Genomic DNA, 72,089 nt, shown 5'->3' on the forward strand with positions numbered 1-72,089 from the left:
AGTTATGCGTCGCTTGTTACCAAATCTTTTTTTTTTTTTTGGGTGCTCTTTTTGTTTAATCCATCTGATTTTCTTTCAGCATCAAATTACCAGTGAAAATATTTAAACAAAATAAATGAGTGTTTTTTTTTTTAAATATTGGTAATAGGCGACGCGTAATCATATTTATGCATCGCTTGTTAGCAAATACATATATTTTTTTTGGTTTTTTTTTTTCCAATCAATCTGATTTTCTTTTAATGTCAAATATCCAGTGAAAATATTTAAGCACTTATTAATTGAACTTTTTTTTTTTTAGGTACAAAAGCATGGTAACAAGCGATGCATAACCATATTTACGCGTCGCTTTGTTAGCAATTGTTTTTTTTTTTGTGCTCTTTTTGTTTAATCAATCTGATTTTCTTTCAGCATCAAATTATCAGTGAAAATATTTAAATAACATAAATTAGTTTTTTTAAAAATATTTTTAATAGGCGACGAATAATCATATTTCCTTGTCGCCTGTTAGCAAATCTTTTTTTTTTTTGGTTTTATTTTTTTAAATCAATATGATTTTCTTTCAACATCAAATATCCAATGAAAATATTTAAGCAACTTATTAACTGGATTTTTGTTTTTGGGTACAAAAGCATGGTAACAGGCCACGCATAACCATAGTTACGCATCGCTTGTTAGCAATTTATTTTGGTTTTTTTTTGGGTGCTCTATTTGTTCAATCAATCTGATTTTCTTTCAGTATCAAATCACCAATGAAAATATTTAAACAACATAAATTAGTTTTTTTTAAATATTTTTAATAGGCGACGCATAATCATATTTTCGCGTTGCTTGTTAGCAAATAATTTTTTTTTGGTTTTTTTTTTTAAATCAATTTGATTTTCTTTCAACATACAATATCTAATGAAAATAGTTAAGCAGCATAAATGAGTTTTTTTATTTTTTTTGTTTTTTAATCAATCTGATTTTCTTTCAAGTATACTTTATTTTCTGTTTAAACTTTCAAAACACTTAAAATTTATATGCTTTTTATTTTTTGATAGGCGATGTAGTTTCTTCTTTATGAGTTGCCCATTCTAATTTCTTTTGTTTTATTTTGTATTTCAATTTTTTCATTTTTTTGTGTCTTTAAATATTTTCATTTGCCCCTAAAATGTTCTTAATAACCATTTTTTAGTCCCCAATATTCAAGAAATATTAAAAAATAAAATGGCACATTTTTTTATGGGCTTTCTTTTCAACATTTAACCCCAAGTACAGGTACTTGAGTGTTGGAAGCAATCTAGGAAGTATGAGAAGATTTTGAAGGATCACTCTCTCATTAGGCATTCATGTTTCTTTCAAGGGTTTGAAGGATTTTGTGCGTTTCTTTCCTAAATTTCAAAGTTCCTTCTTCCTCTGCTTCTTCTTCTTGCCGGTGGTTGGGTTGGAAGCACTTCACCCTTTTGTTGTGGCCATCGCCTTCACCGGATTGGGTGGGTTGTGTACTTCGTCGTCGCGGGGTCGGGTGGCTAGGATTTTTGCCGTCTTGTCACTGGGATTGGGTTGCTGGGTTTCTGCTGTGCCATCGTCGTCTCCTACTGTGGTGGCTTGAAGTCCCTCTTGATTGCTGGATTTGTAAAGGTGAGCTGTCTTTCATCAGTTTTGGGATTCGGTGGTGTATGTGTTGCTTAAAAAAATATTCTATTTGCTATTTTTTTTAAAAATAATTTTGTTCTTTACTTTTATTTTGGTGGGGTTTTATGTTGTCAAAATCATGTCTTATCATCGACAATGGGTTAGATAAATTTTTTTTTGAAAAATAGCTATATTTATTAAGTGGGGTTCGATTGTATGTAAAGCAAAATGATATGCTAATATTTGTATTATGTGTTTATATGTTTAAATTCAAGATATAGCCATTATAAATTGCATGGGAAATGTCAACGGTATCACAGATGGTTCTCTGTTACGGGTCTTAAAACAATGTCGTTTGTATGGCTCAAAATCCATTAGTAATTTAGTCGCCTTTTGTGTTTGAAAATGTTAATGACTGTTAAAGGGTATAGATGTTAAGAAGATACTATTATTGCATCACTTGGTAAATAAATTACATGAATTTATTGTTTATTATTGTTATTAATGGTTTATTAATTATACTACACCCTATGTTCATATTGGTAGTAATATTAATTTGTGTTTATGTTTTTTGTATTTAGAATTATGGATCCTTTTAATGAACATGTCCTCTTGGATGGGGATGGCACTGGATCACCATCTAGTGATATGGAAAGACCGAATACGTCATCCCCAAGGCATAGAAAATGAGGGACTACAACAATGAAAGGCCTTAGGAAGTATTTGGCAGGAAATAAAAGCTTGGAACCTCAATATAATGAGGTTGGAGTTGCTATTAACTCTTAGGCTGTTCGACTGAACAATTTGGTGGGCTCGTTGGCTAGGACCACTATACCAATTAATATACCTAATTGGAGAGCTATATCAGATAGGTTAAAAGATAACCTATGGGCATCAATAAAGGTACGGAGTGCATTATTGTTAAATATTGTTTATTATGAATCATATTTAATTGATGAAGAGTTTATAATTCCTTTTTTGCATTTGTAACTTGTATGCATTTTACTTGCATTTCTAACTTAACGCATTTACTTGTCAATCAATGTTACTAAATATATATATTTTAATTTTGCAGCAATATACGGGTAAAGATGATAGTTTTAGGAAGGTAACTTTAAAAGATTGTTGTGACAAACGGAGAAAATTCAAGAATTACTTATATAAATATTTTGTTCGACCATATATTGACACACCCGAAAAGTTGGAGCATCAACCCTCAATGTATGAATTCATAAGCCAAGAGGTGTGGGATGATTTTGTACAACAAATGTTGTCAGATAAATTTCCAAGTATAGTTTTATTTTATGCATGTTAATATTTTATTAAGTTGCACTGTCATTATTTATATAAAAATTAAAATTTGTTATGGTGACTTAAATTATTTGGGTTTTCTAATATGTATGTTTATAACTTTTGTAGGCATTAAGTCACAAATATTTGGAAAAACGGCAATTAAACAAATCCTCATAGGATGGGTGCAATGGGCTACGCGAGATTAGAAAGAGCCATTGTATGCAATTTATTTTTATATACATTTAACCATATTAATTTTGTCATTGTTACTTACTTGCATTATTAAAATTAATTTATTTGTAACTTTTGAAGCAACTTGAAAAAGGCACTGAAGATTATGTAGACCGAGATGACCTATGGATACGGGCACGTATGGGGAAGGATGGAAAATATGCAAATGAAGAAACTGAACATGTAGCGGAAAAAATTGTGAGTATTGTATTTTTTATGAATATTTGTTGCATATATTATTATTTAGTTCATTATTATATAAACCAATATATTTAATCATTTAAAAAAAATATTGTAGAATGACTTAAAGAAGAAGGCAACAAAAGGAGAAATTTGACCTTTACCTCCAGTAGATATCCTCACACAAGCTTTGGGAAAATAGGAGTATGGAGGTAGGCCGAGGGGTCGAGGCAAAGGATACACGGTGACTAACTTTTTCCATACTCCTAAGCCTAGTTCACAAAAAAAGACTAAGTCGGATGGAAGTGGAAACAATGCAGTCTATGAGATGCTGTTCAAAGGTCTGGTCGTTGTAATAGCCCAGACCACCCGCATCAAGATATTGTCCGCTTTGGGCCCGGCCAGCACGGTTTTGCTCTTCCCGACCCCATTACAATGGTGGGTCACAGGAAAAGGCCTCTTGAAGGGAAAGGTATCCACACGCTTATAAGCTATGCTTCGTTCCCCTTTCCAACCGATGTGGGATGTTACAATCCACCCTCCTTAGGGCCCAGCGTCCTCGCTGGCACACCGATCCGGGTCCGGCTCTGATACCACTGTAATAGCCCAGACCACCCGCATCAAGATATTGTCCGCTTTGGGCCCGACCCGCATAGTTTTGCTCTTCCTGACCCCATTACAACGGTGGGTCACAGGAAAAGGCCTCTTGAAGGGAAAGGTATCCACACGCTTATAAGCCATGCTTCGTTCCCCTTTCCAACCGATGTGGGATGTTACATGGCGATCGTAAGAGATTCAAGCAGCAGCAGCGCTGCCCAAGTTGATGCGCTTATATCGACATGTGGTATTGACATTCCATCACTCACTCATCCAGCCGATGATGTTGCTGCTCCTGGGACCTAAGTCGGTGATGTTGCTGCTTAAGGGACCCCCCTAGCTGATGATGTTGATGCTCCTGGGACCCAAGTTGATGATGTTGCTGCTCATGGGACCCATTCTACATCTAGGGTTAATGCTCCTTCGATCTATCCATCACCCATGAGATGTTCAGAGGTAATTATTTCATTATATATATATATATATGTTTAAGTGGGTTATTATTATCTATATAGCTCCCATGATTGAAGAGCCCTACCTACCGCCATGAGGTCATGGGATCGAGTCTTTAAGTTGAAGGAATATTGTCATGTGAACATATATTAATTTTTTATTTTTTATTTTTAACTTTGCAGGGTGTAAAATGCAATCTTGCACAAGGCAATGTTGGCCATATAGTAGCATGCGGGACTTTGGTACCGTCGCTGCCAATGGATATGTGCCATGGTGTGAAGCTAGGTGCAGTAAATTATAAGGTCACTCCTCATGACGTTATTGATGGATTTGCACCTTTGCCTATTCCGTCATTTGACATCATACGTGTCGGTGATGCTGAAGGTGCATTTGTTGCATGGCCAAGAGATCTTGTTATCTTGCCATCTGAGGAGGTATTGTTTGATGCATATATAATATTGAAGTTTAAAATAATTTCATTTTTGTACATAATAACGAAGTTTAAAATAATTTCGTTTTTGTTCTCCTTTAAATGTTATTTGTTGATATTTGTAGGGAAGCTCAAACAGGTCAAATGTTGAGAATGATCAAGATGATAATGTTGATCCCTTAGTCCTTACCCCAACAATCCGAGAGTTGCTACGTACGTCGGATCAAGGATGTCGATAGCGATCATTTATGATTTTTTAATATGAAAAAAGAGATCTTTAGGGAAGAATAATATTTAGGCATAGCGAGGAGCAACATAAACGATTTTTGTTACATGCAAGAATTATCTTCTGAGTGCATCTTGTTCTACATAAGGTAACCTAAATTTGGATGTGTTTATAACTAATTCTTCAATTTAATTAATTATAAACACTTTAATTACTTGTAATCGAATTATGTAGGCATTTATGTGAGGGATTGACGGGCTCCTCTGAAGGAAATTATTGCTGTGTTCATCCGAATATTATTGCTTTGGTTGGTCATCCAAACCCTCTTGAACGGATAATAAATATATTGATTAGATGGCAAGATGCAAGAAATAATCAACTATGGTTCTTTCCTTATTGAGCAAGGTAATATTATGTTAGTTTTAATTGAATTATGTTGTGAAAATATCAATTTCAAAAAACATCATATTAATTAAAATATTTATTGGTATTTTTAGGAATCATTAGATGCTATGTGTTGTTGATGTATACAAAGCAGTAGCATGGTTTTTTGATTCTTTGAAGACTCATAAGAATATAATTGATAAGGATCCAAAAACTTTTATCGACGAGTAAGTTAATAACTCTAATTTTTTTAATTAATTGTTCTTATATTGGATATGTACTTTTGAAGCTACAATATAATATTATACAATATTTATATTTCTATATAGTTCCTTCGTTGCATGGAACCAAGGGAAGACATCTGAAAAGAAACTTCGGTGGCAAAATACTAAGGTAATTATTATATATAAATTGAGCATGATTAGTTTTTAGTTAATTTAAATACTTGTATATATTCGTATCTAATATTACACATAATTTATTATTTGCAAATTTAGACACCGATGCAGCCCGGGAGTACGGAATGCTGTTACTATATTATGATGATAAGGCGAGATATCATTAGGAGCAAAGTTCCTCCTCGGGACTTAAGAGGAGAGATATCATTAGGAGCAAAGTGCCTCCTCAGGACTTAAGAGGAATGGTAAATTATTATTAATTTAATTATTTCATCATATTTCTATTATGTAATAATTAATATTTATGATTATTTGTATATGTATTAACATAAGTTTCTCATGTTCAATATGAAGGTGTCACTTGGTTACAACCTGAAAATGTCAACAAATTTAGAGATGAATGGGCAACAGCGATGATCACAAATATCTCAAACCAATGAATATCTATGCATGGTAGTGAAATAGCTAGCTTTTGTTTGTACATATAAAATATCGTAGACAAATTTCTAAAAATCGCTCATAAGGTAATATTTGTTTTGCATGAACTTTAGTTTTAAACATACCAATTTTATAAAAATTCAAACAATATTAAAAATAATTAAAAGAGTTGAAACACAAAATGGACAAGATGCTTGTGCGTCACCTGATATTGCAAAACAAATAAAAAAAAAAAAAACAAAAACCAGCACAGTTATGCTGCTTAAAAATTTTAAATGGTTATCTGAAGTAGAAAGTAAAACTGTTTTTTTAATATTTTTAGAAACCCCAAAAAAATAAAAATAAAATAGAAGGTGAACAGGCGATGCACAATATGCTTGAGCATCGCCTGATACAAATAATGCAAAGAAAACAAAAACTAGAACAGTTATGCTTCTTAAATATTTTAACTGGTTATGTGAAGTTGAAAGTAAAACAGATTGATTAATATTTTTAGAAAACCAAAATAAAATAAAATAAAATAAAAGGGTAATAGGCAACGCACAATATCGCCTGATACAAATAATGCAAAAAAAAAGAAAAAAAAAAACCAACACAGTTATGCTTCTTAAATATTTTAACTGGTTATTTGAAGTTTAAAGTAAAACAGATTGATTAATATTTTAAGAAAATAAAAAAAGAATACAATAAAATAAAAGGGTAACAAGCGACCCACAACATCCTTGTGCGTTGCCTGATACAAATATTTTTTACAAAAAAAATAAAAAATAAAACAATCTAACAGGCGACCCATAGAGTTGATTATGCGTCGCCTGATATCAATAATGTGGGGACTAAAAAAATAAAAATCCAACTCTGTTATTTTTCTTAAATATTTTCACTGGTTTTTAAAGTTGAAAGAAAATCATGTTGATTAATATTTTATGAAAAAGAAAAATAAATAAATATAAGGGCATCAAGCGATGCACAATATGCATATGCATTGCCTGCTACAAATATTTTTCAAAAAAACAAAAACAAGCTCTGTGATGCTGCTTAAATATTTTCACTTGTTATTGAAAGTTAAAAGAAAATCAGATTGATTAATATTTACAAAAAATTAAAAAAAGTTTAATAAGTTAACAGGCGACGCACACAGTTGATTATGCATCACCTGATATCAATAATGTGTGTTCCAAAAAAATAAAAATCCAACTCTGTTATTTTTCTTAAATATTTTCACTGGTTTTTAAAGTTGAAAAAAAAATCAGATTGATTAATATTTTATGGAAAAGGAAAATAAATAAATTTAAGGCGAACAAGCGACGAACAATATGCATATGCGTCGCCTGATACAAATATTTTTGAAAAACAAAAACTCTATGATGTTGCTTAAATATTTTTACTTGTTATTGAAAATTGAAAGAAAATTAAAAAACCAAAAAAAAAAATTAATAAGTTAACAGGCGACGCTTAGAGTTGATTATGCGTCGCCTGATATCAATAATGGGGGGACCAAAAAAAATAAAAATCCAGCTCTGTTATTTTTCTTAAATGTTTTCACTGATTTTTAAAGTTGAAAGAAAATCAGATTGATTAATATTTTATGAAAAAGAAAAATAAATAAATATAATGGCATTAGGCAACGCACAATATGCATATGCGTCGCCTGATATAAATATTTTTCAAAAAAACAAAAACAAGTTCTGTGATGCTGTTTAAATATTTTCACTTATTATTTAAAGTTGAAAGAAAATCAGATTGATTAATATTTACAAAAAATTAAAAAAAAAATTAATAAGTTAACAAGCATTCAAAGGTGCTTATGCGTCGCCGGATATCAATAATAAAAAAAAGAAAATCCAGTTCAGTTATTTTCCTTTAATATTTTCACTGGTTATTTAAAGTTGATAGAAAATCAGATTGATTAATATTTACAAAAAACCAAAAAGAAAAATTATATATGGTAACAGGTGACCCAAAATATGATTGTGTCTCCGGATATTGATATTGTAACAAAAAAAACAGCTCAGTTATTTTTCTTAAATATTTTCACAAGTTATTTAAAGTTATAAAAAAGTCGGATCGATTAAAAAAAAAAAAGAAAAAAATATATATATGTGTAACATACTATTTATGAGATTTGCTAGAATAAACTATATGTGAAAGATTATATAATTGAATAACAACCTCGTATAATCAAATTTCGTTATTATGTAAATATAGATAAGTGTTTGGTTAATCAGTTTTCATTAGTGTAGCATTTAAACAATACAATTCATATAAAATGTACGCACGCTATTAAAGGCGACTCTGTTCAGCTGAATATTCAGCGACTCTTAACGGATGTATTGTGTGTTATTGTTTTTAGCAACTTCTTGACGTGGACATTTTTCGGATGCATCGTCTATTTATTGCATTTTTACTAACGCATTAATCTTAGAGTCGCGGTTTTATTTTTTTAGATGCATTTATTTTGTAGCGTCCCTAATTGAGTGTCGCTAAATCTTAATTTTCGCATAGTGATTTTTTTTCTCACCATGCAAATAATCATAATTAGATACTATGTAATTAATTCCTTTTTTTTTTTGTTTATTTAGTAAATTTAGAGCTCTAAACAGGCCATATGATTCCTTGACCAATCAAAATTTTGTACTTAAGGATAAGTTCAAAATTTATGTATTCAAGATAGTAATATAGGCCACGGTTTTTGAAGACACGTACCTTAGTGATAAAAAACTGCCAATTGACCTTTGAATGAGTTCAGCTGGCAGTGAAACAATGAGCATGTTTCTTTCCAAATTTCTGTCAACAAATTAACAAACTAAAGATTTTGAATTCCTTGCATTCAAAACTACCATAATGAAAGTTGCAGTACCAAATTCTTAATCCAAACAACTCATAGGACACTCAACTTTTGCAATTGAGATAAAGAATCAGGAACTGATCCTGTTAAGCTATTGTTTGATAAATCCCTGAGATGAGCAATTTACATAATTAGACTTCTTTATGATTAATATAAGAGATGAGTAACCAAAATTGAGCGTCCGATATTGCTAGTTTTAATACTTACAATGATTCTAGTATAGTGCGCGCGACTGGATATGCATGAGGTTATCTCGCCAGTCAATCCACTTGATAACAAGTTATTGGTTGCCATTTCAAATAATTATGTTAATAGTGATGATTTAACTTGGCATCAGAACAGCTAATAACCAAAACATTAAAAATTCGAAAAGAATTCTATTGGAGCACATGGATCTCCATGCCAGTTTCTACTTACTCCGTAACTTGACTTTATGTTGGTGATGGCATCCACTACATTTTAATCACTCAGCTGTTAAAATACTCATATATATATATATATATAGAGAGAGAGAGAGAGAGAAACAGAGAACTAACATGTGGAGGGAAACCAAAAGCATATATACCATCATCTTGGTCAGTTTCTAGTTGCGAGAATCCTATCACCGTATAGACCTCAAGGGCATTAAGGATTGGTGGGAAGGTTGAGTTTTTCCACTGAACAAGTCAGAAACTATAATTTAATGCTGTCCAAGGACTGGTGGTGTATACGGTCGTTGACTTTAAGTATGCGAGAGAAACTTCATACCAATTCTTTCCATTCAGATAGATATTGAATGCTCTGGACTGGTTGGATTGGAGTTGTTGTAGTTCAGCGAAGCGCCAGTAAACATAATATCGATCAGCTTCATCCGAGGGCTCCAAATAGAATTCCAAAGGAGCACTGGCGTTTAACGGCATCACGGAGGTTCTTATCACAATAGATGGCGCCTTGGAATTAAGCAAGGTTGTTCCAGTAGTCAAGTCTTTTTGCGGATAGGGAATCCAGAGGCGATCAAAAAGGTCGTACGGATACCTTAAAATTATAATAAATGTAAAATTTATTTGTTTCAGAAAGAAATATAATTAGACAAAGTAATTAAACTCTGAATTAACGAAGGAAAATGAATCTGATTGATTTTCAGTTGAACCAAAATCCAAGCGACGGGCGATTGCCAATGACCCAGATGTGGTAGTATAAGTTGTATTCTTAAGAGGCTTCAATTCTTATGCTGAAATAAAAGGTATCCCAGAGTTTGTGTTTACAAGATAAATCTGTTGATGTTGTTGCAAGGTAATATGTATAAGCTCTTTCATGATGCTTAAGTTTACTGAGCTGAAACTTACTGTAATTCAATAACTAGTTCCCAAATACAGATCAAATTGGGTCAGCTTATTTAGGCCGTCATAATTACCATACAGAAAAGTGGCTCTGATCAAATACTTGGCAGCTCTTGTAACGTTTAGTTTGTAACAGATGCGGATTCCTTGTGGGAAGCTTCTTATCAATCCTACATGCCGTGGTTGATTTGCATTATATTCTGGCAGTATGCTCTTGCTTATGCCAGTGCAAATGAAGGGTGCGTCTGATATATAATCTATTTTTGTAGGAGTCTTTTGGAGGCCAACAATCTAAGCTAATGAAACCTGAGACCACACCAATAGAGGAAGACACCCTCTAGCTCTATATATGTATATATCCTATATGGATACATATTAATAAACAATAATTAGAAATTGACACCACTAACGTGTTTATATATGGATGGGTTCAGATAATCGTACCGGTCTGCTTCTGTGAGTGAACGAGATGTAGAAGGACAACAAGAACTGCAAAGCATGCACAAGGTGTTTGAAAATCTTCATGACCTTCCACTTACTGCAACATATCTAGAATTTTTTAGCATATAATTATAGCATTTTCAAAAAGTACTATTGATAATATAAAATAATAGTATTTTTAATTAAATTAGAATGAGTTAGATAAAATTTTACTTTTTAATAGCATTTTTAAATATTTAACAACATTAGTAAAATTAAAAAAAGACGTAGGATGTACACCTTGTAAAATACATTAAAAATTATATGCTCCTTTTTAGCATTTGAGGATTGGTAATATAACAAAATCGTGTTCCTTAAAAAAAAAAAAAAAAAAAAAAAAAAAAAAAAAAAGTCTCTGTGTCCTTTCTCACCACTACAGTCTCTCCTTCTATCTTTGGGTCTCTGTGTCCTTTGACACAAACGACGCACACGTATTGTAAAAATGCATCACAGATTTCACAACATCACGCGCCTGTGTAATCCACTCGGAATTGTAAAGAGTTATTTTTTATTATTGTTATTCTTATATTTTCAAGATTTCGTTTTTGCAGATTCAACGCGAAGGAAACGAGGTAGAAATAGAAATTAGATTTAAGAGAGGAGAAGAGAACGGGACCGAGATCTGCCGCTGCCGAAATCTGACTCTGTTTGGGAACTCAGAAAATGTCACAGAAAACTTTCCGAAGTGCACGATCAGAGATGTTGTTGTTGTTGTTGGTCGTGTTGTTTTCGTTGATGGGTTTTCTTGTTCCTTCGCCAAACGCCGTATGGTTAACCCTTCCAAGCTCCGGAACAAAGTGCATCTCTGAGGAAATTCAGACCAACGTCGTCGTATTGGCTGATTACTATGTCATAGATGATTCTGCAGACCATCACCAGCACATCCCCACCATCTCTGTTCGGGGGCGTATACTTCCAAATCTTCTTCTTCCTCCTGGGGCTTTATGTTTATTTTTCAATTATGCTTTTCTCCTCTTCTTTCTTTTTTTTCTTTTTTTTCCAATGATGCACAACCAAATAGTCGATTTTGGTAGTTCTAATGAAACCCAGATAAATAATTTAATTTTCTGACTTTTAAGAAGTGCGATTAGAACTTCCTGGTCCTGTTTCACTTCTGAAATGTCAAATGAAAAGAAGAAAGATTTAACGTAGTTGTTGGAATATTAATCTTGGGATAATTGTAGTAGGAACCGAATGTTTAGATAGTAATTATTGCCTAAAGAAAAGAAATTTCAATTAGGATTTGTAGAGAGTAATTGATTTCGCTTTGTAGCTGTTAAACCCATTGAAATTAGTACTATAATTGAACAATTATTAATTTCATGATATTTTTATCTATATAATATTCTCGACTTAAAATTATTCATTGGCATTCCAAAACGAGCAATTTCCTGTTAGATAAAAATATGAATTCCAAAATCTCATATTTTTATCTGCAAAGCTATTAAATGGAACCCAAACTCAAGACAATACAAATAGAATTCCTGGTGTACTTTGTAAGTTGGAAGAATTCAGCAGGAATATGCTATACAAAACATTTCACTGGATTCATCTGCCGAATGGGTCAGAGGTTTGTAGTTCTTTCGAGCTAACTCCATTGCTAGACAATCTTTTAGTTCAATCACCACTTGGCTCATATTTGGCCTTTAAGAGGATGTTGGAGATACACAAGCCATTGCTATTTCAACAGCTTTCCACACTGAATTAACTTCGAAATCTCCCTGCAACTTTGGCTCCACCACACTTCTAATATCCCCATTGGCAACTATATTACTAACCCACTGGCTTATGTGAGTCCTCTCCTCGCTTTTACTTATGGCAGGTTGGCTTGTGATTATTTGTAGGAGAACTACTCCAAAACTGTAAACATCGCTTTTCTCATTTAACCTATTTGTTTTGTAGTACCTGCAACAAGATGATTGAATGTTTACAAAATTCTTTATTTAATTAACTGGGATTCCCTTGAATATTTTGTATATTTTTCCTTGAAAACCATGTTTTTCTTTTGTTTATTTATTTATTTATTTTGTCATCGAGTATGTTTTGACTGATAAATTAAAAATTCCATAGTATTGTCCTTAAATGTTCTATAATTTTTTTTATTTTTGAAGGGCAGCAACAAACGATCAAACAACAAACTAATAAACTTACTCCTGGTCAAGGTAGCCAGGGGTACCAGCAATAGCGGTAGACACATGACTGCCACTATCTGTTAGGAAAGTTTTGGATAGGCCAAAATCAGCTAGTTTGGTTGAAAATTCCGAGCTAATAATATATTTGAGATCTTCACATCTCTGTGAACTATATGTGGCTTACAACCACTGTGCAGATACTCCAATCCTGCGCATCAAAACCCACATCTTGCTTATTAATCTTTAAAATATTATATACTAAATATTGAAATTACAATCGATAAAGAATAATAATTAAAAAAAAAGGGTAAATTTATTGTAAACCTTGTGCTGCGTCCGAGGCTACTTGAAGTCTTCCCTGCCAACTTAAAACATTTTCGCTTCCATCTTGTGCACAAATTGATCAATAAAAATACCATTTTAATATGCTCTATTTTTTTTTGCAATCCTCTGAAGTCAACTTAAATTTTTTTAATTTTTTTTTGAAAGAGGAAATATAGAATCTTAATTATATCGTATTAAAAGAAAAGTAGCTTTATGTTAAAGAAAAAGCAAACCTGCATAAAGATAAGACTCAAGATTTCCATTGGCCAAGTACCTAATAGATAAGAGCCATGTTGGTTCCTTCGTTGCAGTAACCGACAAGGCTTGTCAAGTTTCCATGATAAACTCGCATTAGAAGCTTAACCTGTCTTATTAGAAATAAACTCTTACAAATTAATGTGTACATGCTATGAATAAACTATAAAAAAGTTTAATTCCATATAAATGTTGATGGAAGACATGCCTCTGCTTGAAATTGTGGATAACCCTGAACTGATGAGGAGGAAAGCATCTTTACAGCTGCTTCAATGCCCTCTATTAGGCCATGATAAACTGTTCCAAATCCACCGTTACCAAGAGTTCTCTCAAAGTTATTTGCAAGTTGGAAGACCTCAGAATAAGTACATTGACGTTTTTTAGGCTCCAATGAAGTAGTTTGGACAGCTGATTGAGCACCTAATGTTACATCTGCTAAAAGCACCATAGGTTTCATAATTATATTATTATGGGAATTTTTCATTTTGTTAATTCCAAGTCTTAAATTGATGAGAAAAATATTACTTTGTTTGCTTTATTCGTTGGAGGACCACGAAGATAGCTGCTACATTTAATAGAACGACCAGTGAACCAATTGATGATACTATTGGTATGAGCATATTATTCCTCTTTTTGCATGAAAGGGATGCGCAAAAGATCTTGATTTTCTTCGATGCTGGCACATTAACAAAGTTGAAATCACTTTTATTATGGTTACTATACTTGAAAGTGCTACGTTTGTGTTTAATTTGTTAAAAAAAATATGAAGTAAAATAGATCCTCTTATATTTTCATGAAATACTATACTTTCAAGTAACATGTATGTTGTCCACCATTTCTTTTTCATCCAAATAATAATAATTTAAATACTCTGTAACTTCTTCCTTTTGTTTAGAAAATTCAAAACTCTAATTAGACACAGTATAAATTAAGATGCTACATGATTCCTTGAACAAGCAAAATTCTTCACTAGTATATAATTCAAAAGATCCATATTAGTGTCAATTAACATTGTCCATGGAATTTGACAAAGATAACATACCTCAATGATAGAAAACCTCTGTTTGACTTTTGAACGAGTGCAGCTGGAACTGAACCGCTGAGCATGTTTCCTTTTCTAATTTCTGTCGACAACATTAATCAAAATTTGAATTCCATGCATTGTACACTCTTATAATGAAAGATGCAGTACCAATTTTAATCCAAACAACTTACAGGACACTCAATTTTTCCAATTGAGATAGAGAATTAGGAACTGATCCAGTTAAGCTATTGTTTGATAAATCCCTGTGATGATCCATTTACGTAAACTTCATATGGATTGTCATAAGTTATGTGTAACCAAAATTGAGCGCAAAATATTACCAGTTTTAATACTTACAATGATTCTAACATAGCGAGATTGGATATATAGGAGGATATCTCTCCAGTCAAACCGCTTGATGACAAGTTCTTGATTGGCCATTTCAAAGTAGCTACATTAATACTAAATTATTAGTAGCTTACATTAATTCCAGTATCCTAAGTAGCAGTCTATGAGAGAGCTGAATCAACAAACCACTTGAAAGCATGCCTCTCTATAGACCAAATAACCAAAATATAAATATAAATGTATACATATTGGGGGAAAAAAATTAAATAACAATAATAACTTACAAGGATATGATCTATTGAGCCCATCAAAATCTTCGTAGTTACAATTTAGACCTGACCATAAGAATTCTACTGGAGCACATGGATCTCCTTGCCAGTTTCGACTTACTCTGTAACTTGACTTTATCTTGGTGATGGCGTCCACTGATATATTCACATCCAATAATTGAAGCAATTAATCATTCACCATATAGAAACAGGGAAACAAATGGTGGGAAAATTAAGCATATATACCAACCATCATCTTGGTGTGTTTCTGGTTGGGAGAATTCTATGGTCGTGTAAGCCTCAAGGGCGTTAAGGATTGGTGGGAGAGTTGAGTTTGCCGATCGAACCAATGAGAAACTCAAATTTGATGCTATTGCAGTATTCCTGGAGTATGAAACATCTGACTTTAAGTAAATGAGAGTTCTTTGATGAAGCCACAGGTTCCCATTTAGATAGATATCGAATACTCTGGACTGGTTGGATTGGAGCAGTTGGAGTTCAGCAAAGTGAAAGCACAGATAACATGGGGTGTGTTCATCCTGGGGCTCCCAATAGAATTCCAAGGGAGCACTGGTGTTTAATGGGGTTGCAGAGGTGGTCATCACAATTGAGGGTGGCTGGCAGTCAATGGAAGTTACTGCTTGATTTACAGAAAGCGAGTTTGTTACCGCGGTCCAGTCTTTTTTCTGTGTGTAGGGAGTCCAGAGGCGATCATAAGTGTCGTACGGATACCCTTAAAAAAAAAAACAAGGAAACAAGTAAAATTCATTTGTTTTGGATTAATGGCATAGAAAATTAATTGAACTTTGAATTAATGAAGGAAAATGATTTTTCCTGTGGTTACCTAATTATTACCTGTATGATTGATTGGTGGTTGAACCAAAATCCAAGCGACGGTCAAGTGCCAATGATCCAGTTGAGGTAACATAAGTATAATTTTGGAGAGACCTCAATTCTAATGCATTAATAAAAGGTGTCCCAGAGTCGGTGTTTATAAGAAAAATCTGTAGATGGTGTTGTGAATGGGAGGTAATATGAATGAGAGCGATACCAACATATATATATATATATATGTATATATATATGGATATTAAGAATAAATAATCATACCCGATTGCTCCTGTGTGCGAACAAGATGCGGAAGAGCAAAAACAAGAAGCAATATTACTGCATATATAAGGTGTTTGAAAATCTCCATGACCTTACTGCTTTCCTGCAGCTAATTAATGAGATGCGCGTATTTATAAGCTGTAAATTTAACCTTTTCTCCCCTTTGCCTTGTATAATTCTAAAACATTTACATCAAAAATAGTAAAACCACTGTTCCTTGGGTGTAGAATGATCTGCCTTTTTTTTTTTTTTTTTTTTCAAAAACATGTTGATGGGGCAAGAATTATTAACGATACTCATTGAATATTTGAAAATTAAAATCTAAGTAAGTGGTGTAATTTTTAACACTTCTATATCACCAGGTCTCACAAGATAACCTAAATATTTAAATAAACGTAAATATTTAAATATATATATATATATATATCTCGTGAATCTTTTATCATGTTAATATAATAATGTTATACTAAAAAGCTATTAAACCAACTTCTTTAAAGTTAATTATTAAAAATCAACACAACCCAATCAAATAATTTAACTCATGTAAATCCAACGGTTATAACTTAGTTGCATATATTTATATATATATATATACACTGAGGTTGTTATTCAGAATAGTAAAGTAAAATTGAAGTTTATAAACAACTTGCATGAATTTAGATGCCTATTATCTATCCTACTAGCACTAATAGGTGCCTACATAGCATATATAAGTTGCTTATGTACTTTATATATATATATATATATAGTCATATTCAAATAAAATTTTTAATATGAAGATAGATATAAGATTTTTATTTTTATTTTTTAATTGCATTAAAAATTGACATTTAAAATTATATTTATTAATCAGTGGATCATAATAAGATTTACTTTTCTTAAGGTTTTAGTTTGTCATTAAATCTATGTTTGACTACTTTTACAGTTCTAACTTTTAATGCATGGTCATTAAAGATGAATCTTAATTTAATAAAGTGGGACTGATCATATATATGTACAAAATCTCTAAATTAGAGCATCTCCAAAAATGCTCTTTATTTTAAAAAGTATAATTTTAAATATAAAAAGTATTTTAAAGAATCTTAAAGTCTACAATGGTTATATCTATTATCATATTTTTTATATACCACATCAACAAATGCATATATATTTGGAGGAATAAAAATAAAAATAAAAATAAAAATAAAAATAAAATAAAATAAAATAAAAAACCTTCTTCAATAAATCTGTCTATAAGCTATATCAAACTGATTTGATGAAAAAATGAATCAACACTGTTAGAATGATCTTCTAGTTTTAAAAGTTGGTAGACAATCTACACTCAGTAGTATATTTATTTTTATCAATTTTTATAAAATAAAATAACATTAGCACAGCTTCTCGATTTCCTTCCTCCTCAACCTCAATCTCCATTTGTTTCAAATTCTACAAACATCAATGGTGTTTATGGCATCCTAAACCATAAATCTCTAACTGTCGATGTCCATCCCTATCGTTGAATTATTGATCCGCCATGGCACCAACGAAGATTGAGAGTAGACAGACCCTATTAGTCCGAACTCCATTGATCATTTGAAAGCCATATGTCCATAAAATTTTACCTTCAAGTCTGGTAACTTTGAGAACTTATCTTTGCCTGGGTTTTCTCTTTTTTCCATTATCAGAAATAAGGGGGAAAAAAGAACCGAATGAGGATGAAAAGGTTGAAAAAGAATAAGAAAATTTGGAAACAAGGAATTTCTTAAATGGAATAGTGCGATCTATATATAACAAGAGTCATGGTTGTATAAAAATTCTAAGTCCTATAGAAGAAAGAGAATCAAGAAGAACCACGATTGAACATTAGGCGATGGTGATGGCTATATTTAAAGCTGATGAGAAACCAAAACAATTCCAAAAAAATATGAAATAAAAATAATAAAATAAAACAAATAATAAACCACTTAAAATTTTACACATCATTGGTAAATTTTATTCTATACGAAACCTATTAAAAATAATTTTTCAAAATAATGTTTATTAATAGAGATTTTACCACATAAAAATCAACAGCTTCTACTTTCCATACCATATATACTGCAATAAATAGAACAATTAGAAATGTTATTATAAGATGGAGAATGGGATATTTTTATGCAACTTCACTAAAAACTCTTTATTTATTTTCATTTTTACATTTTCCCATAAGCAATTGTGATTTACTTTTATAAAATTACATAGCAAAGCAGTATAGAGAAAAAAAAAAAAAGTGAAGTGAAATATGAAAATTACAAGTAATACATAAAATTATGATGGTGCATAGAAACTTATAAAACAATATATAAAAGATATGATAAAGTAAACTTTTAAAATAATATATGAAAGATAGAATAAAATTTAATATAAAAATTGAATTTGATTCTTTATATTTAAAAAATTAAATCCAACTTTTAAGAGGGATGTATTCAATTTAGAGTTTGATGGATTTAAAATGAATTATAGACTTTAAAGGATTTGATGGATTGTTATAGAATTCTACAGACTCCATAAAGATTTTGTAAGAATCTAATGAAATCTTTGGATTTAAAGGTGGATTTCATATTGACAATTTTCTTCACAATTTCCCTGTTAAAATCCTTTCAAATCCATTAAAATCCATCATTTTTTAAAGTCTTTTAAAATCAATGACTTTTTGAATACCACCAGATTTTAAAAGAATTCTATAAAGTCCTAATTGAATACATCTAGATTTTAATGGACTTTTATAAAATCCATCAAAATCTGAATTGAATATCATTAGATTTGTATGGACTCCTTTAAAATCTAAATCGAATATCTCAAAACTTTAAAAGACTTTTAAAATCCTTCAAATTCTAAATTGAATACATCCCCTTAGATTAGGATATGTTTAGCCAATTAGTTTTAAAACAATTTTCTGTTTTACAAAATAAAAAACTATATTCAAAACAAAAATAAATTTGTTTGCCCATCAATTTTTAAAAACAGTTTTAAAAAATAAATTAAAAAATAAAATTTATAAAACATCAAAATGATGTTTACTGTTTTCTGTTTTTTAATTTTGAAAATTATTTTCAAACATCACTGATCAAACATCCTTTGTTTTCATAAAAAAAATAAAAATAATTTTCTATTTTTTATTTTTACAATAATATTTTCAAAACAAAAAACATGATTAAATATTTTTTTATTCTAAAAAGCTTATTTAATTTATAACCAAAAAAAAAAAAATTGACTTTCTAAACTAGAAGCCATAACGCTTACAAAGAGCCCATAAAAATTTCCCCATATTTATATATAGGTAATGGGTAAGGTTCAAAAAATCAATATCGATGGAAATATTGAGAGTTTAAAATACAGAAATTTCCATGAAAATATCGAATATCGATAAAAATTATAAAAAATGATGGAAATTTATTTTAAAAAATAAAAATTTTTATTAAAACTTTAGAATTAGCATATTTAATCCATCAATTATCAAATTGATTATAAAACTTGCTAAAATATTGAATGGATGTTATATTCTTCTTAGTGAATTGATTTATAATAAGAATTACTTACCATAGATGAATTATTATTGATAAAAATATATCAAAAAATACATATATGATAAAATTATTTATTAACTAAAATATATAAAACAATTATTATAATTACATTGTAGTTCATAAATGTCATCTTAATACCACATAAAATATTTGGGTGATTAAAAATTATCGGTTTCTTTCTCATTTTGATTTTGAGATGTGAAATATGAGAAGTAGTTATGAAAAGATGTATCTCCATGATAATTTTACATATAATTATTAATATGCAAATCATATGGATCTTACATTATTGGTTGCCTATGTGTATAACTACTACTCTATGATGGTTGAGTTTGAAATGGTACCCATAAGTGCTACTTGATGACATTACATAAATATCCATTGAATAAGGGTTATGAAAATAACTTCCAACCTTCATAGATCCAAAATTCATAAAAATCGAATCTTCTTCTTATTGTGACATCTCCATTATAGATTTTTCTTTACGTGTATAGTCTTTTCCAACAATATCGAATCATTGACCTGCATCTCTACTCCCATGATCTTCATCTTGTGTTGCATGTGTGTAATATTGTTCACCAGTAAATGGACTTAATCCAACTTCTCGACTTGGTGATTTTCTTTGGCCACTGCCTGTTCTAACTTCTTCCCAAAAAAAAAAAAAAAAAAGAACTTGTGAATTGTCAGGAATTTTTTTTTTATTTTTCAAACAAACATTATTATTTCACATGTATATATTTCATCATCTATTTACCAACATTTGTAAAACGTTAGGTTAAAAAATATAATCCACAAACTTTGTATTTTTGCTTTATCGATATTCAATAAGTAGAACTTATTAATGTTATTCAATTCAATTTATTCTATTTTGCTTATATCACTAAATGTCTAAAAGCAATTAAAGGGTAAAAAATTATTAATGAAGTTAATTTGATAAAATTTTTTATTAAACATCAATAATATTTATGAATTTTTTTAAAAAAATTAAAAAATTTCCTGAATATTTCGAAATTTCAGTGGAAATTTCATAAATTTCTATAGAAATTATAGATTTTTTAACTAAATCATTAAAGATTTATGGGAATATTTTATAGAAATTTTCATGAAAATTTTGATAAAATTTTAAAAATTTCAATGGATATTATGGAATTTCTATCCATTTATATTTCGAATTTAAATTTTATTTCAACCCCTTTAAAAAATAAAAATATCACAGAAATTTTAAAAAAATATTAAATATTTTAAACCTTAACGATGGTTATCCAATCAGCTCTTTCTCCTCCTTTACCCCTAAATTTACGAGATGAGTTCAAATTTGCCAACCCAAAATTTAACACCGTTAAGTCTTGCTTTTAATGCGTGTTATCTTAATTGAATGACGTGTTGACTCATGTGTCCACGTCTAAGGGTGATGTCTAGCAGTCTCGAGTCTTGGGCCCATACATGTCTAAGTCCACTCCATAAAAACACAGAAACATGACATTTTACGACGTACTGCGGATATTGCAAGGCATTGGTTGACAATTTGACTTTTTGTCCACTTACAAATGGTGATAATTAGTTGAAGGGTACTTCCATTCAAGTTGCAAAATTACAAAATGATTGGTACGTTATATTTTATGGAGGTTCATACTACATTTTATTTAGCTTCATACATGTCAATTTTACTTTAAAAAATATAATATATATATATATAAATTGAATGATATAGATTCCTTTTGTGTTTTGTGTGTGTGTGTGTGTATATATATATATATCAAAATGCATAAATTATTTCAATTTATGCAATTCAAATTTATATGTTCATTGATTAATAATGTGACATATATATTGTTGCACTATCATTAAAAGTATAGTATATATAATTAGACAATATTGATCTATTCGACATACATAATTGGAAAAATATTTGTTTAAAAGCATAAAAATATATATATGATTTTTTTTTCAATAATTATTTCTGAAATGTAAAAAAATTATTAAAAATATAAATGTCTAATAAATTTTTGTAATATAAATTTAACTTTCTTTGGTTGAATACATACCACGTTTAAATTTCGGAGGAGTTTTTTTGTGGCCAATAATAAAAGAGAGGTTTTTGATAGTATCATAAATCACGTATTAGTGATCTGCATCTTGCATCGTTGGAGCAAGGAATACACGGACCCAATAAAGAGTTAAAGTCTCAACGTTTATTTACGTGGAATTTAAGCCCACAGCCAGAGCTTATTTAGATATGTATTTGACTTATATGCCTTATCAAATAAATACCCACACTTTTTTCTTTTTTCTTCTGAAAATTTCGATGTTTCTTCTGAAAATTTCAATGTGTACTCGTCAGTGTCATCTGACAGAATGCATGTGGGTCCCACCTAATTAAGAAATAAGAGCGACGAACTTTTGGCACCAAGCATGTTTGGCCACGGTCGAGGTTGGCTGAAACAGCAGGCCACTAAGGCATATGGGCCTCGTTATGAAAGGGTTCAGAAAAAATCATATTAAAATTATTAATGTATTATTTTATATTTTTTAATTTTTATTTATTAAATAATATAAATAAGTTTTTCTTAAAAAAAATTATAAATGGACTCTTTCTGAAATATACATTAACTATAATTTATTATATATATATATATTCATTTATTTAATTTTAAAAATAGCATCAATCAACAATTTATTTTATTTTCAAAAGCTTAATTTTTTATTTTTATAATTATATTAAATTTTTAATGTTAAAAAATAAAAATAAGTTAAGACCTTCATAATTTATGAATTTTCTCAATTTATTCTTATATTTTTCCATTCACTCAATTTTTATATAAATTGTTTAATCTTTATCATACACTATAAGACTCCTAGAATACGGTAATTTTATTAGTTATTAGATTTTTTTTTATCATATTACCTATCATTTGTTATTTATTTAACAATTTTATATTGTTCATTTTCTTAATATATGAATATATACCAATCAATTTCAAGATCCCATCTTTTTTTATTAAAATAAAATCCATATTTAAACTATTAAATCATATCAAATATTAAAATTTAAAAAGTGATTAAATGTGGATTTAATTACATACTAAAATTCTATTTAAGAAAAATAAAATCAAATTATTAGTAAATATAATTTTAAATCTAAGTTTTGGATATAAACTAAGAGCAGAAAAAGAAAAATTTTATATTAATCCTCATACTAAAGGTTTTGTTTTAGCCTGACTATATATATATTTAGTGATCCTCAAATAAAATGCATTTTATTTTATTAAATTAAAATTTAACGATTAGAATTTAAAATTTAAAAAATAATCAGATATAAATTTAATAATATATAAAAATTCTATTTAAACAAAATAAATATTATTGAATCGGGATTAATAAATTATTATTATTGTTATTATTGTTAGTATTATTATTTATGAACGGTTTAGATAATTATCATTTAATGCTTTTTGACAATAAGGGCATTGTTACCATTAAAAATATCAAGTTGTGTTGACTTAGAAATTTCACGGTTTGACTGACCGAAAAGTAGTTTCTGTTAAAAAAAAAAAAATTTCAAAATGCCAGAGAAAAGTCTGCTGTTGATGGAAAATAGAGGGTGCATGTGAAAAAGTTTTAAATTAGAGGAGGAGCGTGTAATTTACCCGATAAAATTTAGCGTGAAAAGTAGGATAAAGCAAAATATTGGATTTTGGGTTGTATGTATGGGCTTGGCAGCCCAGCCATCATGCCTCTTAAAAATTATTAATTTGTTGGACCCTTCTTTGTGGGAAGCACAAAGCTTTATTATTGAACTCCGAATTTATCGAAAGGCAATTGGATACAACTATATTGTTGAAAATCGTGTAAAAATTGAACTTCTACAAGGAGTAGCATCATAATAAATAAACAGCTATCTTGGTGAGGGATTCATGGATTCGGTAGACGAAGCTATATAGAACATTCCACTGAAATCAACAGCTGCTGCCGAATGAGTGAGAGGGATATGGTTCTTTCCAGCTACCTCTATTGCTAAACAATCTTTTAGTTCAGTCACCACCTGGTTCATATTTGGCCTTTGAGAGGATGTTGGAGATACCCAAGCCATTGCTATTTCAACAGCTTTCCACACTGAATTGACTTCGAAATCTCCCTCTAACCCTGGATCAACCACACTTCTAATATCCCCATCACCAACTACATAACTCACCCATTGGCTTATATGAGTCCTGTCTTCGTTTTTACTTATGGCTGGCCGGCTTGTGATTATCTCTAACAGAACTACTCCAAAACTGTAAACATCGCTTTTCTCATTTAGCCTATTTGTTTTGTAGTACCTGCAACACAAATCATGATTATTCAATGTCTGCCAAGTTGAAAAGTAGTACTTTTTGCAAAATTCTTTTATCTGTTAGACTGAAATTATTTTAATCTGTACCATTTTTCCTTAATTAAACCTTCTTTTTTTCTTTATTTTATTTTATTTTATTTTAATTTTTTGTAATTTTTTTCATAAAGTTTATTTTGGTTGATGGCAAGTTTTTTTGTCATAAATTTTATTTTGGTTAATGGCAAGTTTGGTAATGTTGTCGTCAAATGTTCTATAAATTTTATTTTGAAGGACACAGATATATGATCAAATAACACCAACTCACTCAGGGTCAAGGTAACCAGGGGTGCCAGCAACAGCGGTAGACACATGGGTGCCACTATCAGTTGGGAAAATTCTGGATAGCCCAAAATCCGCCAGTTTGCCTTGAAAATTATGAGTTAATAATATATTTGAGGTCTTCACATCTCTGTGGATTATAGGCGGCTTACAACCATTGTGTAGATACTCCAATCCTGCATTTCAAAACCCAAATTTAGCTTAGTAGGGAATAAAATAAAATCAAATGAAGTAAATTTATTGTAAACCTTGAGCTGCGTCCAAAGCTATTTGAAGTCTTCCACGCCAACTTATCACATTTTCTGTTCCATCTCCTGCAAAAAATTGATCAATGTATATATAACATAACTACTATGCTCTGTTTCTTTGCAATCTTCTATAGGTTCTTAATCATATCATACACTACTATAAGAAAAGTAGCTTTAGAAACCTGTAGAAAGATACGACTCTAGATTTCCATTGGCCATGTACTCATAGATAAGAGCCATGTTTGTTCCTTCCTTGCAGTACCCAACAAGGCTTGTCAAGTTTCCATGATAAACTCTCATTAGAAGCTTAACCTGTTTTATTAGAAATAAACTCTTTCTAATTAATTTGTACATGCTATGGATAAACTATAAAAAATTAATTCCATATAAATGCATGATGGAAGACATGCCTCTGCTTGAAATTGTTGATAACCTTGAACTGATGAGGAGGAAAGCATCTTTACAGCTACTTCAGTGCCCTCTATTAGGCCATGGTAAACTGTTCCAAATCCACCTTTACCAAGAGTTCTTTCAAAATTATTTGTTATGTCTAAGATCTCAGAGTAGGTAAATTGACGTTTTTTATGCTCCAGTGAATTATTTTCGAAAGTTGATCTTGCACCTAGTGTGACATTTGTTGATAGCACCATAAATTTCATAATGATATTATGGTTAATAAAAAATAAAAAAAAAAAATTCTGATCAGGCTCAAATTAATGTGAAAAATATTACCTTCTTGTTTTTTTCGTTTTAGAAACACGAAGATAGCTGCTGCATTTAACAGGACAACCAGTGCACCAATTGATGATACTAGTGCAATGAGAATATTATTCTTCTTTTTGCATGGATTGGATGCGCAAAGATGTTTATTTTCTCCAACCCTAGCACATTAACAAAGTTGAAATCATTTTTTATTAAGGTTTTGTGCTTGAAGGTGCTATAACTGCAGTTTGTTTTTATAGAATGAAGTAAATATATATCCTCACACATTTTCATGAAATATTAAACTTTCAGGTACCATGTATTCCGTTAACAATTTTCTTCCCACTAAATAATAATAATAATTTAAATACTCTACAATTTTATTCCTTTAATTTATTAAATTTAGAAATCTGAACATATAGTCTAAAATATGTGTATTGATGACGGCAACATGGGTCCGTAGCTTTTGAAAAGATGCATACCTTAACGATAGAAAACCGTAGTGGGACTTTTCAATCAGTTCTGCTGGAACTGAACCTCTGAGCATGTTGCGTTTCAAATTTCTGTCAACAGATTAATCAAAACTTTTGAGTTCCCCATATTAATTCTTAACTCTTACAACAAAAGTTGCAGAACAAAATTCTGAATCCAAATTACAACTTACAGGACCCTCAAGTTTTGCAATTGAGTTAGAAAATCAGGAACTGGTCCAGTTAAGCTATTGTTTGATAAATCCCTGAGATGAGCAATTTAATTACGTAAACTTACCATTAAGATTGTGATTAGATATGATATGGTCAGTAATCAAAATTGAGTGTTTCTTAAATATTTCTCTTCTAAAGTATATGGACGTCCAACATTACTAGTTGTAGTACTTACAATGATTCTAACATAGTGAAACTGGATATGAATGAGGTTATCTCTCCAGTTAATCCACTTGACGACAAGTTCCTGATTGTCATTTCAAAATAATTTCATTAATAATTATCTATCTAGAGAGAGGTGAATCAACAAATCACAGAATTTTAAACTTACAAGGATATGATTCTAGGGGTATCAAAATCTTTGTAATTGCAATTTAGACCTGCCCATAAGAATGCTACTGGAGTACATGGATCTCCTTGCCAGTTTCTACTTATTCCGTAGCTTGACTTTATGTTGTTGATGGCATCCACTAATATATTCCAATCCAACATTAATTAATAATCATTCAGCATAATTAAAATAATCATTCACTAATTGTGGTGGGGAATTAAAAGGAAAAGCATATATACTAACCATCATCTTGGTCTGTTTCTTGTTGGGAGAATTCGATGACCGTGTAAACCTCAACGGCGTTAAGGATCGGTGGCAGAGTCGAGTTTTTCGACCGAACAAATGAGAAACTATAATTTGAATTGGTGGAAGCTCCAGTGCTGTATACGGCGAATGACTTTAAGTAGCTAGGGACAAAATCTTCTTTATACCACTTGATCCCATTCAGAACGATTTCAAATGCTCTGGACTGATTAGATTGAAGTTGTTGAAGTTCAGCAAAGTGAAAGTAAATATAATACTGGCTACTTTCATCCCGTGGCTCCCAGTAGTGGAATTCCAAGGGAGCACTGGCATTCAATGGCATGGCGCAGGTGCTCATCACAATAGACGGTGGCTGGAAATCAATGCTAACTTGGGCGTAATTTACAGTAAGCGAAGTTGTTACTGTGCTCCAGTCTTTCTGTGTATAGGGCGTCCAGAGGCGATCCCAAACATCGTATGGATGCCTTAAATATATAGTACAAAAACAAAGAAGATTCATTTGTACTTAGTGTCAGAGATTAATTATAAGCTACAGTTAACTGAATTCTGAATTATAATGATTTTGTGGTTAATTATTACCTGTATGATTGGTTGGCGGTTGAACCAGTATCCAAGCGACGGTCCAATGCCAAGGACCCAGTTTTAGTCACGTAACTAGAATTTTTGAGAGGCCTCAATTCTAATGCTGAAATAAAAGGTGTCCCATAGTCGGTGTTTACAAGACATATCTGTAGATGGTGGTTTGAATTCGAGGTAATATGTATGATCTCCTTCATGACAATTGAACTTGCTGAGCTAAAATTCACTGTAATCCAGTAATTAGCTCCCAGGTGCAGATCAAATTTGGGCAGCCTATTTTGATCGTCATAGTTGCCATATAGAAAAGTAGCTCTGATCAAATACTTGACAGCTCTTTTAACGTCTAGTTTGTAACAGTTTCGGGATCCTTGAGGGAAGCTCCTTACTAAGGCTACCTGCTGCTGTTGGTTGGTAGCTTTATATTCTGGCAATATGCTCTTGCTTATGCCACTGCTGATGAAGGGTGCATCTGAAATGTAATCAATCTTTGTCGTTGGCTCTGTGTAGCGGGTGTCTTTTGGAAGCCCACAATCTAAGCTGATGAAACCTGAGACAACACCAACAAAGGAAAAGAGTATACATTTTGGCTATATGTATTTATATATATATATATATATCCTATTCGTTTATTGTTAACTTATAATATATAAACAATGAGAAATTGACCCTCTAAGGCTCTTATAGATAGTCTTACCGGATTTTCCTGTCTTTCTGGTGCTAACTAATTAGCTAATGCACTTTATATAAGCTCTAAACATTTTCTCCAGAAATGGAATATTTTATTACACCACCTTTGGCAGACCTTGTTTTCCCTTTTTTGAGATTTTACTGACATGGTCCCTATATACGCGGTTTATTCAGTTGTTTACCTTCATTGGTTTGAAAGCTGTTTACTTAATTTCTTTTACCAAAGACAAAGTTGTTTCCTTTCATGTGAATGGCTGTTTTTTAATTAAAAAAAAAATAAAGGACATGAGAAAGCATTTTCGTGAGTTGACGTCCCTCCGGACCGCTTTTAATCCATCTTAGCAGATGAACCCGTGGAACCGTGTTTTTGGGATTATTTCCCAAATTGGACCAAACATGGGTGGGACTGTTTTAATTCTGTTCAGTACTTTCTGCCAAACATGCAAAGGGAAGCATAAAAGAGGGAGAGATGGTCAAAGATAAAAGCCGTCTCTCAAATCAAAACTTTTTTTTTTTAATTTAAAAAAATGAAAAAGAAAGAAAAATGGAAACTTAACGGCGCCAAGTCAGTGGCATTTAGCGGAGAAAATTTTACAAGCAACTTTTTTCTCCTTTTGGGGTGTCTTTTATTTATTTATTTTTTATTAAAATGAAGTCGTTTTAGAATTGAGACAGGTTAGACGCGTGGTAGAAGTCCTTGACGGTGTGTTTGGCTCGCCGTATAAGGCGGCCGTACTTCTTTTTTATCTTTTTTTTTTATTTTAATTTTTAAACTGAATTTTTGTTTTTTCTAGGAGCGAGCAGGGCGTTGGGTTTTATTTTCCCTTTTCACTTATTATTTTCAAAAGCTGATCTTTTTTCTTTTTTTTTTCTTTTTTTTTGTTTTCTCTTATATTTGTCTTTTTTACTTTTTTTTTTAAATTCTTGTTTAATATAATAAATTCCATGCAATAACTAAAAAGAATTTATCAAATATTTTTTGATTTTTTAGTGTTAAATTGTCTAATGATTATTTAATTATTAATATTATTTAACTTTAGATAATGTAAATACTACATAAATGACATTAAAATAACTTTTGATATATTATCAGTAACGTAATTATTTAAAAAGAATTAACCATAATAATAAAAAATCAATTTAATATATTTTGAACAATTAATTATTTTTAAAATTTTGGTAAAATAATGATAAAATATCAAATTTTTTATGTAAGAAAATTATATGAACTTTAATGAAAATCAATTTTGTTTTGTCAAAATTAATTTTTTTATAAAAATCTATAGTACAGTATAATCATGTATCAAATAATGTACAACATTATAATACAACACAATACATTACAATACCGTTTGATCAAGCACAACAAAATTAATACAATACAATTTTGCATACCAAAGGTGCCGTGAAATTCTTCAACACATGTGGGGACTTCAATGGACTCAAGTATGTCCTCTAGTCCTTTAAAACATTTTTTAGATGTAGTGGCAATACTCATACTTTTGTTAATCATGCATGCATTAAAAAAAAAAAAAAAGACACATATTATTAAAATTTTATTTACCAAAAAACAAAAATCAAAGTTTTAGATGAAGAAAGAAAAAGAAAAAGCATTTTAGATGCTTTTTTTTTTTTAAAAAAAAAAAATTTGAGTACAACCGTCTATATATAATGTGGTGCAACAATCCATTCATAAGCAAAGATTCAATAAATATTTTATATGGTTTTCATGTTTTATTTTAATATCATATAATGTTATGTGAGATAGATTATTGAGTTTTTATATAGGTACAAGATTAATAGACATTGTACAAAATGATGTGGTTTACCGTTGTGTCCAAGTTTTTCTTGCTTTCAACACAAGCCTTTGTTTATATTAGTGTCATGATTTGAGAAAAATATTAAACACTTCAAGTTTTTATTTTTGTTTTAAAAAGAACTTTTATGATTTTTAACCAAATCCTACTTAACTGTTCTTTATGAAGCTTTGATTAGCCAAAGTGCTACTGATGAGCGACACCCTATTGAATAAAATCACTTATAGTTGAGACATAACACTATCAATTAATACATTCAAATATTAACTATAACAATTAATAGGTGTTCGTTTAGTATAAAAAATGAAAATAGAGTTTTTCTTTGTATAATTTTGTATTATAGTTTTTTTTTTAATTATTTTTATTAAAAAGTTTATAAATATTTTTTTATTATGGGGTGTGTGGTAAAATGGAAAGTATTAAAGGAAACAGATTCTTGAGAATCAGTTTTTTGGAATTTAGTTTCTTGAGAATGAATTTTCTTAGTATTCTTTTTACAGTGTTTGATTAATTATAGAGGAAAATAGGACTTATAAGTAATTAAATAAATTTATACATTAAAATTAAAGGATAAAATTGCATTTAAAAATATATATATATAATATTAGTTTCTCATTGAATTTTAGAATGACACCTCTTTAGCAGGATTCATTTTTCCTATCAGTTTCACATATTACGAAATTTATTTTTCACTGGGACTTATAAATTCATTCTCTTAAAAATTATTCAAACAGGAGAAAATTTTACTTTCCTAATAAACTTTAGATTCCCACTAACTTTATTATTATCCAAACACCCCATAAATAAAAACTACATTAGATACTCATTGAGTTATCAACTAAAATTAAAAAAGAGCTTTTTAAAAAAAATTCAAAATTTAAATTTCTTTAAAATAATTTTAAAAAGTTATATTTTTTTTTAATCAACAAGTACGTCTTGATGCTTACCAAACATTTTTATTTTTTAACAAAAAAATTTTTAGCTATTAATAGAATTTTTTAACCCAAAAAAAAAAAAAGCCTTTACCAAACAAATTATAAATACAATTCATAAAGAAGATGATTTATACATACAATTCATAAAGAAGTTATCATCTGACATTAATTCCCTCGCATTGTATTGGATTGTACTTTTGTAATTTACTCTAATTTTTTACGTTGACAGGTTCATATACTATTATATAGTTGCTAACTTTGTGTTTAATTTATTTATTTGGAAATATTTATTTATTTATTGTTTTGGGGAAAGTTTAGAGCCAAGAATGAGGACGGGATGAGCTGCGCATATGTCAGAAGTCCTTGTCACCAAAAATTTCCGTGCATTCGATTCATTTTGGTCATCAACATATCCAGCGTTGCACGCCAACAAGTCCATTCCGACATTTGGCCTTCCAAAACTTTTCCTAAATGATGTGGTATTAACAACTTCTAAAGGAAAATGGCAAATAAACACCGAAATCTTTTAAGTAAATTCCTAAAATATCCAATATATGCAAAAAGGACAAATAAATATTTCTAAAAAAATTAATTTGAGAACTATAATAATTATCATCGTCACTTGATATTATTAAGAATCAATAATTTAAATAGATTATATAATTAATTAAAATTTACCATGAAAAATAAGATAAAAGTCATGATTATTTTGCCAAAAGTTTGGTTTACACCTTTATAGTTTTATCATTATTTCATTTAAATTGAACTTTTTAATAGATCATTATTTATCTTTTTTTATTTCTTTCAAAACTATCAAAAGAGACTAATTCGTAAATTTGTATCAAGTTTTACTAGTTAATTTTAGAAAAATTTCATTTAAATCCTTTTAGTTTTACCTTAATCATAGTTAGTTTTCATGCTTTTTGAAAATTACTATTTGATCTCACTTGTCAGTTTTAGCAAATAAAATTTATAATTGTATTTTCACAGTATTATTCAATAATAAAATATTAATTTTTAATTTCTATTTAACTTTTAATTGTAAAAATTAATTAAAAAATATTAACATACGAGTATATTTTGATAGATTTATAAAACCAAAAAGAGAGTAATGCTGATTTTTTAAAAGTATGTAGTCTAAATATATTTATGATAAAATTAAAGGGGTTTAAATAAATTCATACTTACTTTTAAGAGCTGAAGATTGAAACTATATTTTTACAATTTTATTAAATTATAAAATATAAAATTTTAACTTTTTTTTTTAACCTTTAACTATTAAAATTAACTGATAAAAATGGAAAAAAGAACTTGTTTTGGTATATATATATATATATATATATGTGTGTGTGTGTGTGTAGAAAACTAAATAAAAATTACTAATATTTTTTAAAAAGCATTGTGTTTAAATAAAATAATTACAAAATTAAGAAAATATAAATGAAATTTACTCTTCTTAAGAGCCCAAAATAATGGATTTGGGCTGTATGCATGCCGACTTTTTTTTTGTTTTTTTTTTGGTTGTTGTTGTTGTATTTTTGGAGAAACATCAATCATTAGGCTTCATTAAATTAAACTCTGAATTTTATAATATTACATACAGTATGACAATTAGCTGATATTTAGGTTCGTGGAAATTCCTTTTGAAATTCTGAAATTCCTTTTGAAAGGTATAAACCTAAGGGAAGAAAAGGCATTTGGGTTCATGGAAAATACTTAACCGCAACCTAAGGGAACAGAAGGCATTTGGGTTTGTGGAAAATACTTAGTGTTTTTTTGAAAACTAGCCATCGTACAAATCCATTTTTGAAAAATAGCAAAAAAATTTTTCTTTTAAAAACTAGCCAACTTTTAACCCATTTAGACCAAATACCTTTTTTATTTTTAAATTTTTAAAACCTTTTTTTTTATGTTTTTTCACTATCAAAACGTAGGGGTTTTTTATTTTATTTTTTTTTATTTTTATTTTTTTATATGTTTTTTGTCTCTTCTTTCCCTTTCCCTTTCCCTTTTGAAAGAAACCTAGTGTTTTCCCTTCCACTTTCCTTCCAAAAAATACCATCTCATTCATCAGAATAATCGTCCTGTTTACCGACGTTTTTGATAGATCACTTTTGAATTTGCCTTTGTCCCGCTGATCTGCTACGGTTAGAAGACCCAAAGTCGTATATACGGTATACAAGGCTTTTTATCCACCTCATTTTACACCCTTCACTGGCTTTGATACCTCTTGGGACACCCAAACATTTCTTGCCACCATCAGTGTTCTTGCCACCATTGGGCTTTAAGGTAAACATACATCTCTCTCTCTCTTTCTCTCTTCTCTCTCTCTCTCTCTCTCTCTCTCTCTCTCTCTCTCTCTCTCTCTTTTTGCTTTCCTTTTCAATAGGGTTTCGATTCTATTTGATGAATTATGTTATTTCAATAGGCTTTCCTTGTTGTTTAGTTTTTCCTCTCTGTTCATGTGTGACTTTTGCTAATCTTATTAAAAGAAATGTATTTAGAACATGCACTTTTGACTGGCCATTGACTAGGCAGAGCTTAGAAAATATGTAGCAGTAGTACTACTTTGATTAGATTTACGAGATATACTTGAACTAGCTTGCCGTATATCTCCCTAGAAGGAATAAATAAATTCCTTATAGCTATCAGCAGACGAAATTAGACAAATTAATATGACAAGCAATGGAATATATATAAAATAAGGTTAGCTTGCAATCCTTAATTTATATTTATTAATATAACAAGGAGGCAGATTGTCAAGTCCAAAGCAGCATAATTAAAATATTGCAAATAATTTTTTTAATACTATGCTAGTAAGTGAGTGTCATTATCGCTGCATAAAAAAAAAAAAAAAAGAAATAGAGAGAAATGGCACTGGGGATTGGTGTTATGGTTTAATATTTCTAATTCAATATTCCTACTTCTTGACCCAAGAAACAAAATAGAGCCTTTTATATTGCCCCTTGAAATATATAAAAAGTGAGAAAATTTGGGAATTTTATGCAATGATTTTGTCCTTAATTTTTTATTTATTATTTGTATATTTTTGTAGTTATTTAGTTGTTAGTAGTTCTTGTGGTTTATTTTTGTTGGTGCAAAATTTCCAAATTTCTCATATGCTCTTGTTCATTTGAATAGAAATCAAAGAAAGAATACACAAGGAGACATTTATCTATTTGAACCTCCAGGCTCCATCTTATCATTAGCTAGGCAAGCAATATTCTGTGGCCTCTCCTATGCACATCTTACACATATAATATGCTAAGTTTGATTGCTGCATGGTTAAAAAAGTCACACTCTTTTTTTTTTTTTTTTCAAAATATGAAAAAAGTCATTGTTCTTACTCCTCTTTGGGGGGAAAAAAATCAATAAATACGAATTACGAACAGCTCTGCGTTGTGGATTTGCTTGGCACTAAAATTTCCTTTCTCAATTAAAGTAGAGTAAAATTCAATTCAAAGGGCAGAGGTCTTATGGTAGGTTATTGTGGTTATGAAACTAGGCAAATGGTGGATGTGATGAATTATTTTAATTTATTCTAGCCGTCTTGCCTCTATTTATTTTATTTTATTTTTTCTATCATATTCTAGCATATCATTGTTGGGTTTTATGTTACTTTCAAAATTTCCATTCTTTGCCATGAAAAACGTTTATTAGGATTTACATTGTAAGAATCTACTCCAGTTGTTTGGGATAGAGTTTGTTGACATCATTAATATGTGTGAATAAAATATTAATATATAACAAGGAATATTTACAATGTATTATACGTTGATAACAAAGGAATTATTAATATAACATATATATATATATTTATAACTTTGATCATGTTGTAGAATTCCAACTGGCATAAAGAAAAGCAATGATGTTTGAGCACAAAATAAAAACTAAATAATAATAGAAAATGCAGGGCTTGCAGAAACTAGCTAGGAAAATATAAATATTAGTATGAAAATGTGTTAACAGTTTATGAATACTGTTACTAAATTATGTTTTTCAGTTGAATATTTTAAAAAATTCTTCTTTCACATTTTTCGTTTTTCTTCTCCCTGTCATATATATATATATATATAAGCTTTAAAATACTCTCAAACAAATGTCTTAAATCATAATATGCTTTCCATTACATGGTTAATTTTTTAAAAACCAAAGCCTCTTACCAAACAGCACACTGAAGACAGCAAGCATATACTTTATGAACTTAATTAAGATTATCTTTTAATAGAAAATTTTATTGTGTTTGGGATAGGGGAAACATACAATAGAGAAAATATTGGTCTGTGGCTTAGACACTAATCAGTCTGCATAGTAGCTGTTTTTTGTATTATAACGTTTAACTAGTGTCCTTCAATTCTTTTTCTTGTTTATGCATACTTTTCTGTCAAATTTCTGGTTTTTTTTTTCCCACTAAAAATCATTGTGTTTAACAGAAAACAACTAAGGAATGACTAAGTTGAATTATTTTGATTTTGATGTTTATATGTTATATATATCCTTAGTTTAGTACATAATAATTTCCATGATACTATTTTGTTCTTGATCAGCTGTGGTTGCATTATAAAAATCATCTTATTTCAGTAAACTATTAATTAAAACAACATATATATTATGACAATGCATGGCGGAAACTTGCATCTTAATTTTCATATTTAGATATCTGTTAATTAATTTGGTGGTATTTCACTTTCAGTCTTGTAATATTTAATTTTTATTTTTTGAACATACTCATACTTTTTTTTTCCCCCAGCATTTGAGGAGTGAGTGAGGGAATGAGTAGAAAAACGAAGCATAAAATTTGAGATCGTAGAGTTACAAGTGAATGCTGAGAAAATTACAACTCCAAAGTTTTGAAGCTCTCACAAACACACACACAGATAGATAGAGAAGCATTGGTGGCGGTTTATCCCCCATTAATGTAAGTTGTTTGTTCAAACAAAGTAGAAAATATTATGCAAGTTGATTTATTGTTGGTGAAAATATAATGTCAAGAATTTATCATTGAACCTTTATTTGTGATATATTGTATGGATTTTCAGCATTGTTGATAATTTTAACTATTGAATATGGTTGTAAGTATGTAATTGTTTTGTTGCAGTGGTGACTATGATATTTTTGTGCTCAAGTCCATGGAGTTTTTATATGCTAGATTACCATTGAGTTTCACACAAAATAACATAGAGTTCTTCAGGAGGAAGTATGCTCATGAGGCTTACAACAAAGAACTAAGCATATGAGCTGCATGGTGATGTATTTTTCTTTACTTTTGTCATGTTTATAGATGCATATTCTTTATTATGTTAGACTTTTAATTGTAAAGATAAAGGTGGCTTATAATGTTTATTTAACGAAGATAACAATGTGTTATTGATGTAAGGTTAACTAATTGACCTTATAGAAAATGTGCCATTTTATTTATTAGAATTTCATTATGCACAAACATATTATGAACTCAATTGCAATTTTGTAAAATTTTCCTCTAGGCGGAAAAGTTTTCCTCCTGGAGGAAACATTTTCCTCTTGTTGCAAATCCCATATGGAGACCAATTGAAGCTTCTGGATAATTTTTCGCCAAGCGGAAAATTTTTTCTCCAAGCAGAAATCGTTTTCCACCTGTTGAAAAATTTTTCCTCCAAGCGGAAATCATTTTCCTCCTATTGGAAAAACATTTCTCCAAGTAGAAATTGTTGAATAATATTTATTCCACTTGATAAATCAATTTCTAATAGTGGGATAAAAAAATTAAGAGCTGAGACAAATATTATATAAGAAGAAGATGGATTTAACAAAAAATGTATTGATGTTTAAAATCAATAACCATTTTAAAGAAAAGAAAAAATGACATATATTTGTTTTTCTTTTCAAAATCATTTGGATATTTCATAAAATGAAATGTAAACTAAAGAATTAAAATCAACTCCAGAAAGCCTATTTTTATTTGGGATTAAATTCTTAAAAAAAAAAATAATTGCTAATAAATCTTCTACCCTCAAGTAGAAAATATAATATCCAAGATTATTTTAAAGCCATGCTTATTCCAATCAACATGAATTCGACATTTTCAATATAAATAATTATTAAAATAACAAATATATACATTTTTCAAACTACTGCAATAAAATAATAATATTTTATGTAAAAATGACATCTTTCAGAATACTACACCATAATTCATAAATGAGGTATCTATAGAAAGTTAAGGAGACGAGGAATATGTTACCAACTTTTTTTGGACTCAACTCGACCGGTGGTGACTCGACAGAATGGACGGAAAGTTTTTGGCCAAAGTTCAACTCCTCATATCTCTCAAATGATAGGAAATCAAGTTGAATAGACCTCAAAATTAAGCTCAGAAGGTCAAAAATTAGTGGAAAGGAGTATCAATTTGGCCAGGTAGTGGCCGGATTGCCGAAAAACCCATCTTGCCGTCGTCGCGATGGAGACAAATATTTGTTTTTAATAGATTATTTAAATTAATATTGGGGTAAAAAAATTGAGAGTGGAGACAAATATTATATAAGATGAAGAAAGATTTAACAAAAAATGTATTGCTTTTTAAAATTAGTAAACAATTAAAAGAAAAGAAAAAAATGATATATGTTTGTTTTTCTTTTCAAACTCATTTGGACATTTTATTCTGTAAGTCACATTTGCTGCAAAATATCTGTCCAGCTACAATGCTCTCACAATTAGTGAACTTTGATGAACATATGGCCATAGAATCACTTTTGTTGCTCGATGATAAGTGGTCACTTGTAGCACTATGAACCCTAATATAATCAACTCGTTCATTGTTCATTTCAGGATGCATATCATTATTATTGTCAGGCAACTCATGTTTGAAATTTACATCATTATAATCAACATCATCCGTGTGAAGTCCCACATCGGTTGGAAAGGGGAACGAAGCACTCCTTATAAGTGGGTGTGGATACTTTTCCCTTGAGATGCCTTTTAAAACCTTGAGGGCTGGCTTGTAAGAGGATTCTCCAAGTCTAAAGAGGACAATATCTCATGTGGATGGTCTGGGCTATCATAGATGGTATCAGAGCCGAACCCGGATCGGTGTGCCAGTGAGGACGCTGGGCCCCAAGGGGGTGGATTGTGAAATCTCACATCGGTTGGAAAGGGGAACGAAGCACTCCTTATAAGTGGGTGTGGATACCTTTTCCTTAAGAGGCCTTTTAAAACCTTGAGGGCTGGGTTGTAAGAGGATTCTCCAGGCCCAAAGAGGACAATATCTCATGCGGGTAGTCTGGGCTGCCACAATCCAACTGAATGCTAACATCATCCCTTGCTGCATTGTAATTCTCATATTGATTAATATTATTCAACTTCTCATACTCCTCTTGGTTAGGAAACCGTTCTGCACAGTCACCTCTAACATCAACTCTTTCATGGATGTTAAATGATGTCCAAGATCTACGGACATTAACTTCATCATGATCTCTAACCTAAGTTTCATGAACTACAATGTCATGAAATGTAGCCTCAATAGGTTCAGGATCAGGAACTTATGGTAGAAGAACAACAATTGAAGGACGAGCAAAAGAATGCTGATTACTCCTATTATCTGAAGCAAAGGCTCTTTGATGAATATTTCTAGATACATGTTCAACTTTCAAAATTACCTCAACATACAATGAAGGTCGCATCATTGTCATCCCTCCATTCCTCACTTCTTGAAGAAAACATTTCACAACCCTATCCTTGCATATTTCTAGAGAATCCAACTTTTCTGCACATCGTCCATATATCCATTTTAGATTTAGCAAATATTCATTTCGGTCTATCTTAATAAAATTGAAAATCTCATTCTCTAACTTTAATTTTGTGCATCTTTTGCCTACAAAAACGATTATAGTTTTACCATTTTGATATCCCCAATGGCCACCATCACTTTGTACTAATGTTCAATTGTATAAAATGGCAATTACAATATCATCGTTTTCCATTTTACTACAAAATTAAATTCATAACATTAAAATAATTAATAAATATATAAAAATATGAATAATACTTAATAAACATATTATTTGTCTCAAAAAATCGCTTCTATTTTTATTTTTGCCAAATATAACATTTTCCTACTGGCGGAAAATTAGTGGAAAACTGGAGGAAAATTAGCGGAAAACTGACAAATTGGCGGAAAATGGCAGAAGTTTATCTTTTTCGCCAATTTTCCTTCATTTTACTGGTTTTCACGATTTTTCATTTTTACATCATTTTTCTCCCATTTTCACACTATTTTACATAATTTAGCACCAATATTTCATCTAGTAACAAAAAAATAAAAGAGATATTTTTTACCTAAGTTTAGTGTACAAAATATCCAGTCCCAATGAATTTTTAGACAAATCAAAATTTTGTGAGATACCTTCAATCCATAGGCTAGTGTAAGCAAGCTGTTGTCATATTGAAGTCTTCTCAGCTCTGACTATTTGGACTCTATTGGGTTGTAAGATTCCAGAAAATATAAGAAAATGGGTAAGAGAAGATGAGATGCAAGAAATTTTTTTTTTTTTTAGGGTGCACGGGTGTTTTGACAAAAGAGGAAAAAGAAAAAAGGTAAGAGAAAAGCCATTTTGTAATTTTCCGTTTATCTAAGGGTATTTCAATCCACAGTTGGTTAGATTTTATAAAAAAATTTCTTTTTGCTATTTTTCAAGTTTGCATTTTTTTCGTTGGCTAGTTTTCGAAAAAACCCAAATACTTAACCTTTTGGAGTAGCATCATCAGGCATTTGAGTGCGTGGAAAATACTTAACCTCTTGGAGTAGCATCATGATAAATAAACTGCTATCTTGATAAATGTTTTGATTAGTTGGTACCTAACATTATTTTTAAAATTTACCATGAAACATAGGATAAATCATAATGATAGGGATTTCTTTTGACCCAAAAAAAAAAAAAAGAAAAAAAAGATATGGATCAGTGGAGCCCAAATAATTGGATTTGGGTTGTATATATGTGCTTGGCAGCCCAGACATCATTGCCATTTAAATTATTAATTTCTGGACCCTTCTATCGGAAGCACAAAGGTTTATCGAACTCTGAATTTAAAGAATGGCAATTGGATACAATGATATTGCTGAAGAAATTTAATCTCTAACAGGTCTAGCATCATAATAAAAGAAAGGGGAATTTGGCCCTATATCCTTATTTTACATGCCTTAATAAAAGATACCCCTTCCCTTTGAAATTTTTTTTTATCTACCCACCTTCTTTTTATTATTCCAACTTTATCTTACTCTATAAACCACGTACAATTTCTCTCTCGTTTATCAATGTCTCAACCCACCACATTCCACATTCCACATTCAATTTCCCTCTTTCTCTTTTTAGTAACCCTTCTCATATTCAAGTTCTTTCTCTTGTTGGATTCGAAGGACGATCATGAAGCTATGGATGGAGGCTTTATGCTCAATTTTAGGCATCCAAATGGTGACCATAGCACACACGATATTGACTCTGAAGCAGCGGAAAGAGAGAGAGAGTGAGAGAGAGTGAGTGTGAGTTTACATCAAGAGAGGGAACATGTAGTAGATGCTAGTAGATCACCTTCTCATCCTAATTTCAAGCCGTAGGTATGCCTTGCTTTTCATCTGTAACGGTGCCTTTTTTTTTTTTTTTTTTGAGGTTCCTTCAAAGTCTTTGGATAGAATTTTTCTATTTAGTGGCTGTGCTAGCTCATACTTTGAATGGAAACTATCACGATTCATTGAAGAAGCTGTTTTAGTTACTCTTTTCAAAACCATTATAACACGTTGTTTTGCAAACGTAACCAAATTTGCCTTATTACTGTCTTCTTTTTTTTATTTTTTATTTTTTTATTTTAAAATTTTTCTCAATGGCTACTCTATTATAGTGCTATTATTTTTAAGCTGTTAAGCTTCATACTGGTTATTATTGATCGGTTTCTGTGCGCTTAGTCTCACTTGTTTGGCATTTTAGTTGGTGCGTAATTGAAGTGTAAATTTGGGTTCTTTAGGCTTTCAAAACCAAATATACTTTGAAAATGCTAACCCCAGCAATACCTTAGGCTTAAATTCTTAATAGTACTTGTAACCTTTTAGATAGCTATAATGGATTCGAGAATATGGTCGAATCCATTATAGTCTTGGCTCAGGTCCTGCTGGATACACAACAGCTATATATGCAGCTCGAGCTAATTTGAAACATGTAGTATTTGAGGATTATCCACTAGGTGGTGTTCCTGGAGGACAATTTATGACTACAACTGAAGTGGAGAACTTCCCAAGATTTCTTGGCGGAGTAACTGGTCCAGATTTAATGGACAGGTAAAATATAGAAGTCATATGGAATCAAACTTCTCATCTCCTTTATTTTAATTTTGTATGTATTAGATTTTGATTTCTATTAGACATTATTGAAATTGTAATTTATCTAGGATGCGATGGCAAGCTGAGTGCTAGGGAGCAGAATTGTTCCAAGAAGATGTTGAATTTATTGATGTGAAAAATGATCCTTTTACAGTGCAAAGTAGTGAGCGTTAGGTGATATATTATTTGGAAAAAAGTAATTTTTATTATAAATTTTTATGTTATTGCATAATTTTGATTTTAGCAATATATTTTGTTTAAACGTAATGACCTTGATTTATTTCTTACTTTTGGTTCTTATGCTTTTATGAAGTTTTCTTATGAAGTTCTTATGCCACAATCCGATTTTCGCTACTGGAGCTACAGCAAAAAGGCTCAGGTTACCTCGTGAAGATGAATTTTGGAGCAAAGGAATCAGTGCTTATGCAAGTTGTGATGGTGCATCATAGTTGTTCAAGGGACACGTTCTTTTTGTGGATGGAGGGGGTGATACTACCACAGATGAAGCTTTGTACCTAACTAAATATGCTCGTCATGTTCATTTACTTGTACATAATGATCAACTTAGGGCTTCCAAAGCAATCCAGGATAGGTGAGCCTTTTGATGTAATCTTTCATTATGACACATTGGGCTTGTATCATTCTCTATAGAAGTAACGTAGATGTGTATGGATATCCTAGCAATGCCAAATTAAGTAATACAATTGTTTGAAGTTTTTTGTTCAAAAAAGTAAATCATGTTGATGTCTTCATTTTTTTCTTTTCTTTTTGGTATTTCATATTAGATATATTCCATAGTAATTCCTCTCTTCTTTAGAAATCTTAAGTCTTTATCTATTATAGTTTATTTTCCTATTTACAAATGAACGTTTGTTGTTTCCTAGTTTCTTTTTCCTTCTCCCTTGGAAAAAATGATAGAATTGTAGACAATTTTATTCAATGATTCTTCCTGTTCATTAAGGATAATTGTGGAACCTTCCCCAGTTGAATCTATATGGATGCAACTTTTGTTTTCCATCAGATGCATATTCACCTTATTGTTTTATTTGTTTTTTCTCTATTATATAATTTTCCTTTAATTGATATTTCCTTTCCTTTATTCCTAGTGTATGGCATACGTATCATAATTGATGTAGAGAATTGGTGTTTTCTTGCTAAAATGTCTTATTCTAAATCAATGATTATACTCTGTGTGTGTGTGTGTGTGTGTGCACCTTTTTTTTTTTTCCCATATTGATTATTATCTACGTGATGGAAGACCTATTCATATAAATGACTTAATTTTAACCACATTATGTGGATGAGCACATCATGGACTTATCACTTATTATCACTTTCTTCAAATCTGAGTGTTTTGCTGGATAAAAACTGTTTACTAACATGTGTAATATCTATATAATGGCAATAGTTAGAGTTTGGAACCTTTTCAACTTGCAATACCCCTTTGCCTTTATCAGTAAGCTTTATTTGGGCATTCTAAATTGTGGCGTCAACTTTTTAAATGCAACAAAAAATTTTCATATGGTGCTTATTTGTAGCTTTCTAACTTCTAATTGGCTACCTTGATGGTGGTGTGTATACTAATGAACAATTTGTATGTGAGTTTTCAATTCCCTAAATATTTGTTTAACAAGTTAATTATCATGAATGTTTCAGAGTGTCCAACAATCCGAATATCAAGATGCACTTTAATACTCTTACAAAACATAAGGGGTAGGTGTATTTTCTTCGTCCTTGATGTTACATTTATATAATGAATATTTTGTTCTATTAGTTATTGAGAGTTGGTATATTTTATTAGTTCTAATCTTGTAAAATTTCTTTCCTTTTGTTTTTTTTAAGTAAGTTGTACCATGAAAGTCCAAGGCTTATATGCGTACTATATACAGCTCCAACATGTGGTCCATGTAGGACTTTGAAGCCAATTCTTAGTAAAGTATGCAAATAAAAAATTGTTTCACTTTTGCATGACGTTCAATCTAAATGCCACTATCAACTCTTACAATGACTGATCTTTAATGTGATTTAGAGGTGGCCACAAAAATTTGGGATGACATGATGAAAAACCAATTTGATGTGTTAACTTCTCATCGTGTGGAGAAACACATGCTTTACTATATTTGTCTATTTTAGTGTTGATGCCTCATATAGAATGCAGTAACCTCTTTTTAATAACTTTCTTTTATGGCAGGTGTGTCAGGACTCGTTTAAAATTCCTCACCGAAACCCTAGACAAGCCCTGATCCCAGGAAAACTCTACCGGACCTTCCAATGGAAAATCCGGCAGAACCTCGCCTAAGGGTTGGACTTACCACAAATTTCCTGCACTAAAAATACACTTCTATATATACCACCTTATTCCTCCCACATTACCACAATTTAATTTCACAAATTTGCAGCACTCCAAATGAATAATAGGAAATCAGTGCATAATTAATAAATAAATGTCCAAGACAGTATACAGAGTTTCATAAAGTACAATTTAGTATGAAATTTATACAACAAAGGATGGAAAGAAATATTATAATAGAATAAATGAAAAGAAAGAGAACTCCTCGAAATACGACAGCAATGAAGATTAAGCTCGCTCCGGACGAACGTCTACCAATCCTTGTATCTAGGGGAATGGAATTTAAAAATATGAAATGCTAATCATTTCAGTGAGTGACCCTATCTACTGTACAATTATAATAGTAACGATAATTGTAGCACACTTGATTAATTAAGAATAAATAAGTAAACAAATAATAATTAATTGAAAATAATATTTTCTCTCAGAACCCTCACCATTCACTCCGTTGGAAAGGTTCCCCTTTTAAAATATTTTCGTAAAACTCAATCTTTTATGCCCCAAAATTCAAGGAATAATTAATTTAACAAATAATTAAATATTCCAAAAACGAATAAAATACAATAAAATATAATAAAATAATTTAGAATACTTGCATTAAAGAAATATAACATAAAATTTAAATTCAATATATAATTCGTAAACTTTGATTTAATCAACTAAAATAAACGGTGTCAAAAATATAATTTAAATAATTACAAGCAGTCATATAAAATAAATGGTAAAAAAAATACTATAATATTCATTTTGAAATATTCAATCAATCTATATAATATTTTTATGGCAAGATGCATTTTAAAAACATTAATTTAAAATAACTGACATAAAATATGAATAAATACATTTTAGAAAATACTAATTTGAAATAGGTAATAAACAAATTAAATATATTTAATTTAAATACGGTTTTAAAACTTTAGGATTTAAAATTTATATTAGAAAAATAATACTTGACGCACCACACTATATACTAGTGATGCTCTACAATACCCAGGGTCCCGAGCACTGTCCGACGGGAGGTTAAAGATAGAAACTTTCATACGGTCACTTCGGCATCCCAATAGCGCCGTTGCTTAAATCGTCATCCTGGCCATGGAGGAGAGCGGCTTATGTGCACTATATAAAACTTGCCTACCCTTAGTCCAATGGCAACTCACGGGAGACATTATAACTTGCGCGCTCATCCACATATACAGTACAGAACACCGGTACTGTATGAGTGCGTCTAAAACAAATAATCAAATTTATTATTAAAATACGCAATTTTTCCAAAATTCACCGTGGGAATTATACTATTTTTCAAACTCACATTCCCACATTTTTCTTTAATATCTCCAGCATAAATCCACCAATAATAATATACAAATAATTTTTCCCCATATCATAAAATCAATCAAATAATATTTCAAGGGCATAATTATATAATTTGAAACCATCAAACTTAAATCAATATTTTTCTTGAAATATTTAAAACCAAATCATGCCCAAAAATAATATTAAAATCCAAATACAATTAATTAAATGAAAACACCATGCTCATGCATAATAAATACAATTAAATCACAATAATAATAATGAAGAATTCCTTAATAAACCAAGCTTTCATTTAGCATCAATAAGCATATATACATATATATATATATGTATATATATATAAAATAAAATTTTTACCACAATTATATTTAAATTCCACCACATGAGCATATTTCTAAATATTAAATTAATACAAAATAAATATAATTAATCACCCCAGAATAGTTTTAAAGGTGGATCACTCACCTCAAGCACATGTATCAATCGAGATCCTCTGCATGATCAACTCCACTACCTACTACACGTGCACCTAAAATATCTACAATACACAAAACTAATTATTTTAATATTTTAATCGGATAACTCCCAAATGGATACTCGAGGAGCGAACACAAACGACAATCAAAATTTACTAGTAATATACCGAATCGAAGCTTGTGAAATGAAGATTGCGAATCTGGTCTTACTTTCCAGAGATCGGACTCGAGGTGGCCAGAATCTCATCGGAAAGCTCTCAAATTTTAGGACTTCGATTCTCACAATCCGTTAAGAATTGAAAAAATTGGACACTGGATTTGGGTTCAGAGGGTCAGAATTAGTGGGAAAAAATGGGCGGTGTAACTGGAAACTCGCCGGAAAGTCGATTTCCTGACGAGCCACCATGGTCACGGGAACCCGTCACTGCCGGCTGCACGTCCGATGGCCATTGGTTGTGATTTTTGGTGGAAAGGTAGATCAGGGAATGGGTGACTCAACGGGACCGGCGGTGAGGCAAACGGAGGCCAGAATAGGGAGAAATCTAGGTTTGAAGAAATCGGTGCTGCTGCCAAAAAAAATCTCGATCCGGGCGCGTCAGCGGTCAGTTGGCTGTGATTTTTGGCTGGACGGCTGGTTTTCAAATGGGCTTCAAGGTGGGGTGGCGCGTGTATGGAAAGGGTGGCCAGAAAATGGCAAATCGATGGTGGCTAGTTGGGTTTCTCTTTCTAACTCTCTCTCTCTCCTCCCCTTTCTCTTCACACTGCTCCCACGTGGGTTGAGCCAATAAGAAGCCATTCCGTGGGTGCCACTGTGCACTCATGGGACTGGTTGAGGGCTTGACATGTGGCATCTAATTTTACACACTAATAAAATAATAGAAAATAATATGGTATACGAAAAACTTTATGAGTCCATAACTTTTTAACCATATGTCCAATTTAAGCGTGCTGCTAGTCTATGAACTCGTATCAACGAGTACTTTACAACCATACAAAAGTCAAAATAAAATTCTACAACCATAAAAAGTCAACTCTTGGCACCTTTGGACAGTTTGAATCTTGAATTATTTTGCCCATAACTTTTAAATGGTAACTCCGATTTGGATGTGCTACTAGTTTACGAACTCAGGACGATACGTACTTTGAAATGATACCTCGGTCAGCACAAAATTCCATCTAGAACAAAAAGTCAAATTTTGACCCTCTTGGTCAACGGTCAATCTCGGTCAACGTGTAAAAATTCCGACGTACTTTGGGATGGGGTGTTACAAGGTGATTAATGAGTTTGATCAAAATGTACATTTTGTTGAAACTGATATTGAGGAAGATCCAAAAATAGCAGAAGCAGCTGATATTATGGGTACACCATGTGTTCAATTTTTCAAAAACAAGGAAAATTTGGGGTTTTTTTCTTCTATACTCCTCTACTTTATTTTCTCTAATTCTCTCTCATCTCATGCCATTTTCTTGCCTAATGTTGTTTCTTATCCAAGACATATTTTAGGAACTTACTTTCCAACTTGAAAGGAAGCGGTTTGGCTGCCATTAATTGTCTCATATTCTTATTTCGTAGGACTGTATTTGGGGTCAAAATGAAGAGGGAGTATCGAGAATTTATTAAAGTAAAGAGGAGCTTCAAAATGTTTACTAGTAACACTTTATTTATTTTGATTTTAATGCTAGGTTGGATGCGGTATTAAAGAAGCTGCATCGTTTATTTGGTTAATATGCAATTTTCTTATTAAATTTGTAGTAAAGCATACTGATACGCTCACGGATGCGTGTATGGTAGTGAGATGATGATTTTGAGTCAATGAAATGAAAGTGAATAACCAGATGGTGATTGGATATGGAGATGGGATGAAAAATAATTGCAAGGAACTTAAAAATAGAAGGAAAAAAAAAAGAATTAAAATAAAATATATTCAACCAAGACCCCTACCTATTTAGAGGTAGGGACTTATGGTATTGACTTATGACCCTTTATCTATGGAAGATAAGAACCATAAGTATACACTCTCAAGTGAATAATCTGGAGGTCCAAGAATAATGGTGAAAACCCAATTCTCAATGTGAGAAAATTTCATTAAAAAAAAAACCAATCTCCTTACAAATGGAAAAATAAAATCCTTAAATAGAGTCTAAGACTCTTTAAAAACCCTAGACAAAGCATTAAATGTTATTTTGACTTATTTTGAACCAGCTAGAATTACCTTATATAGTTATTACACATCCAAAATTACCAAGATAAAATCAAATGCTTAATTTAACCTAGTTGGGCCTAGCAAGCATCAAATTACATGGTCCAGATGTTCTAAAATACTTGGTCTCCTAAAATAGCACCAAAACAGCCCATTTTATAATTGTCCAAGCCCAAAATGTCCCCTTTTAATTTTGGCTTACTCTCCAAACCAAAAATACTTGATCTTGGGCTGCCAAATAGTTATTCTTCAACTTGGAATTCTCAAAAGTGGGTTTGGTAATGTCCTCCTCTGTAAACACATCAAGATCCTTCATGAATGCAAACAAGGCCTCCTTGAATCTTTTGGCTCTACTTCGAGTAATTGGGCCTTGAGGCAGCTAAAAGGGATCATTGGAAGTGTGATGTGCATCATTCCCCCCCTTCTTTGAAGAGATTCATCCTTGAATCTTCACCTACATCAAAGAGAGATAAATCACTAACATTGAATGTGGAACTCACATTGTACTCACTAGGCAAGTCAATTTTATAAGCATTGTCATTAATTTTCTCTAAGACTTGAAATGGACTATCCCTTCTTGGATGCAACTTAGTCTTCCTCCTTTCGAAAAATCTCTTTTTTCTTATGTGCACCCAAATCCAATCTCCTGGTTCAAAAATCACTTGCTTCCTTCCCTTATTAGCCTTCTATGTGTGGTAAACAATCCTCCTAATTTTTCAAATTCCTTTGAATCAAAGCTCTCAACAAAGTTCCTAAAGTTCTATTAACCACTTCAGTTTGTCCATTTGTTTGTGGGTGACAAGTGGATTAAAACAACAGCTTTTTTCCTAACTTTCCCTAAAGTGTTTTCTAAAAATGACTTAAAAACTTAACATCGTTATTCGAAACAATGGTTTTGGGAATGCCGTGTAGCCATGTTTTGAAAATCTATCTACTACCACAAAGATAGAATCCTTTCCTTTGCTAGACAGTGGAAAACCTAAAACAAAATCCATTGGAGTGTACAAACCATGTGGTTGTACTTTGGATTTGGCTTTTTTGCAAGTAATGCATCGTTGGCAAACCCTTTCCACATCCTTTCTTATGTGTGGCCAAAAGAAGTGCTCACCTAAGATGTCTAATGTTCTAACAACACCAAAATGCCCCATAAGGCCACTCTCATGTGACTCTCTAACTAGTAATTCCCTAAGTGAACATTGTGGCACACAAAGTTTGTTTTCCCTAAACAAATATCCATCATTTCTATAAAACTTATCAAAAGCAATCTTTTCACATGCAATTAACACATTTCCAAAATCAGGGTCTTTTACATACAATTCTTTAATTTGTTCAAATCCTAACATCTTAGCATTCAAGGTTGAGATTAGAGTGTACCTCCTTGACAATGCATCTGCCACTATGTTCTCCTTTCCTTGCTTGTATTTGATGATGTACGGGAACGATTCTATGAACTCCACCCACTTGGCATGTCTTCTTTACAACTTGCTTTGCTCTTTGATATGCCTTAAGGAATCATAGTTCGTATGGATGACGAACTCCTTAGGCCAAAGATAATGCTGCCAAGTCTCCAAAGTTCGGTACAAAGCATATAATTCCTTGTCGTACACCGGGTAATTCAAAGCAGCTCCTCCGAGTTTTTCACTAAAGTAAGCTATGGGCCTCCCGTCCTGCATCAAAACACCTTCTACGCCAAGACCAGAAGCATCACATTCGATTTCAAAAGTTTTAGCAAAATTAGGTAAAGCAAGAACAGGTGCATTTGTTAGCTTATTTTTAAGAGTATTAAAAGCTCTCTCTTGTTCTTCTCCTCATTTGAAAATTACATTTTTCTTAACAAGCTCATTCAAAGGTGCAGCAATGGTGCTAAAGTCCTTAACAAACCTCCTATAAAAGCTAGCTAACCCATGAAACCTCCTAACCTCACTTGCACTTTTAGGTGTTGGCCACTCTTTAATGGATTGGACCTTTGACTCATCAACTTTCGCACCATTAGAACTAACAACAAAACCTTGGAAAAGAACTTCATTCCTGCAAAAACAACATTTCTTTAAATTGTCATACAATCTTTTGCTTCTAAGAACATCTAGCACATTCCCAATATGCTCTATATGCTCTCCTAAACTCTTACTATATATGAGAATGTCATCAAAATACACAACTACAAACTTTCCTATAAATGCATGCAGGACATGATTCATTAATCTCATGAATGTACTAGGAGCATATGTCAAGCCAAATGGCATGACCAACCACTCATATAAACCTTGCTTCGTTTTGAAAGCTATTTTCCACTCATCCTCCTCCCTCATCCTAATTTGGTGGCAACCACTCCTAAGGTCTATTTTGGAGAAAATTTGGGAACCATGCAGTTCATCAAGCATGTCATCTAATATAGGGATAGGATAACGATACTTTACCATAATTTTGTTGATGGCTCTATAATCCATGCACATTCTCCAAGTTCCATCTTTCTCAAGCACTAAAAGCACCGGTACAGCATATGGGCTCATACTCTCTCGAATATACCCTTTTGCCAAAAGTTCTTCAACTTGTTTTTGTAGCTCCTTTGCTTCTTCCGAATTGGTTCTATAAGCTGGATGATTTGGTATTGTAACTCCCGGAATGAAATCTATTTGGTCCTCTATCCCTCTTAGTGGTGGTAATCCACTTGGAACCTCCTCGGGAAATATATCTTCATATTCCTGCAAAAGAGATACCATTGCACTAGGCAAGGTACTATTAGTATCAAGGTTCTCATCCTTGTACAACATAAGAAAAATGGATTTTTGAGTTATAAATGCACTCTTTAAGTCACTCATTTTTGCATAAAAACTCTTTTGTTTTCTTTCTTTTTCATCACTCTCTTTTTCTTGGTAGTCATTCCCTTTTCTCTCTATTTCTTTCCCTTTTTCTTCTCTCACTTTCTTTTCTTTTACATCTTCACTCGTTTCACTCTTTTTCTCACCCTTTTCTTTTTCTTCATTTTTCTCATTTTCTCTCTTTTATCTTTCATTTGTACTTCCAAGATTTGGTGTGGAGTCATGGGAGCAAGAGTTGTTTTTCTTCCATCCTCATTAAAGGTGTATTTGTTGGTGAGTCCATCATGGATAACCTTCCTATCGTACTGCCAAGGCCTTCCTAAAAGAATGTGACCAGCTTGCATTGGAACCACATCGCACTCCACTTCATCTTGATATCTTCCAATGGTGAACAGGACTTTAACTTACTTAGTAACTTTGATTTCCCCACAATCATTCAACCATTGCAGCTTGTATGGGTGAGGATGCTTGGTTGTCCTTAGCTTTAATTTCTTCACCAATTCTTCACTTGCCACATTTATACAGCTCCCTCCATCGATTATCAGATTGCAAACCCTTCCTTGGACTTGACATCTTGTATGGAAAATGTTCTCCCTTTGGTCCTTTTTTTCTTCCTTGGCTTATGCATTTAGAGCTCTCCTCACCACCAAAGATTTTCCTTCTTCTGCATATTCACATTCACTTTCTTCCAACTCTGATTCTTCATTTTCACCTTTTTCATTTTTGCTTTCGGACTCGATTCCTCCATTCCTCATCACCATGGTTATGCGATTAGGGCATTGAGAGGCAATATGTCCTTTTCCTAAGCATTTGAAACAATGGATGTCCCTATGCCTTTTTGGTTCTTCTTCTTTAGCTTTCCCTTTGTGCTTTTCCTTAGAAACTTCTCCTTTTAAGTTGTTGAATTTACTGCTATATGGTTTGTCATTCTTCTTCCAATTTGAATTTCCACCTTTCCAAGTACTTCCTCCCTTTCCAAATGTGCTAATGGAGTTGTTTTTGAAAGAAGAATTCATTTTCTTGAGTTGTTTCTCCACCTTGGTTGCCAAGTGAATCACATCTTCCAATTCCACATATGGTTGCAGCTCCACCACATTTGCTATATCTTTATTAAGCCCTTCAATAAACCTAGAAATTGTATCTTCTCGGTCCTCCACAACATTAGCTCTAATCATAGCAAATTCCATTTCCTTTGAGTATTCTTCCACACTCATATTACCTTGAGTTAAACCTGAAGTTTTTGGTATAACTCTCGATAGTAATAGTTTGGAATGAATCTTTTCCTCATAACAACTTTGAGTTCTCCCCATGTTCTTATGGTCCTCTCACCATTCCTTCTTTGGTTCATGACAAGTTGATCCCACCATATGATTGCATAGTCACTAAACTCAATCACGGCAAGCTTACCTTCTTCTCCTCGGAGTAGTTATGGCAATCAACGATTAGATCTACCTTCTTCTCCCAATTTAGGTACTCATCCGGATCATTCCTTCCTTGGAATGATGGAATGCTCATTTTGATACTGTTCAAATTACCATCCTCTTCATCTCAGCCTCTATGATTCTCCTTGGTAAATTCCCTCTCCTTACTCCTCTCCTTGTACCCATTCTAGGATCCTCAAACTTAAAATCTTCCTCATATTCATCCTCACTAATTTCTTCAATATCTTCTTCTCTAGGCATTGAAGCTCTTCTATTGTTTCTCCTTCCTTCATTAGTAACCTATGGTGTTCCCTCTCATGGTCTAGGGAAATTCCTTTGAGTATTCATTTGTTCTTCCATCAAAGTCATACGCCTCATTAATTCTTCAAACTTCCTTTCCATATTGCTGTTGGCATTGATTTCTTCATATTTTGCTCTAAGCTCATCGGATGACATGGTGAAAGAAATGTCCTCACTACAGTCCCTCACGTGTTTTCTTTCACTCTCGTGTTTCACACACACACAATGAAGAAAGAAAATATGCACTGGATGATTCACCAAGTTCTATTGGACTCAACCAGTACCACTATCAAGCACAGTATACTTATTTGAACAAGGGTGAAACAATAAATGCAGCACTTTTATGAGATGATGAACAAAATAACAAAGAATGAAAGGAATAAGATTCTAAGAAAGATAGGAAGAGAAAATAACAATGGAAATAGTGAGCAACAAAAGGTAAAATAACAATCAATGAATTAAGATCAAAAGAATAGAGGATATTGGGAAGATTTGTAGCAACTAATATAGATAATCCTTTTGTACCAATGGCCTTTTAAACAAATCAAACAACCAGATCAATTAAAAGGAAATATTTTGAAAGGTTGGATCTACTTTCAAGTGCCAAAAAGGATATTCCTTTTTTTTTTTTTTTAAATCCGAAATTTTTTTGTTTTTTTTTTTTAATATATGTATCAGATTTTTCACAAACTTTTTTTTTTCGATTTTATTTTATTTTGTTTTATTTTGGAGTATGCTTCTTTTTTTTTTTTTTAAACAACCTTTGCTAAGACAATATGACTTTATATATATATATATATATAAATATATCAAACCTTCCAGACAACAGCAACTGGTAGAAATAATTCAAAGATTCTAGCGAAACTCAATGAAAAAGATTGTGGATTTTCTAGGGTATGTCAAGCAAAAGAAGCACAACAAAAATGGACAACAAAAAGGAAAATGGATGGAAACACAAAAACACAAAATGGGAATAGAAGAAAAAAATGAACAGCAAATGACAAGGAAAGAAGAAACAAGGAACCAAAAAAAAAAAACACCAGAAAACAAAACAACGCAAGCTAGGGTTTCAATATGTTATAATCAGGAAATAAATAAACAAAGAGAATTCTCACATACCTTGTAACCGATGCTCTGATACCAAAATGATACGCTCATGGATGCGTGTATGGTAGTGAGATGATGATTTTGAGTCAATGAAATGAAAGTGAATAACCAGATAGTGATTGGATATGGAGATGGGATGAAAAATAATTGCAAGGAACTTAAAAACAGAAGGAAAAAAAAGAAAAAAAATTAAAATAAAATAAAATATATCCAACCAAGACCTACTACCTATTTAGAGGTAGGAACCTATGGTATTGACTTATGACCCTTTATCTATGGAAGATAAGAACCATAAGTATAAAGACACTCTCAAGTGAATAACCTGGAGGTTCAAGAATAATGGTGAAAACCCAATTCTCAATGAGAGAAAATTTCATTCAAAAAAAACCAATCTCCTTACAAATGGAAAAATAAAATCCTTAAATAAAGTTTAAGACTCTTTAGAAACCTTAGACAAAACATTAAAGATTATTTTGATTTATTTTGAACAAGCTAGAATTACCTTATATAGTTATTACACGTCCAAAATTACAAAGATAAAATTAAATGCTTAATTTAACCTAGTTAGGCCTAGCTAGCATCAAATTACATGGCCCGGATGTCCTAAAATACTTGGTCTCCTAAAATAGCACCAAAACAGCCCATTTTGCAATTTACTCAAGCCCATTTTATAATTCTCCAAGACCATGTCCCCCTTTAATTTTGGCTTACTCTCCAAACCAAAAACACTTGATCTTGAGCTGTCAAATAGTTGTTCCTCAACTTGGAATTCTCAAAAGTGGGTTTGGTAATATCCTCCTCTTTAAACACATCAAGATCCTTCATGAATGCAAATAAGGCCTCTTTGAATCTTTTGGCTCTACTTCGAGTAATTGGGCCTTTAGGCAGCTGAAAGGGATCGTTGGAAGTGTGATGTGCATCACTACAAACAAATTCAATACTTTGCAGGGGATAGATGATATCTATTATGAGACTGAGAACCGTAGAGAATGGTGCAACAGTAAAGGAGAACCTTCTATGTGCTTTCTTTTTGTAAGAAAGTTTACTCGGCCTGTTGCTCTTCGGCTTCTAAACATAGTAAGTTTTATGTCTTCATCTACAGTCACATACAATTGGGCGTATATTAAGAACAAGTGGGATTTAGGGATAGCTTTCATTAACATAACTTCCATTACGTTATTTTGAATGATCGAACAGGTCACATGTATTTATATGTTTACTTTTTATGTCTGACGGTTGGCATTGGAATTCTAAATGAAGCAACAAGTATATCTTCATTATGGCCAAAGTTTATAATTAGATAAAACTGGCTAGTCTTAGGAATAAGTCATTGGATTCCAATAAGATACAAGGATAGCTATAAGATGAGTGGGAGAGAGGTTGGATCATTTTCCTAAGTTGTATAGCTATTATTTTTAAGAGATATACATAACAGAAAGGAAATCATTGTAATATATTTGCTCCAGACTGTGAAAAAGAAAGATCACCTATGGATGTGGGAGATATAAATAGATTGATCACAGTAGACAATCTTGCTCAGCCGCGGTACTACTTGATAGAACTACTAACCAACAGCACCATTCAACATTTGGACCATAAATCTCTCTATGCTATATTAAGCCCTGGGGCTATGTGATTCGGTATATCTTAATATGGATGTGTAGTTTAGTTATCCTTTTAGTTGCGGTATGTACGAAATATGCAATGTTGCATGAATGTAATTAGTAGTCCAATTGCTGGATGTGTGATTTGGTAAAAAAATCAATAGTATTGTGGTATTGTTTTGTTAAAAAAAAATCATTTGTGGTATTGTTTTGGAAAAATTGTATTATGTGTTAAGTATTTCGTATATTATTTACCGTTATAGAGATGATATTCGATAATCATGATAATACGATATTAATGTGTTTATGGAATTATGGTGAGAATAATAATTTATTCTTCATGCAAATACACATTATCAAAGTAGGTGTATTGAATTGTAATGATTCAAAATAAAAAAAAATAAAAAAAATTGGCAATTACCGATGGCACAAAATTGGTAATACCGATGGTCCATCTGTAATCAATTAAATTAGGGTTTTTTGCTTTATTTGCACACTTTTTGTGTTATCTAATCTTAATAATTACATTATACTTTACATAAAATTGTATTAAGCATTTTTTTTCATCCACATTCACATTATCATTGTATTTATATTGAAGTGTGGTGATTTAAACTGAGAAATTTGAGAATCGATAATTATCGATGTGCCATCGATATTACCGATGAAAACGTCAGTTGTCCAATATAGGTCTCCATATACTTGCTGAAAAAATTACCGATAGAAACCATCGGTAATACCGATGGCCCATCAGTAATTTACATTTGTCTTACTTTTTCAAAGCAAATCACCATAATTCAATCCGCCAATGTCGATAATATGTGTTTCCATTAAAAACATGCTTAATATAACTTTATTAGTGATGGTGAATTAAAAAATTCACAAAAGGTTTGGAAAAAGTGAGAAAATTACAAACAAAATTGATTACCGATGACCCATCGGTAATTATTGATAAAAACTATCGGTAATCCAATATAGGTCTCCATGTATTTGCTGGAAAAATTACCAATGGTTTTCATCGGTAATTACCGATGCCCCATCGGTAATTTCCATTTGTCTAATTTTTTCAAATCAAATCAGCATAATTCAATCCGACAACTTCAATAATATGTGTTTTCACCAAGAACATGCTAAATCTAGCTTTATTAATGATCTTCAAGAAAAGAATCTTCAAAAAGATATCAAAAAGTGAAAAAATTTCAAACAACGTTAATTACCAATGGTGCATCGGTAATTACTGATGAAACCGTTGGTAATTCATATTACGAGTCCATTTGCTTGCTGGAAAAATTACCGACAGTTTCATCAGTAATTCTGAATACCCTGTCGATAATTTCAATTTGACATATTTTTTCAAACCAAATCACCACAATTCAATCCAACAACTTCAATAATGTGTGTTTCCACCAAGAACATGCTAGATCTAACTTTATTAATGATCCTTAACAAAAGAATCCACAAAAAAATCAGAAAAAATTCAAATGAAGTTGATTATCGCTGGTGCATCGGTAATTACCGATGAAACTGTTGGTAATCCATATTACGAGTCCATTTGCTTGGTAGAAAAATTACCGATTATCGATGCAACATTTTTTCTATTTTTTCCGATCTTTTTATGGATTCTTTTATTGAGGATTATTAATAAAGTTAGATCTAGCATGTTCTTGATGGAAACACATATTATCGAAGTTGTCGAATTGAATTGTGGTGATTTGCTTTTAAAAAATAGGTTAAATTGAAATTACTGACAGGGTATCAATAATTATCGATGAAACCGTCGATAATTTTTTCAGCAACCAATGGACTCGTAGTATGGATTCTGATGGTTTCATCGGTAATTACCGATGCACCATCGGTAATCAACTTTATTTGAATATTTCCCATTTTTTCTGATCTTTTTGTGGATTCTTTTATTAAGGATCATCAATAAAGTTAGATCTAGCATTTTCTTGGTGGAAACACACATTATTGAAGTTGTAGAATTGAATTGTGGTGATTTACTTTGAAAAAATATGTCAAATTGAAATTACCAATGGGATATCTTAACTATCGATGAAACTATCGGTACGTTTTCCAGCAAGCAAATGGACTCATAATATGGATTACTGATGGTTTCATCGGTAATTACCAATGCACCATTGGTAATATTTATGGTTTTCATCGGTAATACGATGGGTCATTAGTAATCAACTTTGTTTATAATTTTATCACTTTTTCCAAACCTTTTGTAGATTCTTTAATTCACCATCATTAATAAAGTTATATTTAGTATGCTCTTGGTAGAAACACATATTATCAAAGTTGTCGGATTGAATTGTGGTGATTTAATTTGAAAAAATTGGACAAAATGAAATTACCGACGAACCATTGGTAATTTTTCCAGTAACTACATTGAGACCTATGGTGGATTATTGATGATTTTCATCGGTAATACCAACGACCCATCGATAATAAAGCTTCAGTGTAATTTTTGATCATTTTCCGGCTATTTTTATGTATTCTTTTGTTCACCATGATTCTAAGCATAAAATGAGGTCACATTGAGCATGTTCTTGGTGGAAAGGTACATTATCAAAGTTGTTGCATTGAAATGAGGTGATTTGCATTAAAAAATTGAAGAACGTGCAATTACTGATGGATCATTAGTATTATTGATGGTTTTCATCAGTAAATTTTTTAGCAATCATGCCAAAATTTGAATGTATTACTGATGGAAGCCCATTGGTAATCATGTTCATTTGTAATTTTTTCTTTTTTTCAACTGTTTTTTTGTTTTATTTTCTGTATCATGATTATTATTATTAAATAAGGTTGCAATGAACTGTCTAAAGTATGGTCGTCCTAATCATTTATATCTCGAATATAAATGGCAACCCAAAAACTGTAACTTGCCAAGGTACTTATTTCTCTTTTATATAAGTAGGCAATAAATTTATATTGTCCATGATTTATATTTCTTTGGTAACATGGTAAACACATTGTAGGTTTGATGCTCAAGCTTTCTTAAAAAGATATACGGGGATGAAAATCATGTTTATTGGTGATTCTCTTAGTCTCAACAACTTTGAATCCCTCGTATGCTTGACTCATGCATCTGTGCCTCATTCCTCCATCACCATGCAATTTTCCAAAGACTCATATACTAACGTAGCATGTAAGGTCAAGAAACATTAAATGACATATTTAACAACCAAAGAATTAAAGAGTGGGCCATTAAATGACATATTTACTAGGGAAAAAAAAAAAATCAGAGAGTCGTGCAAATTTATGGTTCTTATGAATATATTAGATACTCTAAACTATGCAGGATTGTGGACTTTTATTAATGATGTTCAACTCTCAATATCTGGTTGAAATTGAAAATGAAAAGATCAGACGTGTTTTGAAACTTGATTTCCTTAAAAATGGTGATCTATGGAAGGATGGACCTAAACAACTATATGATCATTTTTATAAACTAAAAATACCAGAACAAGCATAACAATTATGAAAAATGCATATAAAAGTTGATTCCAAGTATCTGGAAGTCCAGCAATACACCAATGGTTACAGTCCATGCGCCTAAAGCCATTATAAAAGCCAGGATGTGCATCTTTTTTAAGGTATGGTAAAGTTGTTATGTCCAGTAGATGAACATGTTTTCTCAGTCCAGTTAATACATCTTTCACCACATATAATGCCTTGGGAAATCCACCTCGATAGACTGATCCACTTACGAGTTTTGTCTCATTTCATCTCATTTCCACAGTTTGTCACCCCTAGCTCATTCCAATCCCTTGCCACTAAATATGAAAAGGAAAAAAAAAAAAAGCATCAGAGAAATTCACGAAACTAATTTTTGCTTTTCAAAAAAAAATTGGTGATGGAAACGAAGTAAACTTAATGGTAGTAGGTAAAAGAAATTCCTTGGAAGAGGACTTTGGTTTTACTATGATTCATAGTAGAATCCACCCACTTAGCCCATGTTGTCAAACCCTTGTGAAAAGCAACCATACAATCCATGTCTTTGAGAGTTTGGTTACCATCTTGAGAATTTAAATGCTCTCTTTCAAGTCATCAGGAACTAAAGTGAAGGCAGTTCATAGGGATGCAGATTGGACAAAACAGGAAAACAAAAGTAACAGAGAAAATAAGTTAATCATGTGTTTATAGCAACTTCATTAAAAACTCTATGAGCAATAAAGCATTTAAATTCTTTTTTAATCATATGCTTATAGCAACTTCATTAAAAACTCTATAAGCAATGGAGCATTCAAGTTCTTTTCCTCTTTTGTTTTCTTTTACCTGCTATCACCTTTAACTAGACCCCATTTGTACCCAACAAGGACTGATTCCTTAAAGCCAATATTAAATCCCTCTTGTGCAGCAGCTTCTTCTCTCGCTATAAGACCATCATGATATCCACTCTAGTAATACACCAATTTTTACATGAAATTCACAAAAAGGGTGTGGGAGCAACGATTATTACTTTTGGAACCCCCCAAAAAAAAAAAGAAAAAAAAGAAAAAAAAGAAAACCACAACTTCCATATGTTAAGGAGGGACACTACATCAACCTCATAACCAAGTGCGCAAGGATGACGATATATACCTAACCTAAGGCATTTTCTAGCACATTTTTGGAATTGTAACCAATGGTATGGGTTTCTCAATCTGTAAATATCAGTTTATCATGGAAGTCTTGAGTGCCATTAGCCTATAATACAAAACCACAAGCAAACTAATACCACATCTTGGCAACCAATCTCAGATTCATAAAATAGGAGTAAGTATAAGACAGTTCACCTATCCTATCCCCAATTGCATATTTGTAATCAACTTTAAAATTAATAATGTTTCACCAGCCAAGACTAGGAAATTCCAACCTTGGCTGAAAACTAAATAGAAAGAAATTAAGGCAAACTAAACAACATAGATAGTATATCTCATGGTCCATATAGCATGTATAACATCTTTTTTAAATATTAACTAATTGTGAAAAAAAAGGGGGTTACTTATATAATTCGCCCTAGAACATATAAATAAAAGGATACCGTAAGAATCACTTTGGTCACATCTGGCACTTGGAATAAGATCACTTTCTATTTGATGCTGCAAACTTTCCAAGTAAAGCTCCTCCATAAAACTACCGTTCATCTTCATAACCATAAACGAGCCAACATAAAATCAAAATGAAATTATGTACATTAAATTATGATATCTAACAGGATGGTGAGTGTCGTATAAACAAGAAAACAAATGATTCAACATCGGAAGCAGATTTTAACCCTAACTGCTTTCTACTTATTCTTCAATTTTGTTTTTTTGGGTTTTCTTTTCTTTCAATTTCCTTTAATATTCTGTTGCAATCAGAAATTCAACAAAAACTTGTGAAGTGTTTCTGTCCTTAAAGCTCACCCATAAAATTTAATCACCCCACTAAATTGTATAACCTATTACTACTACTATTTGATTGCGACTAGTTTCCGCCATTCCAATCATCGTCTTCGCCTTTCGCCAATCAAGCTATGAAAAAAAAAAAAATCAAAATACACAGATTCTTACCTCAAATGCAATTTTTTCTCAGTCTTTCATATGTTTGCAAAAGGATAGGTAAGAGATGCAGGGAGATGGAGCAGGGATTTTTTTTTTTTTTCCTTTAATGAGATCGTGTGTGGGTTTTCTGGGGGATGAAGAAAAATAAAAAGCAGAGTGCAGAAACTAAAGACTCTGGGTTTCTCGGACTGAAGGAATAAAGAAAGGAAACTAAAGTAATTTTTTACTTTCATTGGGGATAAAATGGGAAGCAAAGGGCAGATTAAAAAAACCTAAGAAACGACGGGTATATTTCATTAGAGGTTTTCAGAGAAGGATATTGGGCCAAATTTCCCTAAAAGAAACTGCCATCTTGAATTTGTGGAGCCCAAAACTCTTTCATTCTAGGGAATACAATTAATATAAAAACATATAGAAGTATTTACTATCAATATTTTCGTAATAAATAAACTGTGTTATCTTGGAAAGGGATTGATCAATTCGATAGACGAAGCTACGTAGAACTTTTCATCTGAATCAGCTGCTGCCGCATGAGTCAGGGAGATGTGGTTTTTTCGAGCTACCTCTATTACTAAACAATCTTTTAGTTGAGTCACCACCTAGTTCATATTTGGCCTTTGAAAGGATGTTGGAGACACACAAGCCATCGCTATTTCAACAGCTTTCCGCACTGAATTGACTTCGAAGTCTCCCTCTAACCTTGAATCAACCACACTTCTAATATCCCCATCACCAACCACATAACTCACTCGTTGCCCTATATGAGTCCTCTCTTGGCTTCTGCTTATGGCAGGTCGGCTTGTGATTGTCTCTAATAAAACTACTCCAAAACTCTAAACATCGCTTTTTTCATTTAGCCTGTTTGTTTTGTAATACCTGGAAAACAATTCATGATGATTCAATTTCTGCCTATTTTCGAAATTATTTTATCAATTAAACTGGGATTCACTTAATTTTGTATATTTGCCCTCGGTTATCGTTTTTCATTTATATTTTTTTGTCATCAAATATGGTTTGATTAATAAAAAGGTTCGATAATATTGTCTTTACATTTTCAATAAAGTTTTTATTTGGAAGGACACCGAAAAATGTTCAAAATAACACGCAAACTTACTCCGGGTCAAGGTAACCAGGAGTACCAGCAATTATGGTAAAGACATGAGTGTCATTTTCAGTTGGGAAAATTTTGGATAGCCCACAATCAGCTAGTTTGGCTCGAAAATTTCGAGCTAATAATATATTTGAGGTCTTCACATCTCTATGGACTATAGGTGGCTTACAGCCATTGCGCGTAGATACTCCAATCCAAAACCCACATCTGGTCTATTAGGGGAATATATATATATATATATATTAGAGTTACAATTGATAGCAAAATAATAATAATAATAATAATAATAATTTAATTAATTAATTAAAAAAAAAATAATTCAAGTAAATTTATTGTAAACCTTGTGCTGCGTTCAATGCTATTTGAATTCTTCCTTGCCAACTCAACACATTTTCGCTTCCATCTTATAAAAATTGATTAATAAATATAACATATTTAGTATTCTTTTTTTTTTTTTTCAATATGGAAATATAGAACCTTAATCATTGCATATTATGAGAAGTTTTTTTTTTTTCCCTTTTTTTTTTTTTTTAATTTTATAGTTCATCTTACGTGAAAAGTTGTCAGCTTTTTGTTTTTTTTTTTTGGGGGGGGGGGGGGGGGGGGGGGGGGGGGGTGTGGGGAATTCCTGCAGAAAGATATGGCTGTAGATTTCCATTGGCCATGTACTCTTCTATAAGACCAATCCTCGTCCCTTCGTTGCAGTACCCAACAATGCTCGTCAAGTTTCCATGATAAACTCTTATTAGAAGCTTAACCTGTTTTATTAGAAATAAATTCTTAGGGTTATATTGAAAAAACTCAAAAGGTTAAATCTATGTGCAAGATGAAAGGCATGCCTTTGCTTGAAATTGATGATAGCCCTGAATCGATGAAGAGGAAAGCATTTTCGCAGCTACTTCAGTGCCCTTTATGAGGCTATGGTAAACTGTTTCAAATTTACCTTTATCAAGAGTTATCTCAAAGTTGTTTGTAATTTTTAAGGCCTTCGGGTATGTAAATTGACATTTTTTAGGTTCCAATGAAGCATTTTGGACAGCCGATCTCGTACCTAGTGTGAATATTGTCGTAGATTTCATGATTATATTTGAGAAAGATAGAAAGTTCTGTTCATTCCAAGGTTTTAAATTGGTGAGAGAAATCTTACCATGTTGCTTTTTCCGTATTCGGACCAGGAAGACAGCTGCCGCATTTAACAAGACAAGCAGTGCACCAATTGATGAAACTAGCGGAATGAGAATATTTTTCTTCTTTTTGAATGAAAAAGATGCGCAGAGACCTTGATTTTCTTCAACGCTAGCACATTAACAACGTTGAAATTTTTTTTACTAAGTGTTTTTATTTTGTTTTATTTTATCTTTTGTGTGCTTGAAACTGATATTTTGTAGTTTGTTCATTGTTATTATAGAATGAAGTAAAATAGATTTTCATATATTTGCATGAAATATTAAATTTTCAAGTAACATGTCTTCTGTTCACAACTTTTTTTTCCCATCAGATAATGATAATTTAAAGACTGTAAATTTTTCCTTTTTCAATAATAATCTTTTTCAAAAATATGATTGTTTATTATCGTGAAAAAGCTACAGACTCATACATCTATGTACATAATATACTTGGTGAAATATATTTCAGCCCAATGAGCACACTGCCCAGCCTATATATTATTATACTTACCCATATAAGTTACAATATTTTCATTAACTTGTATTGGGATTCATTCATCCAATTTTATTTTATATTATTTTTTCAACCATTAGTATATTAACACATCATTACATTCATCCATGTAGCATTGCTCTAAAGACTTACGTAAAGTTCAGATAAATTATATATTTTTCTATACTTAAGAGTTTTTAACTTTTTTTAAAAAAATGAGAAAATAAACCAACTTCTAAAGCCCAATTAAAATTTCATGAATCCAAAACCAAAATAGGTGAAAGCCCATTCCCAATTAAAATTTCATGACTGGACCTGCTAGCTAACCTGAACCATTATTAGAAAGTTGCATAAAACCCCTTGATCTTTCAAATAAATCCCTAGACTATTTAAAATACGCTAAGAAGGTCAAAACATTAGTACCATTGTTAATAAAATAAAATAGTCAACTTACCCATATTAGAAATAAATAAATAAATATTACTTAAATTTTCAGTTCTAACAACTACAATATTTAGACCATCACTTGATGTTTGAAATTTAATTTAAGTAGCTTGTATAACTAATTAAAATTTAACATGAGAAGTAGAACAATTCATACTGATACGCATTAATGGAGTCCACAATATTGAATTTGGATTGTATATGTGGGCATGGTAGGCTTGGTTCACAACCCAGCCATGATGCCACTTAAATTATTAATTATTTTTTATATGCACAAAATAACTACAACCACATGCCAAAGTAAACCAGAACAAAGTCATTTGGCACTTATATTGTTAAAGATTGAGATACCACTCTGAAAAAGTTCCTAATATGATCTCTCTATCTGCAAATACAGAAGATGTTGATATATAAACATGGTGAATTATTTCACATGAATACAAATTGTAACAACATTTTCTATCTTCACCAAACCAGCTACAAGATAATTCAAGCCACAGAAAAAGAGACAATTAGCAAAACCAAATAGAAACTCAATTGCAAATTTGATGTTCAGGATGAACTGCTATCTTCGTAAGGGCTTGATCAGTTTGGTAGATGATTGTATAGCGACCATTTCATATGAATTAGCTGCCGAACCAATCAAAGGGATGTAGTTCTTTTGAAATCGAGCCAACTCTATACCTAAACAATCTTTTAGTTCAATCACCACCATATTCATGTTTGGTCTTTCGGTGAACGTGGAAAACAAGCAAGCCATTGCTAATTCAACAGCTTTCCAAACAGAACTAACTGCGAAATCTCCCTCTAACCTTGGATCAACGACACTTCTAATATCCCCATCGACAAGCACATTACTAACCCATCGGCTTATGTGAATCATCTCCTCGCTTCTACTTATGGCAGGTCGGCTTGTGATTATCTCTAACAAAACTACTCCAAAACTGTAAACATCACTTTTCTCATTTAGCCTGTTTGTTATGGAGTACCTGTAATTCAAACCATGATGATTTTGAACGTGTGTCTATTTGAGAAGTAATAGTCTTTTTTTTTTTTTTAATAAAATACTTAATTTGTCGACTAGGCTCGAATTCACTTAAATCTATTTCTTCTTCCTTAATTATACCTAGTTTTTATTTTTTTATTTTTTGTTATCAAATTTTGTATTGATTGGTTCCATAATATTATCATTAACAAATGTTATATAAACTGTTATTTGACATGAATACAAACTACAGTATAGCATTGTCAATCTTTGCTAAAAGAGAATTTGAGACCATAAAAAGAGAACTAGTACAACCAAAAAGAAAATGCAGATTGATGTTCGAGATAAACTCCTATCTTTCTAAGGGCTAGATCAATTCGATAGGCAAATTTACACTAGAATTGGCTGTGGAATCAATCAGAGGGATGTTCTTTCGAGCTAATTCTATTGCTAAACAATCTTTTAGTTCAATCACTACCCTATTCATGTTTGGTCTTTTTGTGGAGGTTAAAGATAAACAAGCCATCGTTATTTCAACAGCTTTCCACGCTGAATTAATATCAAACTCTCGCTCTAACTTTGGATCTGTTAGAAGATGTGTTTAGGATTGCTGATGTGGAGTCATAAAAGTTGCTTAGTTGAATGTTTCAAAGTTGTTCCTGGTTTTCTACTGTTAATTATTTTATTTTATTTTATTTTTTTGTTACTCATGTCTGTGGTCATGACATAATCTTAGGATCATGATGTTAGTGGGCTGTTATTAATTGGGCTTTAAATTGTAATGTTTCTATTATAAAAAAGGATCAGTTGACTTTGCTTCAATATACGTTGCTCTTTATTTTCTATTTTGCCTTTGATATAGCATTTTATTGTTCTTCTTTTCTGGTTTAAATTTACTACATTTGGTATCAGAGCTTTCTTCTTAAGGGATCTGTGTGTAAATTTGACACATCATGGAAGCTAAAGCCAATCTCTCTGCAATTGCTCCAGCAATATTCGACGGAGACAACTACCAAATTTGGGTAGTACGTATGGAGTCATACTTGGAAGCTATGGACCTTTGGGAAGCAGTGGAAGAAGACTATGAAGTTCTAGCACTTCCAGCCAATCACACCATGGCACAGATAAAAATGCAGAAAGAAATGAGATTAAAAAAATCAAAGGAAAAGGCTTGCTTGTTTGCTGCTGTTTCATCCACCATCTTCTCTCGTATCATGTCTTTGAAGTCAGCAAAAGAGATATGAGATTATCTCAAGAATGAATATGAAGGAGATGAAAGAATTAAAGGGATGCAAGTCCTGAACTTGATCAGAGAATTTGAACTTCAAAGAATGAAGGACTCTGATACGATTAAAAATTACTCCGACAAGCTTCTTAGTATCGCAAACAAAGTGAGGCTTCTTGGATCTGAATTTACTGACCCAAGAATTGTAGAAAAAATTCTTGTTAAAGTACCTAAAAGATACGAAGCCACCATTACGTCCTTGGAGAATACGAAGGATTTGTCAAAAATTTCCTTAGCAGAATTGCGAAATGTATTGCAGGCACAAGAACAAAGAAGACTGATGAGGGAGAACACAACAACCAAAGGAGCTTTGGCAGCCAAGCATCAAAACATGGCCAAAATTCAAAAAAAGAAGGATTTTGAAGGAAATGGGGCAACTACAGCATCAGCAAGTGCAAAAGGAAAGAATGAAAATCAGAAGAAATCCTATCCACCTTGCAAACACTGCAGAAAGAAGGGTCATCCTCAATTTAGATGCTGAAGAAGGCCTAATGCAAAGTGTCATCCACAATTTGATGATCATATTCCTAACTACAAAGCATGTCGGTTTGGGAAGCAAAGTGGGAAACTATTTCCCAAGGCAACATGGATAGCATCAAAGAAGCTCAAATTAATTCATACTAACATTGTACGCCCACAAAGAACGCCTTCTTTGAAAGGTAGTCTTTATTATGTTGCATTCATTGATGATTTCACCCTTATGTGTTGGATCTCCTTTTTTAAGCACAAGTCAGAGGTGGCTTAAGTATTCTGGAACTTTAAAGCTAGAGTTGAGAATGAGAGTGGCTGTAAAATTCAAACTCTTAGATCTGACAATGGCAAGGAGTACACATCTGAACCATTCAATTGTTTTTGTGAGGAGGTAGGCATCCAACATCAATTAACCACTCCATACACTCCACAACAAAATGGAGTAAGTGAGAGACGGAATAGATTCATATTGGAGATGACACGATGTATGCTACATGAGAAGAACTTGCCAAAACAATTATGGGCTTAAGCAGCAAATACTGCTGTGTTTTTGCAAAACAGGCTTCCCATAAGAGCAGTGAAGGATCAAACACTTTTTTAAGCTTGGTATGTGCATAAACCATCTCTGAATTTCCTTAAAATATTTGGATGTTTGTGCTTCACTCATGTTCCATAGATCAAACGAGATAAACTAGATAAAAGAGCACTTCTAGGCATCATTATTAGCTACAGCTTGGTTGCAAAAGCTTATAAAGTTTTTTATCCACAAACTAGAAAAATTATTATAAGCAGTGATGTGCACTTTATGGAAGATGAAGAGTGGAGCTACGATGATGCAAAGAAAATGGATGAAACCTCTAAAGAGCCAAATTTCAAGTTTCCTACTGTAACACCCCGTCTCGAAGTACACCGAAAATTTCTCAAATTTGACAAAGGTTGACTGGGTTTGACCGTCATTGACCGAGAAGGATCAAATGTTGAATTTTTGCTCCGATGAAATTTCACATTGACTGAGGTACCATTAAAAAGTACACATTGTCACGAGTTCATAGACTAGTAGCACATTGAAAACGGAGCTATAGATTGAAGGTTATGAGCAAAACAAGTTGAGGTTCAAACTGTCCAAGGGGTGCCGAAGTTGACTTTTTGTTTATGCAAAGTTGAGTTTTGACTCATGCATGGTTGTGAAGTACTTGTCGATACGAGTTCATAGACTAGCGGTACGTCTGATTTGGACATGTGGTTTGAAAGTTATGGACATGCAAAGTTTTTCGAATACCATAATATTTTAATATATTTTGACTTGTGTGAACAGTGGTGCCACGTGTCAAAAAAAAAAGGACCCACCCGTGAGTGCACAGTGGCACCCACATGCATTTTGACTGGCTAAGAAGGGGAGGGAGGAGAGAGAAGGAGAAGGAGGAGAGAGAGAGAGAGAGAGAGGGAGAAAGCTAGAGAGAGAAACCCAACCGGCCAACTGCCGTTGCCCCATTTCTAGCCACCAGAAAAGTACACGCACCACCCTAGCTTGAAACCCACCTGAAAATTGGCCGGCCAGCCAAAAATCATGGCCAATCTACCGCCGCCGCACCCGGATCGAGACTTTTTTCCGGCAGCCATGCCAATTACTTCAAACCCAGATTTCTCTCCATTCCAACCTCTGTTTGCCTCACCACTGGTCCCGTTGAGTCACCCATTCCTTGATCTACCTTTCCATCAAAAATCATGACAAGTGGCCACCGGATGCACTGTCGGCCGTGGCAGATTTAGGTGACCATGGCGGCTCACCAGAAAATCCAATTCCGGTGGGTTTCTGATCACCCCACCTATCCTTCCCCACTAATTTGACCTCCCTAAACCCAAATCCGAGGTTGTTTTCCTCCAATTCGAGATGGATTGAGAGAATCGAGGACTTGAAATCCGAGAGTTTTCCAGCAAGATTACGGCCACCTCGGGTCCGATCTCCGGAAAGTAAGATCAGATTCGTAATCCTCGTTTCACAAGCTTCGATTCGGTATATTACTCATAAATTTTGGTTAACGTTTGGTTTAACACAAACATTAACCAAAGTTTACGAGTAATTTACTGAAACGAAGCTTATGGAACGAGGATCGCTTTACCAGCCTTCATTGACCCCAATTCCGCCGGTGGTGGTCGGAATTTGCCCAGGAAGTACCGGCCAAACTTCACCTCCTCATAACTTATGAACCACTTTGAATTTAAACAATTGGAGACCATATTTGAACTCAGAAGACCCAAAATAGGGGGAAAGGGGTGGAAGATCGGACTGGGTTGGTCGGAAACGGCGAGAATCACCAGAAAACTCAACCCACCGCCGCCGACTTCACCGGCCCGATCTAGGCTCGTCCGGTGGCGTTTGGCCGGGAAATTTGGAGGGTGGCATTGCCGGGGAATGGGCTTCTTCTCTGGCCGGCACGTGTGGCCGTCCGGTGGCCGGAATTTGAGAAATGGCAAGGATCCGAGAGGAGGAAAAGGAAAGGAAAGGAAGAAGAAGAAGAAAGAATTCGGGGGGCTAGGCTGTTTTTTCCCACATGGGGGAAGGAAAAAAAAGAAAAAAGAAAAAAGAAATAAAAAGAAAATAAAATAAAATAATTAAATAATATTAAAATAATATTATTGTATAGAATAATAATAAAATAATATGGTATTTAATCATGGTTGACATGTGGCATCTCACTGTTGTGACACATGGCACCTTTTATTAAGTCACACGTGGCACACTGTTCACACATTTAAAAATAATATTAAAATAATACTGTATTTGAAAAACTCTATAAGTCCATAACTTTTTAACCAGATGTCCAATTTAAGCGTGCCGCTAGGATATGAACTCGTATCGACGAGTACTTCACAACCATGCATGAGTCAAAGCTCAACTTTGCATGAACAAAAAGTCAACTCCAGCACCCCTTGGACAGTTTGGACCTCAACTTGTTTTGCTCATAACTTTCAAATGGTAGCTCCATTTTCGACGTGCTACTAGTCTATGAACTCGTGACAATGTGTACTTTTTAATGGTACCTCAGTCAATATGAAATTCCATCAGGAGCAAAAAGTTAACATTTGACCCCTTCTCGATCAACGATGGTCAAACCTGGTCAACCTTGGTCAAATTTGAGAAATTTCCGATGTACTTTGGGACGGGGTGTTATATGTTCTGTACTGTGTATGTGGATGAGCGCGTAAGTTATAATGTCTCCCATGAGTTGCCATCGGACCGAGGGAAGGCAAGTTTGATATTGGCCATAAACCGCCCCCCTCCATGGCCGGGTTGACGGTTTAAGCAGCGGCACTGTCGGGATGCCGAATCGACCGTATGCAAGTTTCTCTCTTTAACCTCCCGCCAGATGGTGCTCAAAACGCTGGATATCATAGGGCATCACTGGTATATAGTATGGTGCGTCAAATATTATTTCTCAAATATAAATTTCAAATCCTAAAGTTTTAAAATCGTATTTGAATTAAATGTATTTAATTTGTTTTATCACCTATTTACAATTAGTATTTTCTAAAATGTATTTATTCATGTTTTTATCAATTATTTTAAATTGGTGTTTTAGAATTTTATTTTCTTTTACCATGTTGATATTATTTATTTAAATTTTGAGATTTTTACATGAATTTTATTGTATTCTTTTATCTATTTTAAATTGAGGTTTAAAATTTATTAAAAATGTTTCCTTGATTATTTCATTGATTTAAACAATAAATTTTATAATTTATATACTGAGTTTATTTTTGTTTTATGCCAAATTTCTTTAATACAAGTTTATTTACGATTTTATTTATCTTATCTAGTGATGTTTATTCTAAATTTAATTATTGGATTTTTAAAATATTTTCAATGTATATATATTGAGTTCTAAATTAATATTTGTATTTATGTGCATTCTAAATTATTGCATTCCATTTAATTTGATATTTCCTTGATTATTTTTTTTATGTAAATTTTATTGTGATTTTTCTTATTTTATTTATGACATTTTGTGTACAATTTAATAATTGTTATTAAAATTATTCTTGTTTCTTATTATATATTCTAGATCTTTAATTTAATGTATTTTATTTATAATTTATTTAATTAATTATTCCTTGATTTTTGGGGTACAATTATTGGGTTCTGTGAAAATATTTTAAAAGGAAAACTTTTCCAACTGAGTGAACTGTAAACATTTTTGAGAGAAAATATTATTTCAAATATTTATTATAATTATTTATTTAATTGTTTGGTATTGATTAATTAAGTTTCTTTTATTGTTATATTATCAATATTATAATTGTATAGTAGATAGGGTCACTCACTGAGACGATGAGCATCTCATATTTTTAAATTTCGTTCCCCTAGGTACAAGGATTGGTAGACGTTCATCCGGAACAAGCTTAATCTTCGTTGCTGTCGTATTTCAAGGAGTTCTCTTTATTTTCATTTATTTCTATTGTAATATTTCCTTCATCCTTGTTGTATAATTTCTATACTTAATGGTACTTTATAAAAACACTGATTTCCCATTATTCACTTGGAGTGCTGCAAATTTGTGAAATTAAATTGTAGTAATGTGGGAGGAATAAGGTGGTGTATATAGAAGTGTGTTTTCAATGCAGGAAATTTGTGGTAAGTCCAACCCTTAGGGAAGGTTCTGCCAGATTTTCCATTGGAAGGTCCGATAGGGTTTCCCTGGGATCAAGGCTTGTCTAGGGTTCCGGTGAGGAATTTTAGACGGGTCCTGACAGTAGCAGAACAAAGCATTGGAGATTGGAAAAATAAAAGGATGGATGTTAGTCCTATTAGAGGTACAAAACTACTTTCTTATGTTTATAAAAAATGCAATATTGCTGTGTGTGAACCTACAGATTTTGAAGAAGCCAAGATGGATCAAAATTGGATTGCTGCCATGAAGGAGGAGCCGTTCATGATTGAAAGGAATAAAACATGGAAATTGGTTGATCGACCTCAAAACAGAAAAGTAGTTGGAGTCAAATGGGTGTACAGAACCAAGCTTAATGGTGATGGCTCAATCAACAAGTGTAAAGCTAGACTCGTGGTCAAAGGATATGCTCAAATACTCGGTGTGGGCTACTCAGATACCTTCGCACCAGTTGCTAGACTTGACACCATCAGGCTTTTACTAGCCATTGCAGCACAAAAGAATTGGAAGGTGTACCAGTTAGATGTCAAGTTAGCGGTCTTGAATGGTTTTCTACAGGAGGAAATTTATGTAGAGCAACCAAAGGGCTATTTAAAGGAAGGAGAAGAAGACAAGGTCTATCTTTTTAAAAGGGCACTTTACGGATTGAAGCAAGCTCCAAGAGCTTAGTATAGCAGGATCGATGAACATTTGCAGAACTTGGGATTTGCTAAAAGCTTGTCTGAATCAATGTTATATATGTCAAGCACAATGGAGCTGACATTCTTATCATCTCACTATATGTGGATGATCTGCTTGTGGTAGGAAACAACATAAGTATTGTGGAGAAGTTTAAGTAAGAGTTGATGGAGATTTCTAAGATGACAGATTTTGGTTTGATGATATTCTTTCTTGGAATGAAATTAAACAGACTGAATATGAAGTCTTCATCTATCAGAAGAAATATGGCAAAGAAATTGTAACACCCCATCCCAAAGTACATTAGAAATTTCTCAAATTTGATCGAGGTTGACCAGGTTTGACCATCATTGACCGAGAAGGGGTCAAAGTTTGACTTTTTGCTTCCGGTGGAATTTCACATTGATCAAGGTCTTGTTACGAAGTACACATTGGCACGAGTTCGTAGACTAGTAGCACATCGAAAACGGAGCTACGCTTTGAAAGTTATGAGCAAAACAATTTGAGG

At 32.0% G+C, this 72,089-nt stretch overlaps 2 protein-coding genes and 2 pseudogenes across 2 annotated transcripts; 2 read left to right on the top strand and 2 right to left on the bottom strand.

Annotated features, from left to right (window-relative positions):
* Positions 1-12,399: 12,399 nt before the first annotated feature.
* Positions 12,400-16,438, bottom strand: LOC125420931 (receptor-like protein kinase At3g21340; annotated as a pseudogene).
* Positions 16,439-23,677: 7,239 nt separating this feature from the next.
* Positions 23,678-38,710, bottom strand: LOC107404813 (LRR receptor-like serine/threonine-protein kinase IOS1). Its single transcript, XM_060814454.1, has 14 exons — positions 38,684-38,710; positions 38,081-38,267; positions 27,375-27,921; positions 26,775-27,259; positions 26,532-26,670; positions 26,376-26,447; positions 26,161-26,232; positions 25,979-26,059; positions 25,527-25,675; positions 25,205-25,416; positions 24,977-25,106; positions 24,795-24,860; positions 24,533-24,722; positions 23,678-24,214 (listed from the first exon to the last, which is right to left on the bottom strand). The coding sequence occupies exons 1-14, from the start codon at positions 38,708-38,710 to the stop codon at positions 23,791-23,793; spliced, it is 2,781 nt and encodes a 926-aa protein (XP_060670437.1). The 3' UTR covers positions 23,678-23,790.
* Positions 38,711-39,296: 586 nt separating this feature from the next.
* On the top strand, positions 39,297-41,751 carry LOC107403927 (thioredoxin reductase NTRC-like; annotated as a pseudogene).
* Positions 41,752-65,769: 24,018 nt separating this feature from the next.
* Positions 65,770-66,246, top strand: LOC132800532 (uncharacterized). Its single transcript, XM_060814463.1, has one exon. It carries the CDS (start codon positions 65,770-65,772, stop codon positions 66,244-66,246), a length of 477 nt encoding a protein of 158 aa, XP_060670446.1.
* The last annotated feature ends 5,843 nt before the right edge of the window (positions 66,247-72,089 follow it).

The sequence above is a fragment of the Ziziphus jujuba genome, chromosome 1 (genome assembly GCF_031755915.1).
Source record: "Ziziphus jujuba cultivar Dongzao chromosome 1, ASM3175591v1".
NCBI classification, from domain to species: Eukaryota; Viridiplantae; Streptophyta; class Magnoliopsida; order Rosales; family Rhamnaceae; genus Ziziphus; species Ziziphus jujuba.

Bases quoted from the DNA above. Each gene is read 5' to 3' on its own strand.
- LOC107404813 (XM_060814454.1), bottom strand. From the start codon at position 38,710: ATGGTGGCCATTGGGGATATCAAAATG. The intron at 25,417-25,526 runs GTAATATTTTTC...ATGTCACACTAG, and splicing joins AAAACGAAAAAAACAAGAAG to GTGCAAGATCAACTTTCGAA. The intron at 24,723-24,794 runs GTTTACAATAAA...TTTGAAATGCAG, and splicing joins AGCTTTGGACGCAGCTCAAG to GATTGGAGTATCTACACAAT.
- LOC132800532 (XM_060814463.1), top strand. From the start codon at position 65,770: ATGCAAGTCCTGAACTTGATCAGAGAATTTGAACTTCAAAGAATGAAG.